Source organism: Oncorhynchus clarkii, chromosome 22, assembly GCF_045791955.1.
Source record: "Oncorhynchus clarkii lewisi isolate Uvic-CL-2024 chromosome 22, UVic_Ocla_1.0, whole genome shotgun sequence".
Taxonomy (NCBI): Eukaryota; Metazoa; Chordata; class Actinopteri; order Salmoniformes; family Salmonidae; genus Oncorhynchus; species Oncorhynchus clarkii.
In genome coordinates, this window is record NC_092168.1 from 44,984,394 (window position 1) to 45,056,482 (window position 72,089).

Consider the following 72,089-nt stretch of genomic DNA (forward strand, 5'->3'; position numbering starts at 1 on the left):
AAGGATTATCACCACAGCAAACAAGGTACTTGGAGTCACAGACAGGCCTGGATGAGCTTGGGCTAATGTTGCTATCCATCCGGTAAGGCCAGCAGGCTAGTCTCTTTTTATAGTTATGTAACTGTTATAAATGTTGTATTGTCAATTTGTTGTCTACTGTATTTAAACACCACTTTAAACATGTACATAATACTACAACAAAATGTCCCCATGGGGACAATAAAGTCAAAATAGTATTAGATTAAAAAATAGTCATACAGTACATATATTTAGGTATTTATATATATGTGTGAATTTCAATCATTAAATGTTGAAAAACCAGCAGGTTAAACAGCTGAAGAAGACCTTGAATACATTTATATGACACCGTTAATGTATTAATTAACATTTGGGTGATAATTGTGCGGAATGTCAAGCAGTAAATGGTATGAATGGCGCAGATTTGTGATAAATAATGGTTCATTAATAAACGTGACTGCATGCTGCAAATTAATTCATACTCCATTGAGCATAGCTATAAACCTTCGCCATTGCAATATTGGCAGGTCCAATTCTCATTCCATTGTAATTTCCACATTATTAATTTTCTATTTAGCACATAAATTAATGATTTGATATACTATATAGGAGCTAAACTAAGTTTTGCTTGAAAAAAAAAAGAGAATACAAGTTCTCGGTATCACAATTAATTCACAACTTGTAAATTGCACACATGCAACCAGAGTTCAATCTAAATTCCATTAGAAACGTCAATCTGATGATCTATTCCTTATTCAACAAAGACATTTGTTATCAACGTCGGAGCATCAATTTGAACATGGTAATTGAAATTCCTCATAATCACAATTTGAAAATAATGTTTGGGCTCCAGAGACATCAAGCGTCTTCAAACACAGTCGGTAACAAATGGAAAACAATAAAGTCATAATGGTAAAATCTTCTGCACATTACTCATTGCTGTTATCTAGCCTATCCAACCAGTACAAGCCTCCGATCTCATTACACAAACAGCTGGGATTGCCTCAGCGTAATGTGTGAATGGCACGTTCTGCATATCAACCATCTTCCTCCTGACAAATGGTATATTTAATCAAACCAGTGAGGTAGGGAAGCAAGGGCTGTATCAGAGCAAAGTCCAGAGAACAGGACTGGAGCCGAGACGACACAGACGACTCCTCAGGAAATGAAAAAGTAGACTGGTGTGGGATGGGAAACATCATCATCATCATCATCATCATCATAATCATTCGTCAAACAATGATCTCTATCTTTACCACACAGGAGATTGTATGGAGCCCTGCTCTAACTGGGACCCAAAACAGACGAGGTTGACGTTCACAATTTTTAGATGTTTAACCACGATTGTTTTTGGTGTGTTTAACTAGAGAAATGGTCCAGGGAGAGACGTTACTGGGTCTTATAGTCATTCATTGATCCACTGGTTAACTGCATGCCGTCACACTAATCACTATGTGTCCTATGTCTGTCATATCACCCAGCTCCCAGGGTAAACCCACCACTGCGACCTGTATGCTCTCATTGGCTGGCCCTTGCTACATATGCGTCGCCAAACCCACTGGCTACAGGTCATCTATAAGTCTTTACCTAGGTAAAGCCCCACCTTATCTCAGCTCACTGGTCACCATAGCAGCACCCACCCGTAGCACGCGCTCCAGCAGGTATATTTCACTGGTCACCCCAAAGACAATTCCTCCTTCGGCCGACTTTCCTTCCAGTTCTCTGCTGCCAATGACTGGAAAGAACTGCAAAAATCACTGAAGCTGGAAACTCATATCTCCCTCACTAGCTTTAAGCACCAGCTGTCAGAGCAGCTCACAGATCACTGTACCTGTATATAGCCCATCTGTAAATATCCCATCCAACTACCTCATCCCCATACTTTTATTTATTTGATTTATTTTGCTCCGTTGCACCCCAGTATCTCTACTTGCACACACATCTTCTGCACATCTATCACTCCCGTGTTTAATTGGTAAATTGTAATTATTTCTCCACTATGGCCTATTTATTGCCTTACCTTCTTATCCTACCTCATTTGCACACACTGTATATAGACTTTTTCTATCGTGTTATTGACTGTATGTTTCTTTATTCCATGTGTAATTTTGTGTTGTTGTTTGTGTCGCACTGCTTTGCTTTATCATGGCCAGGTCGCAGTTGTAAATGAGAACTTCTTTTCAACTAACCTACCTGGTTATATAAAGGTAAAATAAATACACATAAAAAGGTTGAGTCCTCAGTCATATCACCCAGCTCCCAGGGTAAAGCCGACAGAGTCCTGAGTCATATCACTCGGCTCCCAGGGTAAAGCCGACAGAGTCCTGAGTCATATCACCCAGCTCCCAGGGTAAAGCCGACAGAGTCCTGAGTCATATCACTCGGCTCCCAGGGTAAAGCTGACAGAGTCCTGAGTCATATCACCCAGCTCCCAGGGTAAAGCCGACAGAGTCCTGAGTCATATCACTCGGCTCCCAGGGTAAAGCTGACAGAGTCCTGAGTCATATCACCCAACCTCCAGGGTAAAGCTGACAGAGTCCTGAGTCATATCACCCAACTCCCAGGGTAAAGCTGACAGAGTCCTGAGTCATATCACTCGGCTCCCAGAGTAAAGCTGACAGTCCTTGTCTTGTCTTGTGTCTGTCTTAGAGCCCAGTGGCCAGGAGAGGCAGGAGTCTGTCACAAAGAAATTTAAGACATCTACAGCTGCTTTGAATAGGAAGTATGAAGCACAAGAGAACCTAGGCACACAAAGCTAGTAAAATAGCATCTACTGTAGAGGTACTAAATTGTCTTTTAAATAGTAAAGGAAACATATTTTCTCTGCAGTGAGAGTGACTGCGTAACTACACAGTACTGTACATACTCTGACTGCGACTGACCGAAACTTCAAAAACAAGGCACGTGGAACAAAGTCAACTCCACCATTTGTTTAATGAGGAGAATGATGAAAATGTGTTGTATGATGATGAGGGTAATGAATCGAGTAAAAAATAAAACATTTCAATATGTAGGTCGTTTCCACCTGGACCGAGTTAAGCCTGTGATAACAGGAACACAGCACGGTCACAACACGGGACAGGATGTGTGGCTGCTTCTCCTCTCCCAGTGAGGATATGACATCCTGGTAAAGATATGTTAACCAAACAGCCTTGAGGCTTCAGACAAGCAGGTTGCTTTCCATGTCTGGCCAACAGGGCCCTCTGTTAATTGCCATAATGGAGAAAGGTGGAGCTGGATGTCTGATCTGTGATAAGCCTGTTTGTGCAGGGCTGTAGCAGCAGATAGCAGGCAGGCAATGCTGAGGGTAGGACGGCTCATAATAAAGTCTGGAACGGTGCAAATGGAATGACATCAAACACATAGAAACCATGTATTTGATACCCTTCCACCAATCACTCTCCAGTCATTACCACGAGCCCGTTCTCCCCAACTAAGGGGCCACCAACCTTCTGTGCAGGCAGGTGACTAGATGATGAGAGGCATGCCTGTCTGTCTAAAGCACACAACACAACCAGGACAGGCTCTACAGCACACAACACAACCAGGACAGGCTCTACAGCACAGAACACAACCAGGACAGGCTCTACACACAAAACACAACCAGGACAGGCTCTACACACAAAACAACCAGGACAGGCTCTACACACACAACACAACCAGGACAGGCTCTACAGCACACAACACAACCAGGACAGGCTCTACACACAACACAACCAGGACAGGCTCTACACACAACACAACCAGGACAGGCTCTACAGCACACAACACAACCAGGACAGGCTCTACACACAAAACAACCAGGACAGCTCTACACAAACAACACAACCAGGACAGGCTCTACACACACAAAACAACCAGGACAGGCTCTACAGCACACAACACAACCAGGACAGGCTCTACACACAAAACCAATCAAATCAAAATCAAATCAAATTTATATAGCCCTTCGTACATCAGCTGATATCTCAAAGTGCTGTACAGAAACCCAGCCTAAATCCCCAAACAGCAAGCAATGCAGGTGTGGAAGCACTGTGGCTAGGAAAAACTCCCTAGAAAGGCCAAAACCTAGGAAGAAACCTAGAGAGGAACCAGGCTATGTGGGGTGGCCAGTCCTCTTCTGGCTGTGGCGGGTAGAGATTATAACAGAACATGGCCAAGATGTTCAAATGTTCATAAATGACCAGCATGGTCGAATAATAATAAGGCAGAACAGTTGAAACTGAAGCAGCAGCACGGCCAGGACAGGCTCTACAGCACACAACACAACCAGGACAGGCTCTACACACACACAACAACCAGGGAGGCTCTACAGCAGCACACAACACAACCAGGACAGGCTCTACACACAACACAACCAGTACAGGCTCTACAAACAACATAACCAGGACAGGCTCTAAAGCACACAACACAACCAGGACAGGCTCTACACACAACACAACCAGGACAGGCTCTACAGCACACAACACAACCAGGACAGGCTCTACACACAACACAACCAGGACAGGCTCTACACACACACAACACAACCAGGAAGGCTCTACAGCACACAACACAACCAGGACAGGCTCTACACACACACACACACACACACACAACACAACCAGGACAGGCTCTACAGCACATAACACAACTAGGACAGGCTCTACACACACACAACACAACCAGGACAGGCTCTACAGCACACAACACAACCAGGACAAGCTCTACACACAACACAACCAGGACAGGCTCTACAGCACATAACACAACCAGGACCGGCTCTACACACAACACAACCAGGACAGGCTCTACACACAAAACACAACCAGGACAGGCTCTACACACACCACAACCAGGACAGGCTCTATAGCACACAACACAACCAGGACAGGTCAGACCAGCATTGGATAGATCTGAGCACGGGCGTTTCCTGTTTAAGTTTCTGTCTATAGGCTGGGAGCAACTAAATGGAGTCATGGTCAGGTTTGCTGTAGGGAGGGCGGGGGAGGGCTTTGCATGCATCGTGGAAGTTGGCGTAGCTATGGTCCAGAATGCTACATGTTGCGCATTCGACATGCTGATAGAATTTAGGAAGCCTTGTTCTTAGATTAGCTTTGTTAAAATCCCCAGCTACAATAAATGCAAGCTCAGGAAATATGGTTTCCAGTTTACACAGAGTCCAGGGAAGTTCTTTCAGGGCCGTCAAGGTATCTGCTTGGGGGGGATATACACGGCTGTGAATATAATCAAAGAGAATTCTCTTGGTAGATAATGCGGTGGGCATTTGATTATAAGCAATTCTATGGCAGGTAAACAAAGGGACTTGAGTTCCTGTATGTTGTTACGATCACACCATGAGGTGTTAATCATAAAGCATACACCCACACCCTTCTTCTAAACAGAGTTGTTTGTATCTGTCGGCTCGATATGTGCAGATACCGGGTGGCTGTACCTACTCCGACAACATATCCCCAGTGAGCCATGTTCCCATGAAACAGAGAATGTTAGAATCTCTGATGTCTCTCTGGAAGGCAACTCGTGCCCTAATTTCGTCCACCATGTTGTCTAGAGATTGGACTTTGGCGAGTAATATGCTCGGAAGCGGTGGGTGGTGTGCTCGCCTTCTAAGTCTGACCAGTAGGCTGCTCCGTCTGTCTCTCCTGCGGTGACCTCATTGTTTTGGGTCGACCTCTGGGATAAGATCCCACGTCCAGGGTGGAGGTCCAAACAAAGGGTCCACTTCGGGACATATTCCTGGTCGTAATGATGGTAAGGTGACATCGTTTTTTTTATCCAGTAGTTCTTTCCGGCTGTATGTAATAACACTTGAGATTTTCTGGGGTAACAATGTAAGAAATAATACATAAAAAAAACAAAATACTGCATAGTTTCCTAAGGACCTGAAGCGAGGTTGACCATCTCTGTTGGCACCATAAGAGTTCCTCACCATCATGAGTTCCTCACCATCATAAGAGTTCCTCATCACCTGATAACTACCCAACAAAGCCATTATAGTCTTGTTTTGAGAAATGTGACCAAAGAATTGCCAAGTGTTTGAACCACAGGATGCAGGAAGACATGTCATTGGTCCTGTGCTGTGCTGTGGTGTGGCTGACAGAGGCCATTTTAAAAGGCAACGTGAACCAGCCTGCTCTTTTTCTCCGTCTAATAACCCCCCCCCCCCCCCCCCCCCCCACTCACTAGCGCTTTGACTACCCCCCAGAGCAGGGGGTAGTCAAAGGGAAATGTTATTTTCTTTCCCACCAAGGGGTCTCCCCCTGGCAACCTGTCTGGAAGTTAAGCTGAGAGTTTGTACTATTAGAACATCATTAAGACAGGAATCCAATTTCGCCCACTTCCCATTCACTGTAATGTGATTATTTTGGTGCTGATTAACGTCATATGGTGTTATGTTTGTTATGTGGGATATTTATACCAGAGGATTGTGGGGGAATGATATTATGCTGTTCTAGAACAATATGAGGTATGGAGGTTGAGCTAAAACAGTGGAGAAAATGAGAGAAATAGTCTAAGAGCTTATGTAGCAAATTTAAGCCTCCATGTCTTCTACTTATATTAAACAGTCATATCTTCAGTGAAATAAACTAGTTCTTAGCCATTGACCTTCTAATACCTTGCTACACCTCACAGTCCAAATTAAAACTAGGATTCACATTTTGATGGAGAAATCCCCCTGCACCGACTGTAGAGCCTGTCCCGGTTGAGTTGTGTGTGTAGAGCCTGTCCTGGTTGTGTTGTGTGCTGTAGAGCCTGTCCTGGTTGTGTTGTGTGTAGAACCTGTCCTGGTTTTGTTGTGTGCTGTAGAGCCTGTCCTGGTTGTGTTGTGTGCTGTAGAGCCTGTCCTGGTTGTGTTGTGTGCTGTAGAGCCTGTCCTGGTTGTGTTGTGTGTGTAGAGGCTGTCCTGGTTGTTTTGTGTGTGTAGAGCCTGTCCTGGTTGTGTTGTGTGTGTAGAGCCTGTCCTTGTTGTATTGTGTGTAGAGCTTGTCCTCGACCCCGCCCGGTGCAACTGGGTCCTGGACTTTCTGACGGGCAGCCCCCAGGTGGTGGAGGTAGGAAACAACATCTCCACCCCGCTGATCCTCAACACTGGGGCCCCACAAGGGTGCGGTCTGAGCCCTCTCCTGTACTGTACTCCCTGTTCACCCATGACTGCGTGGCCATGCAGCGCTGTATTCCAACGGGACAGCACAGTCCCCCGTACTTTACCACAGATCCACAGATCCACAGATCCACATGCACACCTCCAACTCAATCATCAAGTTTGCAAACAACACTACAGTGGTAGGCTTGATTACCAACAACGACGAGATGGCCTACAGGGAGAAGGTGAGGGCACTCAGAGTGTGGTGTCAGAAAAACAACCTCTCACTAAATGTCAACAAAACAAAGGAGATGATCGTGGACTTCAGGAAACAGCAGATGGGAGCATCCCCCATCCACATCGATGGGACAGCAGTGGAGAAGGTGGAAAGTTTGAAGTTCCTCGGCGTACACATCACGGACAAAATGAGACATTGTGGTGAAGAAGGCGCCACATATCAAGGCCATGATACCTCTATATCAAGGCCATGAGACTTCTATATCAAGGCCATGAGACTTCTATATCAAGGTCATGGGACTTCTATATCAAGGCCATCAGACTTCTATATCAAGGCCATGAGACTTCTATATCAAGGCCATCAGACTTCTATATCAAGGCCATCAGACTTCTATATCAAGGCCATGGGACTTCTATATCAAGGCCATGAGACTTCTATATCAAGGCCATCAGACTTCTATATAAAGGCCATGAGACTTCTATATCAAGGCCATCAGACTTCTATATCAAGGCCATGAGACTGTTAAACAGCCATCATTAACATAGAGTGGCTGCTGCCAACATACAGACTCAAATCTCTTGTCACTTTAATAAATGTAATAAATGGATTTAATAAAGTTATCACTAGTCACTTTAAATAAGTCCACTTTAATAATAATGTCTACATATCCTACATTACTCATCTCATATGTATACACTGTGTTCTATGCCATCTACTGCATCTTGCCTATGCCGCACAGCCATCGCTCATCCTTCTATTTATATGTACATATTCTTATATATTCTCCTTTACATTTGTGTGTATCAGGAAGTCATTGTCAATTTGTTAGATTACTTGTTAGATATTACTGCACTGATGGAACTTGAAGCACAAGCATTTCGCTACACTCGCATTAACATCTGCTAACCATGTGCATGTGACCAACTTTACTATAAAGAAATCTCTGAACATTCAAGAGCTGTTACTTGTTCCATTCCAGTCACATATTTCCCTTGTCTCTAGTGGCTAGTTATATTGTTTTTGGTGGAAGTTAGGCGGTTAAACATTCTAAACTGGATCTATTGTTCCTGTTCATTCTCCAATATGTCTCACTCACACTAGAGGATTGTTAGAGCTCGGCTTTAATTGTTCGATCTGTAGCCCTCTGTATTCCAACGGGACAGCACAGTCCCCCGTACTTTACCACAGATCCAAGGGTAATATAAAGATAACAGAATTGCAACTGCTGAGGCACAACACACTGCAATAACATAGAGTATATTCCTGGTTAGGGTTTCAGGCTAGTTAATACGTAGCTTTGTCTCATTGTGTGAGGCCATACTACAGTACTGTACACACAGGCCTGGCTGGGTGGGGTGCTCCAGAAACACACAGGCCTGGCTAGGTTGGGTGCTTCAGAAACACACAGCTCTGGCTAGGTGGGGTGCTCCAGAAACACACAGGCCTGGCTGGGTGGGGTGCTCCAGAAACACACAGGCCTGGCTATGAGGGGTGATCCAGAAACACACAGGCCTGGCTTGGTCAGGTGCTCCAGAAACACACAGGCCTGGCTAGGAGGGGTGCTCCAGAAACACACAGGCCTGGCTCCAGAAGCATGTTTATTTTAGGGACTTCCCCAGCACTGACACATCATCTGGAATCCCTTCGCCTTTACCACGGCTCCATTCAAAACCAATTTTCACTCGATGGTCTGTGTGAAGATGACGTTCACCCTGATGAAAGTTAAGAAAGCTAATATAAGCATCCAATGTAACCAGTGTTACACCAGAACATTGAATATACAGGACACGGGCCGGGGGACAGGAAGATGATGTCATATTCAGATTGTCATGATGATGGCAGAATATTTTTTTACATTTTTTTTTAGCAAAGTGGTTTAGCTAGCTAGATATCAACAGAAACGCATAGACCCACTTCAAACTAGCCAGTCTCATAAACAAATCCTGGGGGGGTAAGTGTTTCTCTCCTTAAAATTCCACACTCTGGTAAACAAACTCGGAACTATGCATCCCTTAAGGCATCTGTAAACTCTAGCTCTGGAGCGTCTGCTGTGAATGACAAATGTATTTGATGTAGCTCCGACATTGATGACTATTGTCTATATGGCTGGCTGCTGTGGAGATGCCTTGATTATCACAGAATGAATCCATTATCAACTGTGATTAGTGTCAGTGGTGTTTGCCCAGAGAGATGGATGGTGCTTTGAGGATCATGACGAGATACAATATATTGACCAGGGGCCTCATTTATAAATGTTGCGTATACACAGAATATGCCCCAAAACATTCTGGCACCACTTTATAAAAACTGAACTTGACGTGAGAATGTGCTTATCTTCCCGCAAACTTTAGACAATGAGTTTCTAGTGGTTGAAGTATTGCATTGGCAGAAGGCAACAGTAGCCTAGTAGCATTGTGCAAGAATATATGATGAAACTCTTATTCAGAACTACAACAAAAAACAGGCAGCTAAATATATTAAAATGATGCAATCATTTGTCGTTAGTGAGAAGAGCAAATCAAATGTATTTAGAAAGCCCTTTTTACATCAGCCGATGTCACAAAGTGCTGTACAGAAACCCAGCCTAAAACCCCAAACAGCAAGCAATGCAGATGTAGATGCACGGTGGCTAGGAAAAACTCCCTAGGAAGGCCAGAACCTAGGAAGAAACCTAGAGTGGAAGCAGGCTATGAGGGGTGGCCAGTCCTCTTCTGGCTGTGTTGGGTGGAGATTATAACAACATGGCCAAGATGTTAAGACGTTCATAGATGACCAGAAGGGTCAGATAATATTAATCACAGTGGTAGAGGGTGCAACAGGTCAGCACCTCAGGAGTAAATGTCAGTTGGCTTTTCATAGCTGACCATTCAGAGTTAGAGAAAACAGCTGCGGTAGAGAGACAGTACAAAACAGCAGGTCCGGGACAAGGTAGCACGTCCATGGAAAAGGTCAGGGTTCCATAGCCGCAGGCAGAACAGTTGAAACTGGAGCAGCAGCATAACCAGGTGGACTGGGGACAGCAAGGAGCCATCGGGCCAAGTAGTGGTTGTGGCATGATAGTGGCATGGTCCTAGGGCTGAGTTCCTCTGAGAGAAGAGAGAGAGAGAAAGATAGAGAGAAAGAGAGAGAGAAAAAGAAAAAGAGAGAGAATTAGAGGGAGCATACTTAAATTCAGACAGGACACCGGATGAGACAGGAGAAATGCTCCAGACATAACAGACAGACCCTAGCCTCCCGACACATAAACTATTGAAGCATAAATACTGGAGGCTGAAACAGGAGGGGTCGGGAGACACGGTGGCCCTGTCTGACGATACCCCCAGACCGGGCCAAAAAGGCAGGATATAACCCCACCCACTTTGCCAAAGCACAGTCCCCACACCACTAGAGGGATATCTTCAACAACCAACCTACTACCCTGAGACAAGGCCGAGTATAGCCCACAAAGATCCCCACGGCACCAACCCCAGGGGGATGCCAACCCGGACTGGAAGATCACGTCAGTGACTCAACACACTCAAATGACGTACCCATCCTAGGGATGGCATGGAAGAGCACCAGTAAGCCAGTGACTCAGCCCCCCGTAACAGGGTCAGAGGCAGAGAATCCCAGTGGAGCAGGGAACAGGACAGGCAGAGACAGCAAGGGCGGTTGGTCGTTCCAGTGCCTTTTCGTTCACCTTCACACCCCTGGGCCAGACTACACTCAATCATAGGATCTACTGAAGAGATCAGTCTTCAATAAAGACTTGAATGTCGAGACCGAGTCTGCGTCTCTCACATGGATAGGCCGGCCATTTCATAAAAATCTAGCTCTATAGGAGAAAGCCCTACCTCCAGCTTTTTGCTTAGAAATTCTAGGGACAGTTAGGAGATCTGTGTCTTGTGACCGTAGCATATGTGTAGGTACAGTGGGGCAAAAAAGTATTTAGTCAGCCAACAATTGTGCAAGTTCTCCCACTTAAAAAGATGAGAGAGGCCTGTAATTTTCATCATAGGTACACTTCAACTATGACAGACAAAATGAGATTTTTTTTCTCCAGAAAATCACATTGTTGGATTTTTTATGAATTTATTTGCAAATTATGGTGGAAAATATGTATTTGGTCAATAACCAAAGTTAATCTCACAGCAAGAACTGGCAAATCTGGTGCAGTGCATGAGGAGGAGATGCACTGCAGTACCTAATGCAGCTGGTGACCACACCAGATATGGACTACTTTTGATTTTGACCCCCCCTTTGTTCAGGGACACATTATTCAATTTCTGTTAGTCAAATGTCTGTGGAACTTGTTCAGTTTATGTCTCAGTTGTTGAATCTTGTTATGTTCATACAAATATTTACACATGTTAAGTTTTCTGAAAATAAACACAGTTGAAAGAAAATATATTTTTTTGATGAGTTTTAGCTTTCACCTCGATAGTCTGTCATGGAAAGAGCAGGTGTTCTTAATGTTTTGTATTATACGTAACTACTAAACTTGACTTACTGTTCAGTACTATAGGAATGTGCATTTACAGATTACATGTCTCTTGTTTTATACAGTGCCTTGCGAAAGTATTCGGCCCCCTTGAACTTTGCGACCTTTTGCCACATTTCAGGCTTCAAACATAAAGATATAAAACTGTATTTTTTTGTGAAGAATCAACAACAAGTGGGACACAATCATGAAGTGGAACAACATTTATTGGATATTTCAAACTTTTTTAACAAATCAAAAATTAAAAAATTGGGAGTGCAAAATTATTCAGCCCCCTTAAGTTAATACTTTGTAGCGCCACCTTTTGCTGCGATTACAGCTGTAAGTCGCTTGGGGTATGTCTCTTTCAGTTTTGCACATAGAGAGACTGAAATGTTTTCCCATTCCTCCTTGCAAAACAGCTCGAGCTCAGTGAGGTTGGATGGAGAGCATTTGTGAACAGCAGTTTTCAGTTCTTTCCACAGATTCTCGATTGGATTCAGGTCTGGACTTTGACTTGGCCATTCTAACACCTGGATATGTTTATTTTTGAACCATTCCATTGTAGATTTTGCTTTATGTTTTGGATCATTGTCTTGTTGGAAGACAAATCTCCGTCCCAGTCTCAGGTCTTTTGCAGACTCCATCAGGTTTTCTTCCAGAATGGTCCTGTATTTGGCTCCATCCATCTTCCCATCAATTTTAACCATCTTCCCTGTCCCTGCTGAAGAAAAGCAGGCCCAAACCATGATGCTGCCACCACCATGTTTGACAGTGGGTATGGTGTGTTCAGGGTGATGAGCTGTGTTGCTTTTACGCCAAACATAACGTTTTGCATTGTTGCCAAAAAGTTCAATTTTGGTTTCATCTGACCAGAGCACCTTCTTCCACATGTTTGGTGTGTCTCCCAGGTGGCTTGTGGCAAACTTTAAACAACACTTTTTATGGATATCTTTAAGAAATGGCTTTCTTCTTGCCACTCTTCCATAAAGGCCAGATTTGTGCAATATACGACTGATTGTTGTCCTATGGACAGAGTCTCCCACCTCAGCTGTAGATCTCTGCAGTTCATCCAGAGTGATCATGGGCCTCTTGGCTGCATCTCTGATCAGTCTTCTCCTTGTATGAGCTGAAAGTTTAGAGGGACGGCCAGGTCTTGGTAGATTTGCAGTGGTCTGATACTCCTTCCATTTCAATATTATCGCTTGCACAGTGCTCCTTGGGATGTTTAAAGCTTGGGAAATCTTTTTGTATCCAAATCCGGCTTTAAACTTCTTCACAACAGTATCTCGGACCTGCCTGGTGTGTTCCTTGTTCTTCATGATGCTCTCTGCGCTTTTTACGAACCTCTGAGACTATCACAGTGCAGGTGCATTTATACGGAGACTTGATTACACACAGGTGGATTGTATTTATCATCATTAGTCATTTAGGTCAACATTGGATCATTCAGAGATCCTCACTGAACTTCTGGAGAGAGTTTGCTGCACTGAAAGTAAAGGGGCTGAATAATTTTGCACGCCCAATTTTTCAGTTTTTGATTTGTTAAAAAAGTTTGAAATATCCAATAAATGTCGTTCCACTTCATGATTGTGTCCCACTTGTTGTTGATTCTTCACAAAAAAATACAGTTTTATATCTTTATGTTTGAAGCCTGAAATGTGGCAAAAGGTCGCAAAGTTCAAGGGGGCCTAATACTTTCGCAAGGCACTGTATGTACCCTTATTTAACTAGGCAAAACAGTTACGGTTATTTTTTATAATGACGGATCTAGGGATTCGATCTAGTGACCTTTCGGTTGCTGGCCCACTGCTCTAACCACTAGGCTACCTGCCCCCCCCCCCCCCCCTGATTTGAGAGGTGCAGTAACCCTTCTACAGCAGTCTTTGTGTTCGGAATACGGCTAACATATAATAAAGTAATCATCCCAAGAGAGCTCATGAAATCTACACAAAACATGGATGTATGCTGGTGTCGAAAAGGCATAGCTGTCTTAGTAAATGGAATGTGCAGACTAATGGCATTAGTAATTGAGAAAATGGGTCACCTGGGATATGAGCTGTTTGCAGGTGGAGTTAATGGGGGGGATTAGTTGGGTTAAGGGCTAATATGAATCACCAATAACATGTTCCACATACTGTCTGCCAGCATACCTTAACATCGCTTCATCCAGGCTGGATTGATAGGTTTACACAACTGACATATTGAGGTCATGCTTCCCAACCACTAAGGACCAGTGAACGGAGGGACATTGAAATGGAGAACATAGTCTCACATTAAAAAGGTCATAGGATATTAGAGGAATCCAGGTACCTGGGTGAGCTAAAGGCTTACCGAACACATGTTGTGGTTGGTTATTATTTCCACAAGCAAAAATCCCCTTCATGATCCTCCTTAGAGAGCATTCGTTCGTGCACACACACACACACACACACACGCACAGACACACACACACACACACACACACACACACACACACACACACACACACACACACACACACACACACACACACAATACTGAATGGAGTTGCATCTCCCAGAGAGAAAGAGCAATTTCTCCAGCTCTGAAATAAGGTTCTCCTGACTTCTGTCATCAGGATGATGAAAAACATTTGACCATGCGGCTAATGAAAAGAACACTCAGGATGTTTCATATTATTCCATCATCCTCAGCTACTGAGTCCTGGTCCACCACAGGTCCATCACCACAGGTCCACACCACAGGTCCACACCACAGGTCCACACCACAGGTCAACACCACAGGTCAACACCACAGGTCTACACCACAGGTCAACACCACAGGTCAACACCACAGGTCCACACCACAGGTCCACACCACAGATCAACATCACAGGTCAACACCACCGGTCAACACTACAGGTCCACACCACAGGTCCACACCACAGGTCAACACCACAGGTCCACACCACAGGTCAACACCACAGGGTCCACACCACAGGTCCACACCACAGGTCCACCACAGGTCCACACCACAGGTCCACCACAGGTCTACACCACAGGTCCACCACAGGTCTACACCACAGGTCCACCACAGGTCCACCACAGGTCTACACCACAGGTCAACACCACAGGTCCACACCACAGGTCCACCACAGGTCTACACCACAGGTCCACCACAGGTCCACACCACAGGTCCACCACAGGTCCACACCACAGGTCCACACCACAGGTCCACACCACAGGTCCACCACAGGTCCACACCACAGGTCAACACCACAGGTCAACACCACAGGTCTACACCACAGGTCAACACCACAGGTCAACACCACAGGTCCACACCACAGGTCCACACCACAGATCAACACCACAGGTCAACACCACAGGTCAACACTACAGGTCCACACCACAGGTCCACACCACAGGTCCACACCACAGGTCCACACCACAGGTCAACACCACAGGGTCCACACCACAGGTCCACACCACAGGTCCACCACAGGTCCACACCACAGGTCCACCACAGGTCTACACCACAGGTCCACCACAGGTCTACACCACAGGTCCACCACAGGTCCACCACAGGTCTACACCACAGGTCAACACCACAGGTCCACACCACAGGTCCACCACAGGTCTACACCACAGGTCCACCACAGGTCCACACCACAGGTCCACCACAGGTCCACACCACAGGTCCACACCACAGGTCAACACCAGAGGAGAGGGCTATGGCTTTTCAGACCCTCTCATTTCAGAGGATCCTGCGGCAGGCCATTTCCCCTTCATTTATTCCACAGGAATTCGGCTCCCATTTCCTGACTGCATACTGGGCCTGATTCAAGTGAAAGAAGCACTTCCTGTAAACAGTCTCATTACTGAACTCCAACACTTCATTATGCAGCAGGCTAACGTCCCAATACAGGGAGGAGATGATGGTGTGAAGCATGGTTTTTACAGACAGGTCACCCGTGATAAAAGTCAGTATTCAACGTCCATCCATGTCTGAGGACGTCGGGAGATGACGTTTGCAACAACTTCGAAATTTGACATTTGAGAAATATCGATGATCATCTAATTCTGAAGTGAGACTGTGAGAGCTAAATGGGTTTGTAACCACTATGACTGAAATAGATATATAGCAATGTAGAGTCATTTAGATAAGTGTATCTCCATGAGGTCATATTTATATATACAGTGGGGAGAACAAGTGTTTGATACACTGCGGATTTTGCAGGTTTTCCTACTTACAAAGCATGTAGAGGTCTGTAATTTTTATCATAGGTACACTTCAACTGTGAGAGACCAAAACCAAAATCCAGAAAATGACATTGTATGATTTTTAAGTAATTAATTAGCATTTTATTGCTTGACATAAGTATTTGATACATCAGAAAAGCATAACTTAATATTTGGTACAGAAACCTTTGTTTGCAATTACAGAGATCATACGTTTCCTGTAGTTCTTGACCAGGTTTGCACACACTGCAGCAGGGATTTTGGCCCACTCCTCCATACAGACTTTCTCCAGATCCTTCAGGTTTTGGGGCTGTCGCTGGGCAATACGGACTTTCAGCTCCCTCCAAAGATTTTCTATTGGGTTCAGGTCTGGAGACTGGCTAGGCCACTCCAGGACCTTGAGATGCTTCTTACGGAGCCACTCCCGAGTTGCCCTGGCTGTGTGTTTTGGGTCGTTGTCATGCTGGAAGACCCAGCCATGACCCATCTTCAATGCTCTTACTGAGGGAAGGAGGTTGTTGGCCAAGATCTCGCGATACATGGCCCCATCCATCCTCCCCTCAATACGGTGCAGTCGTCCTGTCCCCTTTGCAGAAAAGCTTCCCCAAAGAATGATGTTTCCACCCCCATGCTTCACGGTTGGGATGGTGTTATTGGAGTTGTACTCATCCTTCTTCTTCCTCCAAACACGGCAAGTGGAGTTTAGACCAAAAAGCTCTATTTTTGTCTCATCAGACCACATGACCTTCTCCCATTCCTCCTCTGGATCATCCAGATGGTCATTGGCAAACTTCAGATGGGCCTGGACATGCGCTGGCTTGAACAGGGGGACCTTACGTGCGCTGCAGGATTTTAATCCATGACGGCGTAATGTGTTACTAATGGTTTTCTTTGAGACTGTGGTCCCATCTCTCTTCAGGTCATTGACCATGGACCAGAGCAAGGTGTACCACTGACCATGGACCAGAGCAAGTTGGACCACTGACCATGGACCAGAGCTAGGTGGACCACTAACCATGGACCAGAGCAAGGTGGACCACTGACCATGGACCAGAGCAAGGTGGACCACTGACCATGGACCAGAGCTAGGTGGACCACTAACCATGGACCAGAGCAAGGTGGACCACTGACCATGGACCAGAGCTAGGTGGACCATGGACCAGAGCTAGGTGGACCACTAACCATGGACCAGAGCTAGGTGGACCATGGACCAGAGCTAGGTGGAGGAAGCACAGTCAAACCCCAAGCTCTTCATTCCATAATAAGTTCAAAATACACATTGTAGCATTCTCAAGCAAACCACTCCCACAACAATGTCTGCTTCAAACACTCTGCCCTTTCAAAACACTGCAATCATGATAATTTGTAATACTACAATTAAACTCATGTAATTTCATGTTTAAATTGTAGTTGTGACAGGAATAGACTCTGTACCGGTACCCCCTGTATATAGCTTCGCTACTGTTATTTTACTGCTGCTCTTTAATTATTTGTTATTTTATTTTTTACTTAACACTTATTTTTCTTAAAACTGCATTGTTGATTAAGGGCTTGTAAGTAAGCAATTCACTGTAAGGTCTGTTGTATTCGGCGCGTGCAACCTGTATTCGGCGCGTGTGACAAATAACAATTGGTTTGATTTGAACTAACCACATTATGCTTATCATCACGTTGAGTATCATACATTACTTAATATTCGTTGTCATTTAATCTCTGGCATTTTCACAACAGGCATCTTGGAGGGAATCATTGCTACTTTAAATGTATTTGTCACATCTCTCTGACTCGGTGCTCTCTCCGCTGTGTCTCAACTGTAATTTGCAATGTTAAATAAAGGACAATTCATTTCCTGCAGGCCTGACTAATCGCCAAGGTGCTTCAGATTCTAATTCATTACCTTCCTATTCTCCAGCTCTAAACACACATAACACAGACTGTTTAGAATATACAGAACACAGACTGTTTAGAACACACAGAACACAGACTGTTTAGAACACACAGAACACTGACTGTTTAGAACACACAGAACACAGACTGTTTAGAACACACAGAACACAGACTGTTTAGAACACACAGAACACTGACTGTTTAGAACACACAGAACCCAGACTGTTTAGAACACACAGAACACAGACTGTTTAGAGCACAGATCACAGGCTGTTTAGAACACACAGAACACAGACTGTTCACACCTGTGGTGCCAGAGAATGTGCATAACAGCAACCCCAGATAATAATAAATAATGGTTACTTCTCAGAAAGTATTGAGCGTTTAAGAGGAGTTAAACAAGGCTGTCCGTTGTCTCCATATCTATTTATTATGGCCATTGAAACGCTAGCTATTAAAATTAGATCCAAGAAGAACATCAAGAGGTTAGAAATCCAGGGGGTAAAAACTAGTGTCAGTGTATGCCGAGTGTCAATGTATGCCGAGTGTCAATGTATGCCGATGACTCTAGTTATTTTCCTAAGTCTGCAATGTGGATCCCTGCACAGTCTCGAAGATCTTGATCACTTTTCTAGCCTCTCTGGATTAAAACCTAATTAAGTGTACCATATTGCGTATTGGATCGTTAAAAGACAGTGTTTACACAACCTTGTAGTTTACCAATAAAATGGGCGTATGGTGAAGTAGACATTAAATGTGCCTATTTAAATAATTGATATGAATTTGGGGGGCTAAAATGATTAGATATTAAATCTTTAAACCTCACTAAAAGCTTCACTCGTACATAAGTCATATTTAAACCCAAAATGTCTCTCCAGTAGATTATTACGAAAGGCTCGTCCTTGGTTCAAAAATTGCCTTTTTGCCTTTATACAGATTACAACTTCTAATTTCCGACTAATTGAAAATAAAATGTTGTTTAAAGTGTTGCCCTTTTTTAAACAAGCCATACAAAGATGGTTACAATTTCAGTTTTATCCTCCAGACACATACAGGTTGCAAAATCAATGGGAAGAGACAACCCACCCAACTCACGCCCTGACCATACTAAAACAAAGACATAACAATAGAACTAAGGTCAGAACGTGACAGATTCCATGGCACATGGTTTATGAACTGGTATAAAAACAACATTTGATTCAACATTTTGAGTTTTTAAATTTCAATTATTATACAAAATTCTTGCCACCAACAGAATGCTATTTATATGGGGCATACAACAATCTCATCTCTGTAGATTTTACTGCAAAGGGACAGAATCAATAGATCATTTATTCTGGTATTGTCCCTATGTAGCTTGTTTCTGGTCACAGGTTCAGGAATGGTTAAAAAATCACAACATGCACTTAAAATTAACCTTACATATAGCAGTGTTGGGCAATCTGGAAAGCCATAGTCAGTGAATAAATAATATAATAATACTCATAGGAAAGGTTTTCATCTTTAGCTCACAATCTGTGGATACTATATGATTAGAAAGGTACAAAACCTATGTAAAACATCACAGCACAATGGAAAAATATATGGCACACGGAAACCAAACGAGGGTGGACTATGGTGATAGTTGGGATGGGCTGAGAGTGGCTGAGGGGGTGAGATTAAAGAGCTGAGGTCTATGGTGATAGGTGGGATGGGCTGAGAGTGGCTGAGGGGGTACTATTAAAGAGCTGAGGTCTATGGTGATAGGTGGGATGGGCTGAGAGTGGCTGAGGGGTGGGATTAAAGAGGTGAGGTCTATGGTGATAGATGAGATGGGCTGAGAGTGGCTGAGGGGTGGGAATAAAGAGCTGAGGTCTATTGGTGATAGGTGGGATGGGCTGAGAGTGGTTGAGGGGGTACTATTAAAGAGCTGAGGTCTATGGTGATAGGTGGGATGGGCTGAGAGTGGCTGAGGGGGCGGGATTAAAGAGCTGAGGTCTATGGTGATAGGTGGGATGGGCTGAGAGTGGCTGAGGGGGTGGAATTAAAGAGCTGAAGTCTATTGGTGATAGGTGGGATGGGCTGAGAGTGGCTGAGGGGGCGGGATTAAAGAGCTGAGGTCTATGGTGATAGGTGGGATGGGCTGAGAGTGGCTGAGGGGGCGGGATTAAAGAGCTGAGGTCTATGGTGGTAGGTGGGATGGGCTGAGAGTGGCTGAGGGGCGGGATTAAAGAGCTGAGGTCTATGGTGATAGGTGGGATGGGCTGAGAGTGGCTGAGGGGCGGGATTAAAGAGTTGAGGTCTATTGGTGATAGGTGGGATGGGTTGAGAGTGGCTGAGGGGGTGAGATTAAAGAGCTGAGGTCTATGGTGATAGGTGGGATGGGCTGAGAGTGGCTGAGGGGCGGGATTAAAGAGTTGAGGTCTATTGGTGATAGGTGGGATGGGCTGAGAGTGGCTGAGGGGCGGGATTAAAGAGTTGAGGTCTATTGGTGATAGGTGGGATGGGCTGAGAGTGGCTGAGGGGGTGAGATTAAAGAGCTGAGGTCTATGGTGATAGGTGGGATGGGCTGAGAGTGGCTGAGGGGCGGGATTAAAGAGTTGAGGTCTATTGGTGATAGGTGGGATGGGCTGAGAGTGGCTGAGGGGGTGGAATTAAAGAGCTGAGGTCTATGGTGATAGGTGGGATGGGCTGAGAGTGGCTGAGGGGCGGGATTAAAGAGTTGAGGTCTATTGGTGATAGGTGGGATGGGCTGAGAGTGGCTGAGGGGGTGAGATTAAAGAGCTGAGGTCTATGGTGATAGGTGGGATGGGCTGAGAGTGGCTGAGGGGCGGGATTAAAGAGTTGAGGTCTATTGGTGATAGGTGGGATGGGCTGAGAGTGGCTGAGGGGCGGGATTAAAGAGTTTGTTTGGTAAAGTATTATTATTATGAGACTGCTATATATAAAAGTACGATGTATGTAAAAATGTACGTATATGTAGCAGAAAAGCTGTAAGAAACAAACAAGATATGTGTCGTCTGAAGAGGGGGTGGATGGGTTAATAAAAAATGAAATACAAAAAATGTCTGCTTCGTACCCTCTGCCCTTTCAAAACGCTGTAATCATCATGATCATTTGTAACACTACAATTAAACTCATGTCATTTCATATTTAAATTGTAATTGTGACAGGAATAGACATATTCATTACCAACTAAGCGCATTATGCTTATCATCACGTTGAGTATCATACATTACCTAATATCCTCTGTCATTTAATCTCTGGCATTTTCACAACAGGCATCTTGGAGGGAATCATTGCTACTTTAAATGTTTATGTCACATCTCTCTAACTCGGTGCTCTCTCCGCTGTGTCTCAACTGTAATTTGTAATGTTAAATAAAGGACAATTCATTTCCTGCAGGCCTGACTAATCGCCAAGGTGCTTCAGATTCTAATTCATTACCTTGCTCTAAAAACACAGAACATAGACTGTTTACAAAACACAGAACACAGACTGTTTGGAACACACAGAACACAGACTGTTTAGAACACACAGAACACAAACTGTTTGGAACACACAGAACACAGACTGTTTAGATCAAACATAACACGGACTACTGTACTTCAGGGGAAGTAGTCACCATACCCTACCTTTCCCATGAATGGGCCTACAGCCTAGTGTACTTCAAATGCACTCTACTGTACCTCAGATGCACCCTACTGTATCTCAGATACACCCTACTGTACCTCAGATGCAACCTACTGTATCTCAGATGCACCCTACTGTATCTCAGATGCACCCTACTGTACATCAGATGTACCCTACTGTACCTCAGATGCACCCTACTGTATCTCAGATGCACCCTACTGTACCTCAGATGCACCCTACTGTACCTCAGATGCACCCTACTGTACCTCAGATGCACCCTACTGTACTTCCGATGCACCCTACTGTACCTCAGATGCACCCTACTGTACTTCAGATGCACCCTACTGTACTTCAGATGCACCCTACTGTACCTCAGATGCACCCTACTGTACCTCAGATGCACCCTACTGTACTTCAGATGCACCCTACTGTACCTCAGATGCACCCTACTGTACTTCAGATGCACCCTACTGTATCTCAGATGCACCCTACTGTACTTCAGATGCACCCTACTGTACTTCAGATGCACCCTACTGTACCTCAGATGCACCCTACTGTATCTCAGATGCACCCTACTGTACCTCAGATGCACCCTACTGTACCTCAGATGCACTCTACTGTACCTCAGATGCACCCTACTGTACCTCAGATGCACCCTACTGTACTTCCGATGCACCCTACTGTACCTCAGATGCACCCTACTGTATCTCAGATACACCCTACTGTACCTCAGATGCACCCTACTGTATCTCAGATGCACCCTACTGTATCTCAGATGCACCCTACTGTACATCAGATGCACCCTACTGTACCTCAGATGCACCCTACTGTATCTCAGATGCACCCTACTGTACCTCAAATGCACCCTACTGTACCTCAGATGCACCCTACTGTACCTCAGATGCACCCTACTGTACCTCAGATGCACCCTACTGTACTTCAGATGCACCCTACTGTACTTCCGATGCACCCTACTGTACCTCAGATGCACCCTACTGTATCTCAGATACACCCTACTGTACCTCAGATGCACCCTACTGTATCTCAGATGCACCCTACTGTATCTCAGATGCACCCTACTGTACATCAGATGCACCCTACTGTACCTCAGATGCACCCTACTGTATCTCAGATGCACCCTACTGTACCTCAAATGCACCCTACTGTACCTCAGATGCACCCTACTGTACCTCAGATGCACCCTACTGTACCTCAGATGCACCCTACTGTACTTCAGATGCACCCTACTGTACTTCAGATGCACCCTACTGTACTTCAGATGCACCCTACTGTACCTCAGATGCACCCTACTGTACTTCAGATGCACCCTACTGTACTTCAGATGCACCCCACTGTACCTCAGATGCACCCTACTGTACCTCAGATGCACCCTACTGTACATCAGATGCACCCTACTGTACCTCAGATGCACCCTACTGTATCTCAGATGCACCCTACTGTACCTCAAATGCACCCTACTGTACCTCAGATGCACCCTACTGTACCTCAGATGCACCCTACTGTACCTCAGATGCACCCTACTGTACTTCAGATGCACCCTACTGTACTTCAGATGCACCCTACTGTACTTCAGATGCACCCTACTGTACCTCAGATGCACCCTACTGTACTTCAGATGCACCCTACTGTACTTCAGATGCACCCCACTGTACCTCAGATGCACCCTACTGTACCTCAGATGCACCCTACTGTATGTCAGATGCACCCTACTGTACCTCAGATGCACCCTACTGTATGTCAGATGCACCCTACTGTACTTCAGATGCACCCTACTGTACATAAGATGCACCCTACTGTACCTCAGAGGAAGTTAGTCGACTGGGCCTGTTTACTCCTCTACTGTACCTCAGAGGAAGTGAGTCGACTGGGCCTGTTTATTCCTCTACTGTAACTCAGAGGAAGTGAGTCGACTGGGCTGTTTACTCCTCTACTGTAACTCAGAGGAAGTGAGTCGACTGGGCCTGTTTACTCCTCTACTGTAACTCAGAGGAAGTGAGTCGACTGGGCCTGTTTATTCCTCTACTGTAACTCAGAGGAAGTGAGTCGACTGGGCCTGTTTATTCCTCTACTGTAACTCAGAGGAAGTGAGTCGACTGGGCCTGTTTATTCCTCTACTGTAACTCAGAGGAAGTGAGTCGACTGGGCCTGTTTACTCCTCTACTGTAACTCAGAGGAAGTGAGTCGACTGGGCCTGTTTATTCCTCTACTGTAACTCAGAGGAAGTGAGTCGACTGGGGCTGTTTATTCCTCTACTGTAACTCAGAGGAAGTGAGTCGACTGGGCCTGTTTACTCCTCTACTGTAACTCAGAGGAAGTGAGTCGACTGGGCCTGTTTATTCCTCTACTGTAACTCAGAGGAAGTGAGTCGACTGGGCCTGTTTACTCCTCTACTGTAACTATAAATCATGACCACTATCAGGCTCCATATAAATAATGACCACTATAAGGCTCCATATAAATCATGACCACTATCAGGCTCCATATAAATCATGACCACTATCAGGCTCCATATAAATCATGACCACTATCAGGCTCCATATAAATCATGACCACTATCAGGCTGCATATAAATCATTACCACTATCAGGCTCCATATAAATCATGACCACTATCAGGCTCCATATAAATCATGACCACTATCAGGCTCCATATAAATCATGACCACTATCAGGCTCCATATAAATCATGACCACTATCAGACTACATATAAATCCTGACCACTATCAGACTCCATATAAATGATGATCACTATCAGGCTCCATATAAATCATGACCACTATCAGGCTCCATATAAATCCTGACCACTATCAGGCTCCATATAAATCATGACCACTATCAGACTCCATATAAATCCTGACCACTATCAGACTCCATATAAATCCTGACTACTATCAGGCTCCATATAAATGCAGCAACATTTTGGGACAATTGCCTCCCCCGTAAAGTACATACTACAGTAAATACTGTCTTTCTTCAAGATTAGAGGGAGTGATGGAGACTGCCATCATCATGGCCACTCTAAATTAAGAGAAGCAACACTGTGTCTTGGCCCAGCCTGGTTTGGTTACACCATCCCCCAGCCTAGACCCAGCCTGGTTTAGTTACACCATCCATCAGCCTAGACCCAACCTGGTTTAGTTACACCATCCATCAGCCTAGACCCAATCCTGGTTTAGTTACACCATCCCCCAGCCTAGACCCAGCCTGGTTTAGTTACACCATCCCCCAGCCTAGACCCAGCCTGGTTTAGTTACACCATCCATCAGCCTAGACCCAGCCTGGTTTAGTTACACCATCCCCCAGCCTAGACCCAGCCTGGTTTAGTTACACCATCCCCCAGCCTAGACCCAGCCTGGTTTAGTTACACCATCCATCAGCCTAGACCCAATCCTGGTTTAGTTACACCATCCCCCAGCCTAGACCCAGCCTGGTTTGGTTACACCATCCCCCAGCCTAGACCCAGCCTGGTTTAGTTACACCATCCCCCAGCCTAGACCCAGCCTGGTTTAGTTACACCATCCCCCAGCCTAGACCCAGCCTGGTTTAGTTACACCATCCCCCAGCCTAGACCCAATCCTGGTTTAGTTACACCATCCATCAGCCTAGACCCAGCCTGGTTTAGTTACACCATCCCCCAGCCTAGACCCAGCCTGGTTTAGTTACACCATCCCCCAGCCTAGACCCAGCCTGGTTTAGTTACACCATCCATCAGCCTAGACCCAATCCTGGTTTAGTTACACCATCCCCCAGCCTAGACCCAGCCTGGTTTGGTTACACCATCCCCCAGCCTAGACCCAGCCTGGTTTAGTTACACCATCCCCCAGCCTAGACCCAGCCTGGTTTAGTTACACCATCCCCCAGCCTAGACCCAGCCTGGTTTAGTTACACCATCCCCCAGCCTAGACCCAATCCTGGTTTAGTTACACCATCCATCAGCCTAGACCCAGCCTGGTTTAGTTACACCATCCATCAGCCTAGACCCAGCCTGGTTTAGTTACACCATCCCCCAGCCTAGACCCAGCCTGGTTTAGTTACACCATCCATCAGCCTAGACCCAATCCTGGTTTAGTTACACCATCCCCCAGCCTAGACCCAGCCTGGTTTAGTTACACCATCCCCAGACCCAGCCTAGTTTAGTTACACCATCCCCAGGCCCAGCCTAGTTTAATTACACCATCCCCAGGCCCAGCCTGGTTTAATTACACCATCCCCAGGCCCAGCCTAGTTTAATTACACCATCCCCAGGCCCAGCCTGGTTTAGTTACACCATCCCCAGGCCCAGCCTGGTTTAGTTACACCATCCCCAGACCCAGCCTAGTTTAGTTACACCATCCCCAGGCCCAGCCTAGTTTAATTACACCATCCCCAGACCCAGCCTGGTTTAGTTACACCATCCCCAGGCCCAGCCTAGTTTAATTACACCATCCCCAGGCCCAGCCTAGTTTAGTTACACCATCCCCCAGCCTAGACCCAGCCTGGTTTAGTTACACCATCCCCAGACCCAGCCTAGCTTAGTTACACCATCCCCAGACCCAGCCTAGTTTAGTTACACCATCCCCAGACCCAGCCTAGTTTAGTTACACCATCCCCCAGCCTAGACCCAGCCTGGTTTAGCTACACCATCCCCAGACCCAGCCTAGCTTAGTTACACCATCCCCAGACCCAGCCTAGTTTAGTTACACCATCCCCAGGCCCAGCCTGGTTTAGTTACACCATCCCCAGGCCCAGCCTGGTTTAGTTACACCATCCCCAGACCCAGCCTAGTTTAGTTACACCATCCCCAGACCCAGCCTAGTTTAATTACACCATCCCCAGACCCAGCCTAGTTTTGTTACACCATCCCCAGGCCCAGCCTGGTTTAGTTACACCATCCCCAGACCCAGCCTAGTTTAGTTACACCATCCCCAGACCCAGCCTAGTTTAGTTACACCATCCCCAGACCCAGCCTAGTTTAATTACACCATCCCCAGACCCAGCCTGGTTTAGTTACACCATCCCCAGACCCAGCCTAGTTTAGTTACACCATCCCCAGGCCCAGCCTAGTTTAATTACACCATCCCCAGGCCCAGCCTGGTTTAATTACACCATCCCCAGGCCCAGCCTAGTTTAATTACACCATCCAAAGGCCCAGCCTGGTTTAGTTACACCATCCCCAGGCCCAGCCTGGTTTAGTTACACCATCCCCAGGCCCAGCCTAGTTTAGTTACACCATCCCCAGGCCCAGCCTGGTTTAGTTACACCATCCCCAGGCCCAGCCTGGTTTAGTTACACCATCCCCAGGCCCAGCCTGGTTTAGTTACACCATCCCCAGGCCCAGCCTGGTTTAGTTACACCATCCCCAGGCCCAGCCTGGTTTAGTTACACCATCCCCAGGCCCAGCCTAGTTTAATTACACCATCCCCAGGCCCAGCCTGGTTTAATTACACCATCCCCAGGCCCAGCCTAGTTTAATTACACCATCCCCAGGCCCAGCCTGGTTTAGTTACACCATCCCCAGGCCCAGCCTGGTTTAGTTACACCATCCCCAGGCCCAGCCTAGACCCAGCCTGGTTTAGTTACACCATCCCCAGGCCCAGCCTGGTTTAGTTACACCATCCCCAGGCCCAGCCTGGTTTAATTACACCATCCCCAGGCCCAGCCTAGTTTAATTACACCATCCCCAGGCCCAGCCTAGTTTAATTACACCATCCCCAGGCCCAGCCTAGTTTAATTACACCATCCCCAGGCCCAGCCTAGTTTAATTACACCATCCCCAGGCCCAGCCTAGTTTAATTACACCATCCCCAGGCCCAGCCTAGTTTAATTACACCATCCCCAGGCCCAGCCTGGTTTAGTTACACCATCCCCAGGCCCAGCCTAGACCCAGCCTGGTTTAGTTACACCATCCCCAGGCCCAGCCTGGTTTAGTTACACCATCCCCAGGCCCAGCCTAGTTTAATTACACCATCCCCAGGCCCAGCCTAGTTTAGTTACACCATCCCCAGGCCCAGCCTGGTTTAATTACACCATCCCCAGGCCCAGCCTGGTTTAGTTACACCATCCCCAGGCCCAGCCTGGTTTAGTTACACCATCCCCAGGCCCAGCCTAGTTTAGTTACACCATCCCCAGGCCCAGCCTGGTTTAGTTACACCATCCCCAGACCCAGCCTAGTTTAATTACACCATCCCCAGACCCAGCCTAGTTTAGTTACACCATCCCCAGGCCCAGCCTAGTTTAGTTACACCATCCCCAGGCCCAGCCTAGTTTAATTACACCATCCCCAGACCCAGCCTAGTTTAGTTACACCATCCCCAGGCCCAGCCTAGTTTAGTTACACCATCCCCAGGCCCAGCCTGGTTTAGTTACACCATCCCCAGGCCCAGCCTGGTTTAATTACACCATCCCCAGGCCCAGCCTAGTTTAGTTACACCATCCCCAGGCCCAGCCTGGTTTAGTTACACCATCCCCAGACCCAGCCTGGTTTAATTACACCATCCCCAGGCCCAGCCTAGACCCAGCCTGGTTTAATTACACCATCCCCAGACCCAGCCTGGTTTAGTTAAACCATCCCCAGGCCCAGCCTGGTTTAGTTACACCATCCCCAGGCCCAGCCTGGTTTAGTTACACCATCCCCAGGCCCAGCCTGGTTTAGTTACACCATCCCCAGGCCCAGCCTGGTTTAATTACACCATCCCCAGGCCCAGCCTAGTTTAGTTACACCATCCCCAGGCCCAGCCTAGTTTAGTTACACCATCCCCAGGCCCAGCCTGGTTTAGTTACACCATCCCCAGGCCCAGCCTAGTTTAGTTACACCATCCCCAGGCCCAGCCTAGTTTAATTACACCATCCCCAGGCCCAGCCTGGTTTAATTACACCATCCCCAGGCCCAGCCTAGTTTAATTACACCATCCCCAGGCCCAGCCTGGTTTAGTTACACCATCCCCAGGCCCAGCCTGGTTTAGGTACACCATCCCCAGACCCAGCCTAGTTTAGTTACACCATCCCCAGGCCCAGCCTAGTTTAATTACACCATCCCCAGACCCAGCCTGGTTTAGTTACACCATCCCCAGGCCCAGCCTAGTTTAATTACACCATCCCCAGGCCCAGCCTAGTTTAGTTACACCATCCCCCAGCCTAGACCCAGCCTGGTTTAGTTACACCATCCCCAGACCCAGCCTAGCTTAGTTACACCATCCCCAGACCCAGCCTAGTTTAGTTACACCATCCCCAGACCCAGCCTAGTTTAGTTACACCATCCCCCAGCCTAGACCCAGCCTGGTTTAGCTACACCATCCCCAGACCCAGCCTAGCTTAGTTACACCATCCCCAGACCCAGCCTAGTTTAGTTACACCATCCCCAGGCCCAGCCTGGTTTAGTTACACCATCCCCAGGCCCAGCCTGGTTTAGTTACACCATCCCCAGACCCAGCCTAGTTTAGTTACACCATCCCCAGGCCCAGCCTAGTTTAATTACACCATCCCCAGACCCAGCCTAATTTTGTTACACCATCCCCAGGCCCAGCCTGGTTTAGTTACACCATCCCCAGACCCAGCCTAGTTTAGTTACACCATCCCCAGACCCAGCCTAGTTTAGTTACACCATCCCCAGACCCAGCCTAGTTTAATTACACCATCCCCAGACCCAGCCTGGTTTAGTTACACCATCCCCAGACCCAGCCTAGTTTAGTTACACCATCCCCAGGCCCAGCCTAGTTTAATTACACCATCCCCAGGCCCAGCCTGGTTTAATTACACCATCCCCAGGCCCAGCCTAGTTTAATTACACCATCCCCAGGCCCAGCCTGGTTTAGTTACACCATCCCCAGGCCCAGCCTGGTTTAGTTACACCATCCCCAGGCCCAGCCTAGTTTAGTTACACCATCCCCAGGCCCAGCCTGGTTTAGTTACACCATCCCCAGGCCCAGCCTGGTTTAGTTACACCATCCCCAGGCCCAGCCTGGTTTAGTTACACCATCCCCAGGCCCAGCCTGGTTTAGTTACACCATCCCCAGGCCCAGCCTGGTTTAGTTACACCATCCCCAGGCCCAGCCTAGTTTAATTACACCATCCCCAGGCCCAGCCTGGTTTAATTACACCATCCCCAGGCCCAGCCTAGTTTAATTACACCATCCCCAGGCCCAGCCTGGTTTAGTTACACCATCCCCAGGCCCAGCCTGGTTTAGTTACACCATCCCCAGGCCCAGCCTAGACCCAGCCTGGTTTAGTTACACCATCCCCAGGCCCAGCCTGGTTTAGTTACACCATCCCCAGGCCCAGCCTAGTTTAATTACACCATCCCCAGGCCCAGCCTAGTTTAATTACACCATCCCCAGGCCCAGCCTAGTTTAATTACACCATCCCCAGGCCCAGCCTAGTTTAATTACACCATCCCCAGGCCCAGCCTAGTTTAATTACACCATCCCCAGGCCCAGCCTAGTTTAATTACACCATCCCCAGGCCCAGCCTGGTTTAGTTACACCATCCCCAGGCCCAGCCTAGACCCAGCCTGGTTTAGTTACACCATCCCCAGGCCCAGCCTGGTTTAGTTACACCATCCCCAGGCCCAGCCTAGTTTAATTACACCATCCCCAGGCCCAGCCTAGTTTAGTTACACCATCCCCAGGCCCAGCCTGGTTTAATTACACCATCCCCAGGCCCAGCCTGGTTTAGTTACACCATCCCCAGGCCCAGCCTGGTTTAGTTACACCATCCCCAGGCCCAGCCTAGTTTAGTTACACCATCCCCAGGCCCAGCCTGGTTTAGTTACACCATCCCCAGACCCAGCCTAGTTTAATTACACCATCCCCAGACCCAGCCTAGTTTAGTTACACCATCCCCAGGCCCAGCCTAGTTTAGTTACACCATCCCCAGGCCCAGCCTAGTTTAATTACACCATCCCCAGACCCAGCCTAGTTTAGTTACACCATCCCCAGGCCCAGCCTAGTTTAGTTACACCATCCCCAGGCCCAGCCTGGTTTAGTTACACCATCCCCAGGCCCAGCCTGGTTTAATTACACCATCCCCAGGCCCAGCCTAGTTTAGTTACACCATCCCCAGGCCCAGCCTGGTTTAGTTACACCATCCCCAGACCCAGCCTGGTTTAATTACACCATCCCCAGGCCCAGCCTAGACCCAGCCTGGTTTAATTACACCATCCCCAGACCCAGCCTGGTTTAGTTAAACCATCCCCAGGCCCAGCCTGGTTTAGTTACACCATCCCCAGGCCCAGCCTGGTTTAGTTACACCATCCCCAGGCCCAGCCTGGTTTAGTTACACCATCCCCAGGCCCAGCCTGGTTTAATTACACCATCCCCAGGCCCAGCCTAGTTTAGTTACACCATCCCCAGGCCCAGCCTAGTTTAGTTACACCATCCCCAGGCCCAGCCTGGTTTAGTTACACCATCCCCAGGCCCAGCCTAGTTTAGTTACACCATCCCCAGGCCCGGCCTGGTTTAGTTACACCATCCCCAGGCCCAGCCTGGTTTAGTTACACCATCCCCAGACCCAGCCTGGTTTAGTTACACCATCCCCAGGCCCAGCCTGGTTTAGTTACACCATCCCCAGGCCCAGCCTGGTTTAGTTACACCATCCCCAGGCCCAGCCTGGTTTAGTTACACCATCCCCAGACCCAGCCTGGTTTAATTACACCATCCCCAGGCCCAGCCTGGTTTAGTTACACCATCCCCAGACCCAGCCTGGTTTAGTTACACCATCCCCAGACCCAGCCTGGTTTAGTTACACCATCCCCAGGCCCAGCCTGGTTTAGTTACACCATCCCCAGACCAGCCTGGTTTAGTTACACCATCCCCAGGCCCAGCCTGGTTTAGTTACACCATCCCCAGACCAGCCTGGTTTAGTTACACCATCCCCAGGCCCAGCCTGGTTTAGTTACACCATCCCAAGACCCAGCCTGGTTTAATTACACCATCCCCAGGCCCAACCTGGTTTAGTTACACCATCCCCAGGCCCAGCCTGGTTTAGTTACACCATCCCCAGGCCCAGCCTGGTTTAGTTACACCATCCCCAGGCCCAGCCTGGTTTAGTTACACCATCCCAAGACCCAGCCTGGTTTAATTACACCATCCCCAGGCCCAACCTGGTTTAGTTACACCATCCCCAGGCCCAGCCTGGTTTAGTTACACCATCCCCAGGCCCAGCCTGGTTTAGTTACACCATCCCCAGGCCCAGCCTGGTTTAGTTACACCATCCCCAGGCCCAGCCTGGTTTAGTTACACCATCCCCAGACCCAGCCTGGTTTAATTACACCATCCCCAGGCCCAACCTGGTTTAGTTACACCATCCCCAGGCCCAGCCTGGTTTAGTTACACCATCCCCAGGCCCAGCCTGGTTTAGTTACACCATCCCCAGGCCCAGCCTGGTTTAGTTACACCATCCCCAGACCCAGCCTGGTTTAATTACACCATCCCCAGGCCCAGCCTGGTTTAGTTACACCATCCCCAGGCCCAGCCTGGTTTAGTTACACCATCCCCAGGCCCAGCCTGGTTTAGTTACACCATCCCCAGGCCCAGCCTGGTTTAGTTACACCATCCCCAGACCCAGCCTGGTTTAATTACACCATCCCCAGGCCCAACCTGGTTTAGTTACACCATCCCCAGGCCCAGCCTGGTTTAGTTACACCATCCCCAGGCCCAGCCTGGTTTAGTTACACCATCCCCAGGCCCAGCCTGGTTTAGTTACACCATCCCCAGACCCAGCCTGGTTTAGTTACACCATCCCCAGGCCCAGCCTGGTTTAGTTACACCATCCCCAGGCCCAGCCTGGTTTAGTTACACCATCCCAGGCCCAGCCTGGTTTAGTTACACCATCCCCAGACCCAGCCTGGTTTAGTTACACCATCCCCAGACCCAGCCTGGTTTAGTTACACCATCCCCAGGCCCAGCCTAGTTTAGTTACACCATCCCCAGGCCCAGCCTGGTTTAGTTACACCATCCCCAGGCCCAGCCTGGTTTAGTTACACCATCCCCAGACCCAGCCTGGTTTAGTTACACCATCCCCAGGCCCAGCCTGGTTTAGTTACACCATCCCCAGGCCCAGCCTGGTTTAGTTACACCATCCCCAGGCCCAGCCTGGTTTAGTTACACCATCCCCAGGCCCAGCCTGGTTTAGTTACACCATCCCCAGGCCCAGCCTGGTTTAGTTACACCATCCCCAGGCCCAGCCTGGTTTAGTTACACCATCCCCAGGCCCAGCCTAGTTTAGTTACACCATCCCCAGGCCCAGCCTAGTTTAGTTACACCATCCCCAGGCCCAGCCTAGCTTAGTTAAAAGTAACTTTACTGTGTAGCCTAAGCTTTTTTTAAAAGGTACAAAAAGGGCATTAATGTTTTCCATCGTGAATGTGGGTTAACCTCGTCTTTAACCATGATGATCTTGATGAAAAGGAGGCGTTTTGTGTGGTTTCGACCAGCTATCCTAACGCGGTAAGATGTGTCTTTTCCTCTGCCTTGCAACGTTTATCAAACACCTCGACCACAGCCTGTCAGCACTCGTCCCTCTTCCTCACCAAGACAGATGTAAAAAATTATGAATTTATGAAGTATTGTTGCCTACTGGATAACACCTCATAAATGCATTTATTGATGTCTTCATACGATCCCACCATGACAAAGTGCTACTGAAAAACAACATGGCAGAAACACTAAAGGAATGTGATTTATATTTGTGGGAGTCATATTGCAGAGGAGAAACTGGTGATAGAACAGTAACCAATAGTGGGGACAGTTTCTCCTCTTTCACTCTCACAGCACCATGTAGCCCCTGATGGTTGGGTTGGGCAAGAGCAACTAAACCACTCTCCAGAACATTCTGGACCCCACCACCAGAGGGTCCAGGGATCACCAGAGGGTTCAATCCCTGGACCCCACCACCAGAGGGTTCAATCCCTGGACCCCACCACCAGAGGGTTCAATCCCTGGACCCCACCACCAGAGGGTTCAATCCCTGGACCCCACTACCAGAGTGTTCAATCCCTGGACCCCACCACCAGAGGGTTCAATCCCTGGACCCCACCACCAGAGGGTTCAATCCCTGGACCCCACCACCAGAGGGTTCAATCCCTGGACCCCACCACCAGAGGGTTCAATCCCTGGACCCCACCACCAGAGGTTTCAATCCCTGGACCCCACCACCAGAGGGTCCAATCCCTGGACCCCACCACCAGAGGGTCCAATCCCTGGACCCCACCACCAGAGGGTCCAATCCCTGGACCCCACCACCAGAGGGTCCAATCCCTGGACCCCTCCACCAGAGGGCGCATATTCATTCTCATGTTCAGGCCCTCACAGACACACAGAGGCTGCTTGACTTTCCAGACAACTGTACACAGTAACTGTACATGTGGAGGACATCACTAGAATATCACTAGAATGTTTCAACGTGGTCAGCCTATGAAATCCTTTATCTCACTATTTATAAAAACAAAAGACACAATGAACATTGACCACAAATAGGTTCCTGTTGACAACATATGGCTGTGGGACCTGTATGATTCTCAAATACCTTAGTGGGAAAAAAACTCTCCTCACAAAAGAAACAACATAATTTGATGTGTTTGTATAGTTTTTTTTTACATAAAAGCCATGCGTTGCACCAGTAAATGTTTTAATGTAATGAAGGAGAGCTGTCCTTCCTGAGAGGACCACCGTGCTGGGTCGGAGAGCTGTCCTTCCTGAGAGGACCACAGTGCTGGGTCGGAGAGTTGTCCTTCCTGAGAGGACCACAGTGCTGGGCAGGAGAGCTGTCCATCCTGAGAGGACCACAGTGCTGGGCAGGAGAGTTGTCCTTCCTGAGAGGACCACAGTGCTGGGTCGGAGAGCTGTCCTTCCTGAGAGGACCACAGTGCTGGGTATGAGAGCTGTCCTTCCTGAGAGGACCACAGTGCTGGGCAGGAGAGCTGTCCTTCCTGAGAGGACCACAGTACTGGGCAGGAGAGCTGTCCTTCCTGAGAGGACCACAGTGCTGGGCAGGAGAGCTGTCCTTCCTGAGAGGACCACAGTGCTGGGCAGGAGAGCTGTCCTTCCTGAGAGGACCACAGTGCTGGGTATGAGAGCTGTCCTTCCTGAGAGGACCACAGTGCTGGGCAGGAGAGCTGTCCTTCCTGAGAGGACCACAGTGCTGGGTATGAGAGCTGTCCTTCCTGAGAGGAACACACAGTGCTGGGCCACAAGGTGGTGCCAGAAGAAGAAATGTGGTTGACATACTGTAGGCTTAGGCTGTGGCTAAAGGGTAGGACATGTATTAGTCTACGTAGTATGCTCAGTCTACAGAACCCTGCAGCATATGACCACCATATTATTGGGATGTAGTCATAGTCTAGTTGTTTGTTTTATAACATGGCATTGAGCCACCCTTTACATTCTATTTCTATAGTCATTCCGTCTTCATGCTGGGCAAGAAGCTTCATGGCTAAACAAAAGCGACCAGCCCAGTATGGTCAGGATACACGTTGTGTCTGGCTGTCAGCAAAGACCTTCAGTACCTATAACAGGACAGGATGTGCAGAGAGGCTGGAGGAATCCAATGAGACCGTGTTGGAATGACGCCGGTGAATGGTGAACAATGTAGCAGGGTGGTTGCCAGGCTTTATGGTCTAGGGTCACGCTCCCTACTCAACCCCCCCCCCCCCCCCCCCCCCCCGCCCCCACCCACCCCACCCAGCCCCTCTTCCTTCCTGTTAGGTACTTCAGCCAATAGGAACTGCGAAACAATGACTGGAACCTACATAGAAGCCCTGGGGAGGGTGTTAGTGTGTTGTTAGCTATGCCACAGCCACCTCAATAAGAATCCCTTTGAGGAAAATAAAGCACTCCATTGGTTTTGCTGAAATGAATTGACTATAGAAAGTGTTTTCATCACCAACATACAATGCTATCAGCCACAACAATATAGAATTATCATTTTATTGCTTAACTGTGGAGCAATGACCTCTGTATGGTTTCCTGTATGGCTCCTCTGTGTATGTCTGCCTGTATGGCTCCTCTGTGTATGTCTGCCTGTAGGGCTCCTCTGTGTATGTCTGCCTGTAGGGCTCCTCTGTGTATGTCTGCCTGTAGGGCTCCTCTGTGTATGTCTGCCTGTAGGGCTCCTCTGTGTATGTCTGCCTGTATGGCTCCTCTGTGTATGGTTTCCTGTAGGGCTCCTCTGTGTATGGTTTCCTGTAGGGCTCCTCTGTGTATGGTTTCCTGTAGGGCTCCTCTGTGTATGTCTGACTGTAGGGCTCCTCTGTGTATGTCTGCCTGTAGGGCTCCTCTGTGTATGGTTTCCTGTAGGGCTCCTCTGTGTATGTCTGCCTGTAGGGCTCCTCTGTGTATGGTTTCCTCTAGGGCTCCTCTGTGTATGTCTGACTGTAGGGCTCCTCTGTGTATGTCTGCCTGTAGGGCTCCTCTGTGTATGTCTGCCTGTAGGGATCCTCTGTGTATGGTTTCCTGTAGGGCTCCTCTGTGTATGTCTGCCTGTAGGGCTCCTCTGTGAATGGTTTCCTGTAGGGCTCCTCTGTGTATGTCTGCCTGTAGGGCTCCTCTGTGTATGGTTTCCTGTATGGCTCCTATGTGTATGTCTGCCTGTAGGGCTCCTCTGTGTATGTCTGCCTGTAGGGCTCTTCTGTGTATGGTTTCCTGTATGGCTCCATATCCGTGCTCTTGGCCATAGTGGGAGCGGGATGCCATTGATGCACACATCAGAGACACATGCAGTACAGCATCATGTGCCAGGTAACAACAGGACGTGTCAGCGACACCCCACCAACAGTGGGCCAACAGTCATCCATCAGAACTGGCTTTGATATTGAAGGGGAGCTCCCTAGTGGACCACTGACACTGAATGACAAACCTGTCTGAAGGAGTTATAGAGCTGCTGATCCCTGTCCCCCACAGTATTCATGCAGCTGACAACCAGCCAATGAGAGACTGGGTTGTAGAACCCTATTCCATCTCATTAAATATTCAGCTACTGCAGCAATGTTCTAGAATGCTATGACCAATGCCTGTTCTATTATAGAGATGTACTAAGCATTCCATATATGTTCTTCAAACTGCATGTATTTTCTTGAATTTAGGCTGAGCTCTGGGGTGAATGTTGACAATGTGCACCTCCTGGGAGATCTCTGAGCGTTTTGTACGTCCTGAACAACCTAGCACAATGCCGAGTCAGACAGGCGTTTCCTGTTCCAACTATATGACTGCAATAAAAAGCATGGCAACTGAGCCATTCTGCGAGCCCCTAGCCAGCTGTCATGAAGGGATGGAGTCTGGGGCGTCACATATCCATTACACTAGAGGTGGGCAACAAGTATGTAAGGATGAAGGTGGGGGGGTGGTCTGGAGGAGGGGTAGTTTGGAGGGGGTTGGTCTGGGGGGGTAGTCTGGAGGGGTGGTCTGGGGGGGGGTTAGTCTGGAGGGGTGGTCTGGAGCGGGGTGGTTTGGAGGGATGGTTTGGAGGGGGGGTCTGGAGGGTAGGTCTGGGGGGGGTCTGTAGGGGTGGTCTGGAGGAGGGGGTCTGGGGGGGGCTTGCACATTGACTCTTTAAGAACATCTATGCCTTCAGAGTTTATTACAACTGCTACAGTGGTATAGACCAAGGTCTCTGTTACAGCTGGGCCCTGACTGAGACCAAGGTCTCTGTTACAGCTGGGCCCTGACTGAGACCGAGATCTCTGTTCCAGCTGGGCCCTGACTGAGACCGAGGCCTCTGTTACATATGGGCCCTGACTGAGACCGAGGTCTCTGTTACAGCTGGGCCCTGACTGAGACCGAGGTCTCTGTTACAGCTGGGCCCTGACTGAGACCGAGGTCTCTGTTACAGCTGGGCCCTGACTGAGACCGAGGTCTCTGTTCCAGCTGGGCCCTGACTGAGACCGAGGTCTCTGTTCCAGCTGGGCCCTGTGTATACATGTTTACACATACAGTTTGATTAAGAAACTACACAAGACAAACAATCTTCGTTCTTCACCAAGTAAATACCCCCCCTCCCCCCATTAGATGTGACGGTGGATCCGACCTGGTGGAAGATGTTGAAAGGAGGTGTTTCTGAATACTGTGATGAACAGATAATGATGTACACCAATGACAACTTTAATTGTCATGCAGATGTGTAGTAAGACTCTACTGTGTTTCTCTGTGTGTTCTATGGTAGGTTAGTGTGACTGTGTTTCTCTGTGTGTTCTATGGTAGGTTATTGTGACTGTGCTTCTCTGTTCTGTAGTAGGTTAGTGTGACTGTGTTTCTCTGTTCTGTAGCAAGTTAGTGTGACTGTGTTTCTCTGTTCTGTAGCATGTTAGTGTGACTGTGTTTCTCTGTTCTGTAGCAGGTTAGTGTGACTGTGTTTCTCTGTTCTGTAGTAGGTTAGTGTGACTGTGTTTCTCTGTGTGTTCTATGGTAGGTTAGTGTGACTGTGTTTCTTTGTTCTGTAGTAGGTTAGTGTGACTGTGTTTCTCTGTTCTGTAGCAGGTTAGTGTGACTGTGTTTCTCTGTTCTGTAGCAGGTTAGTGTGACTGTGTTTCTCTGTTCTGTAGCAGGTTAGTGTGACTGTGTTTCTCTGTGTGTTCTATGGTAGGTTAGTGTGACTGTGTTTCTCTGTGTGTTCTATGGTAGGTTAGTGTGACTGTGTTTCTCTGTGTGTTCTATGGTAGGTTAGTGTGACTGTGTTTCTCTGTGTGTTCTATGGTAGGTTAGTGTGACTGTGTTTCTCTGTGTGTTCTGTAGCAGGTTAGTGTGACTGTGTTTCTCTGTGTGTTCTATGGTAGGTTAGTGTGACTGTGTTTCTCTGTGTGTTCTATGGTAGGTTAGTGTGACTGTGTTTCTTTGTTCTGTAGCAGGTTAGTGCAACTGTGTTTCTCTGTGTGTTCTATGGTAGGTTAGTGTGACTGTGTTTCTCTGTGTGTTCTATGGTAGGTTAGTGTGACTGTGTTTCTCTGTGTGTTCTATGGTAGGTTAGTGTGACTGTGTTTCTCTGTTCTGTAGTAGGTTAGTGTGACTGTGTTTCTCTGTTCTGTAGCAAGTTAGTGTGACTGTGTTTCTCTGTTCTGTAGCATGTTAGTGTGACTGTGTTTCTCTGTTCTGTAGCAGGTTAGTGTGACTGTGTTTCTCTGTTCTGTAGCATGTTAGTGTGACTGTGTTTCTCTGTTCTGTAGCAGGTTAGTGTGACTGTGTTTCTCTGTTCTGTAGCAGGTTAGTGTGACTGTGTTTCTCTGTTCTGTAGCAAGTTAGTGTGACTGTGTTTCTCTGTTCTGTAGCATGTTAGTGTGACTGTGTTTCTCTGTTCTGTAGCAGGTTAGTGTGACTGTGTTTCTCTGTTCTGTAGCAGGTTAGTGTGACTGTGTTTCTCTGTTCTGTAGTAGGTTAGTGTGACTGTGTTTCTCTGTGTGTTCTATGGTAGGTTAGTGTGACTGTGTTTCTCTGTTCTGTAGCAGGTTAGTGTGACTGTGCTTCTCTGTTCTGTAGCAGGTTAGTGTGACTGTGTTTCTCTGTTCTGTAGCAGGTTAGTGTGACTGTGTTTCTCTGTGTGTTCTATGGTAGGTTAGTGTGACTGTGTTTCTCTGTGTGTTCTATGGTAGGTTAGTGTGACTGTGTTTCTCTGTGTGTTCTATGGTAGGTTAGTGTGACTGTGTTTCTCTGTGTGTTCTATGGTAGGTTAGTGTGACTGTGTTTCTCTGTGTGTTCTGTAGCAGGTTAGTGTGACTGTGTTTCTCTGTGTGTTCTATGGTAGGTTAGTGTGACTGTGTTTCTCTGTGTGTTCTATGGTAGGTTAGTGTGACTGTGTTTCTTTGTTCTGTAGCAGGTTAGTGCAACTGTGTTTCTCTGTGTGTTCTATGGTAGGTTAGTGTGACTGTGTTTCTCTGTGTGTTCTATGGTAGGTTAGTGTGACTGTGTTTCTCTGTGTGTTCTATGGTAGGTTAGTGTGACTGTGTTTCTCTGTTCTGTAGTAGGTTAGTGTGACTGTGTTTCTCTGTTCTGTAGCAAGTTAGTGTGACTGTGTTTCTCTGTTCTGTAGCATGTTAGTGTGACTGTGTTTCTCTGTTCTGTAGCAGGTTAGTGTGACTGTGTTTCTCTGTTCTGTAGCATGTTAGTGTGACTGTGTTTCTCTGTTCTGTAGCAGGTTAGTGTGACTGTGTTTCTCTGTTCTGTAGCAGGTTAGTGTGACTGTGTTTCTCTGTTCTGTAGCAGGTTAGTGTGACTGTGTTTCTCTGTTCTGTAGCATGTTAATGTGACTGTGTTTCTCTGTTCTGTAGCAGGTTAGTGTGACTGTGTTTCTCTGTGTGTTCTATGGTAGGTTAGTGTGACTGTGTTTCTCTGTGTGTTCTATGGTAGGTTAGTGTGACTGTGTTTCTCTGTGTGTTCTATGGTAGGTTAGTGTGACTGTGTTTCTCTGTGTGTTCTATGGTAGGTTAGTGTGACTGTGTTTCTCTGTGTGTTCTATGGTAGGTTAGTGCGACTGTGTTTCTCTGTGTCTTCTATGGTAGGTTAGTGTGACTGTGTTTCTCTGTTCTGTAGCAGGTTAGGGAGCCACACAAAGTTCTGTCTGCCCTCAAGGCAAGATTCTCCCCAAAGAAAAGATACTTCCTGGATTGGGAGCCTCTCTGGTTTACAACTTCCTTCTTGTGGTGACAATCCCACCAAAATATGTGTCAGGTTGTTGAACAGGAGTGATGACGTTCTACGCACATACAACTGGAGAAGCTTTTGGTCCTGGGGGGAGGTGTACTTATTCTCCTAACGCTGACAAGAAACCAGAGCACGTGCTGCGATTTGTGCTCTCAACGTTAGTCGGATGAAAAAAGCACACCGCCTTCTCTGACCCACAAGTTAGAAGAGCTATGTGCTCTAACACTGAGCTCCTCGTGCAGTATGGCTTCATAGTACGTCGGCCATTACTGTACAGTCATGTGGCAGTTGAACCTCCCTCATAAACAAACTGGGTGGTCAAAACACTCCAACAGGAGATATAGTGACCCGTACACTCTTCTCTATCGACCCGACGCTCCAATAGGATTCATATAAAATGGGGGGGGGGGGGGGGGGGGGGGCTGCCGTAAATCATACGTGTAGTGAAAGTTACCATAAGTTCTGTTTTATTAGACTCCCATTTTAACCTGCAACTGATGGCACACTGACAACAGGAAGCAGCCCATAAGGCCAGATGTTTGATTAATTTTCCCATGCAGTATTTCTGGCGCTGTTCAAAGAGGACGTGTGTGGACCCATGGAGGACACAGCTGCACGGCCTCTCTCCCTAGCAGTCAGTCAAATTAAAGCTACTGTAGAACAATGCAACAAACACTACATAGTTGACTTGCGTTTCACTCTTCCTCCCTGGCAGCAAACCCTCATTTAGGCTACAACCTGCCACAATCGAACCGTTTGTATGCCAAGCGCTTGACACTTTAATTGTAAGAGGAAGCGTTGTTCTTAATCCAAACCATTCATAACACGACAGGATGACAAGGTTAAGAGACCATAATAACAGCACAGAGGTCCATTTCATAAAAGTGACAATCTACAAGATGACCTTCCTATTAAGTAGGAACTCTATTAAGGAGAAACTGTATTAAAGATCAACTTTATTAAGGAGAAACTGTATTAAAGATTAACTTTATTAAAGAGGAACTTTATTTATTTAGAGCTAGAGAGAGAGAGAGAGAGAGCTAGAGAGAGAAAGAGCTAAAGAGAGAGAGTGAGAGAGAGAGAGAGAGAGAGAGAGCTAAAGAGAGAGTGAGAGATAGAGAGAGAGAGAGAGAGAGCGCTAAAGAGAGAGAGAGTGAGAGAGAGAGAGAGAGAGAGCTAAAGAGAGAGAGAGCTAAAGAGAGAGTGAGAGATAGAGAGAGAGAGAGAGAGAGCGCTAAAGAGAGAGAGAGTGAGAGAGAGAGAGAGAGCTAAAGAGAGAGAGAGAGAGCTAAAGAGAGAGAGAGTGAGAGAGAGAGAGAGAGAGAGCTAAAGAGAGAGAGAGTGAGAGAGAGAGCGAGAGAGAGAGAGCTAAAGAGAGAGAGAGCTAAAGAGAGAGAGAGCTAAAGAGAGAGAGAGCTAGAGAGAGAGAGCTAGAGAGAGAGAGAGAGAGTGAGAGGGAGATGAAGAATTAGGGTGAAATTCCACAGTGTGCAATCACAGCAGCTAGATGTGTGACCTGTTACCACAAGAAAAGGGCAACCAGTGAAGAACAAACACCATTGTAAATACAACCCATATTTGTTTATTTATTTTCCATTTTGTACTTTAACCATGTGCACATCGTTACAACACTGTATACAGTTCAAGTCTAAGTGTACATACATTTAGGTTGAAGTCATTAAAACTCTTTTTTCAACCACTCCACAAATTTCTTGTTAACAAACTATAGTTTTGGCAAGTCGGTTAGGACATCTACTTTGTGCATGACACAAGTAATTTCTCAAACAATTGTTTCCAGACAGATTATTTCACTTATAATTCACTGTATCACAATTCCAGTGGGTCAGACGTTGACATACACTAAGTTGACTGTGCCTTTAAACAGCTTGGAAAATTCCAGAAAATTATGTCATGGCTTTAGAAGCTTCTGATAGGCTAATTGACATAATTTGAGTCAATTGGAGGTGTACCTGTGGATGTATTTCAAGCCCTACCTTCAAACTCAGTGCCTCTTTGCTTGACATCATGGGAAAATCAAAATAAATCAGCCAAGACCTACAAAAAAAATAGTAGACCTCCACAATAATCTTTCTGTAAACAATTCATCCTTGGGAGCAATTTTCAAATGCCTGAAGGTACCACGTTCATCTGTCCAAACAATAGTACGCAACTATAAACACCATGGGACCACGTAGTCGTCATACCGCTCAGCAAGAAGAACCGTTCTGTCTCCTAAAGATGAATGTACTTTGGTGCGAAAAGTGTGAATCAATCCCAGAACAGCAGCAAAGGACATTGTGAAGATGCTGGAGGAAACAGGTACAGAAGTATCTATATCCACAGTAAACTGAGTCCTATATTGACATAATTTGAAAGGCCACTCAGCAAGGAAGAAGCCACTGCTCCAAAACCGCCATAAAAAGCCAGACTATGGTTTGGAACTGCACATGGGGACAAAGATCGTACTTTTTGGAGAAATGTCCTCTGGTCTGATGAAACAAAGATAGAACTGTTTGGCCGTAATGACCATCGTTATGTTTGGAGGAAAAAGGAGAGGCTTGCAAACCGAAGAACACCATCCCAACCATGAAGCACGGGGGTGGCAGTATCATGTTGTGGGGGTGCTTTGCTGCAGGAGGGACTGTTGCACTTCACACAATAGATGGCATCATGAGGCAGGAAAAATTATGTGGATATATTGAAACAACATCTCAAGACATTAGTCAGGAAGTTAAAGCTTGGTCGCAAATGGGTCTTCCAAATGGACAATGACTAAAAGCATACTTCCTAAGTTGTGGCAAAATGGCTTAAGGACAACAAAGTCAAGGTACTGGAGCGGCCCTCACAAAGCCCTGGCCTCAATCCTATAGAACATTTGTGGGCAGAACTGAAAAAGCGTGTGCGAGAAAGGAGGTACAAACCTGACTCAGTTACACCAGCTCTGTCAAGAGGAATGGCCCAAAATTCACCCAACTTATTATGGGAAGCTTGTGGAAGGCTGCCCAAAACGTTTGCCCAAGTTAAACAATTTAAAGGCAATGCAACCAAATACTAATTGAGTGTATGTAAACTCTTGAAAAAAAATTGCTGAAATAAATCATTCTCTCTACTATTATTCTGACATTTCACATTCTTAAAATGAATTGGTGATGCTAACTGACCTAAGACAGGGAATATTTACTAGGATGAAATGTCAGGAATTGTGAAAAAACTGAGTTTAAATGTATTTGGCTAAGGTGTATTTAAACTTCCGACTTCAACTCCATATACATAATCTAACATTTGTAATGTCTTTATTCTTTTGTAACTTCTGTGATCTGGTTTACATGCTATCATGTTTCTCATCTCCACAATGCCATTTGACTCACACTTCAAAGCTGACATCTTTTTACGAAACACTTTAGAGACAGCGCATACAGTTGTAAACAGAAAAACATGGAGATTATTTTCTGAAATGTCAGACAAACATGCTGTCAACTTACAAATCACAGACAATTGCTTTTTGAATATTTTCCCTGAAATATTGAAACAATATTAGCCATGCTTTCCTTAACAGTATGACAGAATCCTAAACAATATGACAGAATCCTGAACAATATGACAGAATCCTGAACAATATAACAGAATCCTAAACAACATGACAGAATCCTGAACAATATGACAGAATCCCAAACAACATGACAGAATCCTAAACAACATGACAGAATTCTGAGCATTATGACAGAATCCTAAACAACATGACAGAATCCTGAACAATATGACAGAATCCTAAACAACATGACAGAATCCTAAACAACATGACAGAATCCTGAACAATATGACAAAATCCTGAACAATATGACAGAATCCTAAACAACATGACAGAATCCTGAACAATATGACAGGATCCCAAACAACATGACAGAATCCTAAACAACAAGACAGAATTCTGAGCATTATGACAGAATCCTAAACAACATGACAGAATCCTGAACAATATGACAGAATCCTAAATAACATGACAGAATCCTAAACAACATGACAGAATTCTGAGCATTATGACAGAATCCTAAACAACATGACAGAATCCTGAGCAATATGACTGAATGACAACCATACTTAATATAATGTCCTGTGAATGATTAGCTGCTGGTCCTGGTCAAGTGGCCGGGGTGTGAAGTGAACCGACCAATGCAGTGTCAGAGAGGAAGGCCAGAGCTGAAGGTTATGCCTGGTGTGACCGTCTGGTGTCTGACTCAGCCATCGGCCTGGGGTCTGTCTCATGTTACCACTGAACAGGGGGAGGGAGAGAGAGGCTCTACCCAACAGTAACACGAAAAGCTACCCTGATAACAACAAGTGTTTATATAGGAAGGGAGCCAATGATACAGGATATACATACCCCCCATGACAGAGGCTTGTAGACAGGATATACCCCCCATGACAGACAGGATTTATACCCCATGATTAAGGCTGGCAGATAGGATACACCCCATGATAAACAGGATATACCACCCAAGACAGAGGCGTATAGACAGGATATACATAATGATAGACAGGATATACCCCATGACAGAGGCTGGTAGACAGGATATACATAATGGTAGACAGGATATACCCCATGACAGAGGCTGGTAGACAGGATATACCTCATCATAGACAGGATATACCCCATGATAAAGGCTGGTAGTTAGGATATACATAATGGTAGACAGGATATACCCCATGACAGAGACTGGTAGACAGGATATACATCATGATAGACAGGATATACCCCATGACAGAGGCTGGTAGACAGGATATACCCCATGAGAAAGGCTGGTAGATATGATATACATAATGATAGACAGGATATACCCCATGACAGAGGCTGGTAGACAGGATATACAGTGGGGCAAAAAAGTATTTAGTCAGCCACCAATTGTGCAAGTTCTCCCACTTAAAAAGATGAGAGAGGCCTGTAATTTTCATCATAGGTACACTTCAACTATGACAGACAAAATTAGAAAAATAAATCCAGAAAATTACATTGTAGGATTTTTAATTTATTTATTTGCAAATTATGGTGGAAAATAAGTATTTGGTCAATAACAAATGTTTATCTCAATACTTTGTTATATACCTTTTGTTGGCAATGACAGAGGTCAAACGTTTTCTGTAAGTCTTCACAAGGTTTTCACACACTGTTGCTGGTATTTTGGCCCATTCCTCCATGCAGATCTCCTCTAGAGCAGTGATGTTTTGGGGCTGTTGCTGGGCAACACAGACTTTCAACTCCTTCTAAAGATTTTCTATGGGGTTGAGATCTGGAGACTGGCTAGGCCACTCCAGTACCTTGAAATGCTTCTTACGAAGCCACTCCTTCGTTGCCCGGGCGGTGTGCTTGGGATTATTGTCATGCTGAAAGACCCAGCCATGTTTCATCTTCAATGCCCTTGCTGAGGTTTTCACTCAAAATCTCACGATACATGGCCCCATTCATTCTTTCCTTTACAAGGATCAGTCGTCCTGGTCCCTTTGCAGAAAAACAGCCCCAAAGCATGATGTTTCCACCCCCATGCTTCACAGTAGGTATGGTGTTATTTGGATGCAACTCAGCATTCTTTGTCCTCCAAACACAACAAGTTGAGTTTTTACCAAAAAGTTCTATTTTGGTTTCATCTGACCATATGACATTCTCCCAATCTTCTTCTGGATCATCCAAATGCTCTCTAGCAAACTTCAGACGGGCCTGGACATGTACTGGCTTAAGCAGGGGGACACGTCTGGCACTGCAGGATTTGAGTCCCTGGCGGCGTAGTGTGTTACAGATGGTAGGCTTTGTTACTTTGGTCCCAGCCCTCTGCAGGTCATTCACTAGGTCCCCCCGTGTGGTTCTGGGATTTTTGCTCACCTTTCTTGTGTTCATTTTGACCGCATGGGGTGAGATCTCGCGTGGAGCCCCAGATCGAGGGAGATTATCAGTGGTCTTGTATGTCTTCCATTTCCTAATAATTGCTCCCACAGTTGATTTCTTCAAACCAAGCTGCTTACCTATTGCAGATTCAGTCTTCCCAGCCTGGTGCAGGTCTACAATTTTGTTTCTGGTGTCCTTTGACAGCTCTTTGGTCTTGGCCATAGTGGAGTTTGGAGTGTGACGGTTTGAGGTTGTGGACAGGTATCTTTTCTACTGATAACAAGTTCAAACAGGTGCCATTAATACAGGTAACGAGTGGAGGACAGAGGAGCCTCTTAAAGAAGAAGTTACAGGTCTGTGAGTGCCAGAAATCTTGCTTGTTTGTAGGTGACCAAATACTTATTTTCCACCATAATTTGCAAATAAATTCATTAAAAATCCTACAATGTGATATTCTGTATTTTTTTTCTCATTTTGTCTATTATAGTTGACGTGTACCTATGATGAAAATTACAGGCCTCTCTCATCTTTCTAAGTGGGATAACTTGCACAATTGGTGGCTGACTAAATACTTTTTTTGCCCCACTGTACCTCATCATAGACAGGATATACCCCATGATAAAGGCTGGTAGATAGGATATACATAATGGTAGACAGGATATACCCACAGAATGCCAGTCACAAACAATGGCTATACCACATTGAGTAAATACAGTAATACTGTATACATCATCATATTTGTGTTGAATTTAACAGTGATTCAAGCATTCCAGAGGTTGTGACAGACAGTGAACATTGAAAAGTTACTATCTCAGAGTGAAACCCTGATGAACCATGCTAATCCCCATGTCCTAACAAGGTCGGCAACAAGATATTCCCAGGTGTTCCTAAAAAAAGAGATTATTGGACACAATGTAAGCGTCAGCTCACTCTCAGTTATGTACGGATCACTGCTTAAAGGGGCCTGGGGATAGACTGACAGGGCTTTTGTAGCCATGGAAACAGCAAAAGTCAGTATGTAAAATGTAATTAAGCGCTAAAAGATCCAACAAATCCATGTGTTTACTGTCATAAAGACAGAGCAGCCATGTTGTATCTTAACAAATAATCTGGTCAAACAGTTTCATATAGATTTGACTGCTAATAATATAGTGGCTTCTATTGCTGCTTAGTGTAGAAAAGAAGAGGCAGAGCTACTGTAAAGAGGTACAGTGTAGAGATACAGTATAGAGATACAGTGTAGAGATACAGTATATAGATGCAGTGTAGAGATACAGTAGAGAGGTACAGTATAGAGATACAGTGTAGAGATACAGTATAGAGATACAGGGTAGAGATAAAGTATAGAGATACAGTGTAGATATATAGTATAGAGATACAGTGTAGAGATACAGTATAGAGATACAGTGTAGCGATACAGTAGAGAGATACAGTGTAGAGATACAGTAGAGAGGTACAGTATAGAGATACAGTGTAGAGATACAGTAGAGAGATACAGTATAGAGATACAGTGTAGAGATACAGTATAGAGATACAGTATAGAGATACAGTGTCGAGATACAGTAAAGAGGTACTGTAAAGCCTGCTTCTCCTTAGGATTCTTGTGGAAAGGCTCAGCTTCAGCTGGTTCTTGGTGAAACACGGCACCATGTACCATGTACTACCACTAGGGGGCAAAAGAGGTTCAAAAATATCTTATGACATCATCAATGGCTGATTCATTGAACATTAAATCATTAAAGGGGGAGGGACACCCCAAAAAAACACAAGAAGTCTGAAATTTGACTAGAGACTTAAACTTAAAGGTTGTAAATTATGGATTTGGTACAGGCCTACAGGACAGACCCACAACAAATACTTGTTTATTATGTGAACAAGATGTTGCATATCCTTTCATTTTCCCATTGAGTTATGATGGCTTTATCATGATTGATTCTCAATGAGAGATAATATATTTTAATTTTCAGATGATCTATGCTAGTCTTTAATGTAGTGAATAGTGTTTATGTATTGCATCTGACAGGGTTGACTCTCCCCTTAAGTTTTAAAGTGTACCTCGATCTCTGTCAAGATCAGCAGATAGTTGAAGTGGGATGGAAACAGGATTCGGGGGCCTATAAATGAGACAGCACATATCCTTCATAAACACAAAGGGTGCTGAGATGGTCTGTATTAAGTGTTTCCTGTCAGTGTGGGATGTTGGCGTAGCTGTGGTGCGATGCCGGATGCCCCTGGCTTGCAGCTGCTCTGCTGCGCCCAGCTATCTGCTCTGCCCTGCTGTGTTCTAGCTCTACTGTGTTCTGCTCTGCCTTGCTGTGTTCTACTCTGCTCTGCCCTGCTGTGTTCTAACTCTACTGTGTTCTACTCTGCTCTGCCCTGCTGTGTTCTAACTCTACTGTGTTCTACTCCTCTCTGCCCTGCTGTGTTCTAACTATACTGTGTTATAACTCCACTGTGTTCTACTCTGCTCTGATCTGCTGTGTTCTAACTCTACTGTGTTCTAACTCTACTTTGTTATAACTCTACTATGTTGAAACTCTACTATGTTCTAACTCTACTGTGTTCTACTCCACTCTGCTCTGTTGTGTTCTAACTCTACTGTGTTCTACTCCACTCTGATCTGCTGTGTTCTAACTCTACTGTGTTCTAACTCTACTTTGTTATAACTCTACTGTGTTCTACTCCACTCTGCTCTGTTGTGTTCTAACTACTGTGTTCTACTCCACTCTGCTCTGTTGTGTTCTAACTCTACTGTGTTCTACTCCACTCTGCTCTGTTGTGTTCTAACTCTACTGTGTTCTAACTCTACTGTGTTCTAACTCTACTGCGTTATAACTCTACTGTGTTCTAACTCTACTGTGTTCTAACAATACTGTGTTCTAACTCTACTGTGTTCTAACTCTACTGTGTTCTAACTCTACTGTGTTGAAACTCTACTGTGTTCTAACTCTACTGTGTTGAAACTCTACTGTGTTCTAACTATTGTGTTCTAACTCCACTGTGTTCTACTCCTCTTTGCTCTGTTGTGTTATAACTCTACTGTGTTATAACTCTACTGTGTTATAACTCTGTTCTGATCTGCTGTGTTCTACTCCTCTCTGCTCTGCTGTGTTCTACTCCTCTCTGCTCTATTGTGTTCTAACTATATTGTGTTCTAACTCTTGCTGTGTTCTAACTCTACTGTGTTCTAACTCTACTGTGTTCAAACTCTACTGTGTTCAAACTCTGTGTTATAACTCTGTGTTATAACTCTGCTCTGATCTGCTGTGTTCTAACTATACTGTGTTCTAACTCTCCTCTGGGTCTGGACCTCAGGCCCCCCAGCCACCTGGGCCTCCAGGGGAAGGAATGTGCCGATTTAATGATGAGCAGTAAATCAGAGGAGCCACACAGCACTCCAAGCTCCACCATAGGTCAGAACCGCATGAAAACCGCCCAGCCCCATGGAGTTAAAGCCACGTGGAAGCAGAGGGCATGCCTGTGGCCTCTGAAACAGTCCTTTTGAAGACACGAACACAGTGTTTAAATACATTGCTTTCTGTTGTGCTTAAGAAGCAGAGAGCCGAGAAAGAGTGGCCTTATCCCTGCTCTAGAGAGGTTGGACATGAAGCAGCATTATCCCTGCTCTAGAGAGGTTGGACATGAAGCAGCATTATCCCTGCTCTAGAGAGGTTGGACATGGAGAGGCATTATCCCTGCTCTAGAGAGGTTGGACATGGAGTGGCCTATCCCTGCTCTAGAGAGGTTGGACATGAAGCAGCATTATCCCTGCTCTAGAGAGGTTGGACATGGAGAGGCATTATCCCTGCTCTAGAGAGGTTGGACATGGAGTGGCCTATCCCTGCTCTAGAGAGGTTGGACATGGAGTGGCCTATCCCTGCTCTAGAGAGGTTGGACATGGAGTGGCCTATCCCTGCTCTAGAGAGGTTGGACATGGAGCGGCCTATCCCTGCTCTAGAGAGGTTGGACATAGAGCGGCATTATCCCTGCTCTAGAGAGGTTGGACATGGAGTGGCCTATCCCTGCTCTAGAGAGGTTGGACATGGAGCGGCATTATCCCTGCTCCAGAGAGGTTGGACATGGAGTGGCCTTATCCCTGCTCTAGAGAGGTTGGACATGGAGCGGCCTTATCCCTGCTCTAGAGGTTGGACATGGAGCGGCCTTATCCCTGCTCTAGAGAGGTTGGACATGGAGTGGCCTATCCCTGCTCTAGAGAGGTTGGACGTGGAGTGGCCTATCCCTGCTCTAGAGAGGTTGGACATGGAGCGGCATTATCCCTGCTCTAGAGGTTGGACATGGAGCGGCCTTATCCCTGCTCTAGAGAGGTTGGACAGGACTGGCCTATCCCTGCTCTAGAGAGGTTGGACATGGAGCGGCATTATCCCTGCTCCAGAGAGGTTGGACATGGAGCGGCATTATCCCTGCTCTAGAGAGGTTGGACATGGAGCAGCATTATCCCTGCTCTAGAGAGGTTGGACATGGAGCGGCATTATCCCTGCTCTAGAGAGGTTGGACATGGAGCAGCATTATCCCTGCTCTAGAGAGGTTGGACATGGAGCAGCATTATCCCTGCTCTAGAGAGGTTGGACATGGAGCAGCATTATCCCTGCTCTAAAGCCTGATGGGAAACTTTACTGGGGGGCACAGAGGGGCCGAGCTGCAGACCAGAGAGCTGTAAGTGATTGCAGCTGCTGCAGAGGCCTTGAAATTGGCTACAATAACATCAACTCAGGTCAGGCAGATGACAAGGTGTGAGAAACCTTGTTTTAATCCCTCAATATGTGCAATTAATAGGAGAGAAAAAAACGATGTCTCTGTCACGGTGGCTTCTTCTGTCACTCTCGTCTCATGTCTAGTCTGATGGCTCTGTTGACATCATCAGGACCCTTTTTTTTCCAGAGGATTTTCTCTCTACAACTGTAGCTGGATCATCTGAAACCTGATGTCACATGGTCTCTCTCAGTCCATGGATCATATCTTCATGAAGTTGTCCTTTACCACAAGATGGTTTCGTCTTCTGGTTAAAGTCTGCCACTATGTGGTGGATGTTGTGGTGGAGTACCCATGGCCATCCTATACTGCTTGGTTAGATGGATGAGCCATTGAAAATAATAACTACATTCTGGTGTAACGTTACCACATTCAAATCATAATATGCTGCTAGCTGTCCAGACACTAAATCACTGGTGAGAATGAAAACACAGGTCTCCTACCCACTGTCATGACATTGGCCTGGGGGGTAGGTTTATGACAGTCATAAATACCTCTTCCCCCATTTTTCCTCTCTCTACCCTACTTTAGTTTACATTTGCAAACCCCTTGGTTAACATAGAGATTCTGGGAACGTCAGAAGGTGGGGGGAAATTAACTATATTCTGGTAATCCGAACAATTGAACATATGCGGTGGTACTTAATTAATGAATATGATGTCAGTTCGGTTGTCATCTGAGACATTCTCATCCATGATAAGATGACAAACTCTACAGTGGAAAGTCTACACATCAGAGTTTTCGGATTCACGTGGAATTGTTGTTCAATTTAAATGTTTGAATATGAAATGATGAATGAAATGTGATTTTAGCTTCTAAAATGTGAGATGTGGGTTTTCATAAGATAGGGCTGCTCAATCAGTGGCCCGCCCTGTGAAGGGACATGGGCTATAAAACTTTTCAAACACGCCCTCCTCTCCCTTCCTATATAAGCCTTTGACGACAAGAGAACTTGCTGTTCCGGGGATGTAGGACGACGGTCCTATGTCAGAATGGTTTAGATAATAATTACAGAACAAAGCCAACATCAGCGTGAGCTTTGGTTGCGAATGGTATGAACTTTGAACTCTTATTCACGACAGAAGTGATACCTCCTAGCCGTTGAGTTAGCAACAGCAGATGCAAAGAGAGTTAGGAAGGAACAAACAGAGTATTACCCATCTATCACCCAACGATGTTACTACAACGTATCCAATTGACAAACAGAGACATTCTTCAAAGGACTCGGCTGGGCAACACGGTCTTTCTATCTACCACCAACCTACCGAAGCGCAGCTCAGAGTAAATATTTATTGCATTTTCCTTTTCCAAATGGGCGGTAATTTAGAATGCATAAAATACTGTATTTACGATAGCACAGCTTCTTCCCTTTGTTCCTCAGTCTTCCCGCTCTTTCACTCAAACCCAGCCCCTTTTCTTTTGTGTAACAAGCTGTCATATCTGTTCCGCCCGCTAGGGACGTTTTCCTTTATGACGTAATTTGTAATCAAGTTATGATTTAATTATGTGTATGTGTAATTCTGTGTGATTACTTAGGTATTTAGTAAATAAATAATTAAACCCAATTTTGCATTGCTGATTCAAATTGTTAGCCAGGGTTCTTGCAGATAACCAAGAATTTACAACTTTCAGATGAGACTGAAGTAAGATGACGATTGATATTGACTGCTATTGATGTAAAATATTACTAGGTCTTTAAGAGTTTATTCGGAAGATAACAGCTCTATAAATATTATTTTGTGGTGCCCGACTCTCTAGTTAATTACATTTACACGATTAGCTCAATCAGGTGATATTAATTACGGAGAAATTATTTTATAGAATAGCATGTCATATCGCTTAATCCGGCATAGCCAAAGACACGACAGCACCCAATTAGTCAAGAACAGTTCTACTGTATATCCTTACTTAGCGCAGTGGTTTTGAGAAATAGCCAACAGTTTTACATATTAAGAAAATACAGCTAAACTCAGCAATGCAGTGGGGGGGGGGGGGGGGGGGGGGGGGGGGGGGGTTTACAAGCATTAAAACATGTCAGTCCAATGTGTGGTTCCTCCCGTTGAGTGAAGTCTGACCAGATCATCTGTTACTTCCGCCACTCCGGGCAGTTCAGTTACTGTCAGGCACGCCTCAATGGTGTTGGTGGCATATACTATATGCTATCAGCCAGACAGTGTGACGGTGCTGAGAGGAGATTCATTCATCTCTCCAGGACTAAGTTCTACATGAGGTTTAGGACAGCGCTAATGACAGTCATGTTAATGACGTTGGCACTCCCACCAGCACTACAGTAATGAGGGGTAGCTGACAACACTGCCTCTTCCGCTGCCACACAACTAATGATCCGTTTCACATTCACTGGAGATGCTTTGTAAAGATTACAGCGCATGGTGAGGAGCATGAGGTGGCTAAATTGTGCCTTTCTTGCACCTTCAGTCTATCTGCCAGTTAAGTTGGATGTCCAGTATAGTACAGAACAGTATAGTACAGAACAGTCCAGTATAGTACAGAACAGTACAGTACAGAACAGTACAGTACAGTACAGTACAGTACAGTACAGTACAGTACAGTATCGTATAGTATAGTAGAGAACAGTATAGTACAGTACAGTGGAGTATAGTAGAGAACAGTACAGTACAGTACAGTACAGTACAGTACAGTACAGTACAGTACAGTACAGTATCGTATAGTATAGTAGAGAACAGTATAGTACAGTACAGTAGAGTATAGTAGAGAACAGTACAGTACAGTACAGTACAGTACAGTACAGTACAGTACAGTATCGTATAGTATAGTAGAGAACAGTATAGTACAGTGCAGTAGAGTATTGTAGAGAACAGTACAGTACAGCACAGCACAGTACAGTACAGTATAGTATAGTAGAGAACAGTATAGTACAGTACAGTATAGTATAGTACAGTGCAGTACAGTACAGTATAATACAGTACAGCATAGTATAGCAGAGTATAGTACAGTATAGTACAAGCACAGTAAAGATTCGTATAGTACAGTAGAGAACAGTATAGTACAGTACAGTAGAGTATTGTAGAGAACAGTACAGTACAGTACAGTACATTACAGTACAGTACAGTACAGCACAGCACAGTACAGTACAGGTATAGCATAGTACAGTATAGTGCAGTATAGTATAGTACAACCTAGTACAGCACAGTATAGAACAATACAGCATAGTGTAGTACAATATAGCACAGTATAGTATAGTGTAGTATAGTACAGTATAGTACAGTATAGTATAATAGTACAGTGTAGTACAGTGAGGGGACATCTTACAGTGAGGGGACAGATCTTAGACTGTATCTGCATTTTCCCCAGACTGCTATGAGAAGTGGCATGTGTGAAGTTCAAATATAATGGACCCTAAGTAGAGTTGTAATATCAGTTAGAGCACAGAAGCAAAACCAGATTCATGTTCATCTACATCAACAATGTATTGCTATGATTAGCATGGCCCCACAGCTACTATATTAGTATAGTTAGCATGGCCACACAGCTACTATATTAGTACAGTTAGCATGGCATCACAGCTACTATATTAGTACAGTTAGCATGGCCACACAGCTACTATATTAGTACAGTTAGCATGGCATCACAGCTACTATATTAGTACAGTTAGCATGGCCACACAGCTACTATATTAGTACAGTTAGCATGGCCACACAGCTACTATATTAGTATAGTTAGCATGGCCACACAGCTACTATATTAGTATAGTTAGCATGGCCACACATCTACTATATTAGTACAGTAAGCATGGCCACACAGCTACTATATTAGTATAGTTAGCATGGCCACACAGCTACTATATTAGTATAGTTAGCATGGCCACACAGCTACTATATAGTACAGTTAGCATGGCCACACAGCTACTATATTAGTACAGTTAGCATGGCCACACAGCTACTATATTAGCCGTTGTGCTGATTTTTATTTGTGGGGTTTCTTTGAATCTATCTCTATCATTTTGTAAAGCAAGATGTTTGATAGTGTCATACATCTGAATCTAATGTTTATCTTAAACCTTTCATGATAGATCAGCCCTTTAAGTGAAATAATTTGACATTGTCATTTGATACCGCAAATAAAGAAAAAATGGAACGCAAGAAAAATGAGTTGTGCAAGTCCTTTTGTTTACCTGCTGTGCTCCTCTGATATCTGGGGATACACGTCTATGACCTGGCTCTGAACTCAGAAATGAACAATTCATTTATCTCAGGAGTGTCTGTACTGCGTCTGAAGATTGATGTGTTGAGCCTCAACACACGTGTAATGATGTCATAGTAATCATCATGATCCTCTCCATCACCAAGCAACACCCTCGCCCAATCAGATCCTAAACAAACAATTTGGGCCCAGCAAAGCAGGCTGTCATGCTACAACACAACACAGAGATGATTCAAATCACACAAGAAGAGAGATTAAATTCAATCATATAGTGCATTAATTAATGCATGAGAATGATTTCTCCCATTACACTCTTAGAAAAAATGTGCTATCTAGAACATAAAAGGGTTCTTCGGCTTGGGTTTCATGTAGAACTCTTTCCACAGTGGATTCTACATGGAATTCAATAGGGTTCTACCTGGAACCAAAAATGTTTCTTCTACCTGGAACCAAAAAGGGTTCTCCTGTAGGGAAATCCCCAAAAACATTTTGGAGCCCTTTTTTTCTAAGAGTGTATGGTAGATAGCCCAGCCCAGCAGATATTATGGTAAATGTCCCAGCCAAGCACATTGTTCTTCGCGATAAACGTCTACACTTATCTCCAATGATACAGAAATTAAACATTGAAAAATGAATCTCTGTCAGTTTTGTATTTACCGTAAAAGCCTGTGACATTGAGGGCCGGTTTCCTAGACAGAGATTCTCCACTGAGCATGTGTTTTAGTCCAGGACTATGATTAATCTGTGTCCGGGAATCAGACCCTAGATGTTGACTAAAAGTGAGGAGGCAAAAAATGAACAATACATTGAAGGCGAGTTCTGACTTCTATTCTCAGTATCATGTAAATGTGATAGCTGATCTCATGGTAAGATGTATAGTAGACAGCAGGATATGTATGTAGGCTATGTACTATACTGTATGTGTGGATGTATAGTAGACAGCAGGATATGTATGTAGGCTATGGATGTGTGGAAGTATGAGCCTCTGGCCTGAGGGGGTGGAGCCTCCATCCATACAGCGTCTGTAGAGAGAGGCACACGGGACTCACTGACCCTCCTGTGAACTTTCAGTGGGGTCGGAGGGGCCATTTGACAGGTCAGAGGTCAGCATTCATGCTCACCAAAAAACACTGCTCTGCATTGCCCACGGCACAGAGGGGAGAAACACAACACAAACTGCTCATTTCAGAATAAGTGTAATTACTCTTCATCTGGTTTCACACACATGTTCAGTCACAACATAAAACCTACTGTAAATGTATCTTGTAAACTGTCTTTCCGTTTTTATTACCTAATAAACATACTGTACATTTGTTATAAGCATTATTCATTATCTCAGAGAGGTTCAGAAAACATGTGCCGTCTTCTCCGTAAATCAGAAACAGCAGTTAGTCTGCTGTTGGCAACGTTGAATGACTGCAGGGTTACCATGACTGCAGGGTTACCATGACTGCAGCGTTACCATGACTGCAGGGTTACCATGACTGCAGCGTTACCATGACTGCAGCGTTACCATGACTGCAGGGTTACCATGACTGCAGCGTTACCATGACTGCAGGGTTACCATGCACTGTGAGTGTGTAAAGATACAGCATCCTGTTTGATCTCAGTTCCAAACAAATGCTATGGCTAAGACACATTGACTGTGACGACAAAACAACCAATGCTAATGCTACTGATGTTGTACCATGTTCTTCCTTGACAACAAGACTGAGTACACAGAATGGAAGTGGAAACTCAAATAGATTGCACTCTTTCAAGACTTTGTCTCTTAATTAATATTTTGATCCTGCTTCAAATTCCATCAAATGGAAACCAGAGCTACATTTGGCTTTAACTGTGCAAGATTCTTGACAGTGAGTCCTTTTATGGAGAGGTTTTACAGCATAGACGTTTGCTTTAATAATCTATTTTGCATTGTAACTAAGAATTTGTTCTTAACTGACTTGCCTAGTTAAATAAAGATGTAAAAAAACATAGGAAATACACCTTCCATCATTACATTGCAGACAGCCTTATTCATCACCGCGCGCAGTAAATGCTAAGCGAGTGTTTCAGACATAGTATGTACTAGTGGGTGGTGACATGTTATGTCATCGCGGAAGGTTTGCTGAGGATGCAAGAGCAGAAATGTCAATTTTGTCCTTGTGGCAACATGTGCACACCTGTTTCACAGTCTCCACTTCTGAATATGAAGCCGGATGTACAGGAGAACGTTGGGCATTTCACCCTATGTGTGTTGCCAAGCTGAGGAGAGGAGAAGGGAGGAGAGGAGAGGAGAGGTGAAGGAGGGCAGTGGACATGAACATGCCAGAAGGAAGGACGTCAAGGGGATGTGTCTGTTGGGGAACGCTCTCTCTGAGTGACTACCTCAGTTCTGCACGGCCCAGTCATACGTCCCCCTGTGGCCCCTGGAGACCCAGCTGGGAAACTGCTGAGCAGCAGGAAATCAGCCCGCCAGAACAGACCCCACTGTGCAGAATAGTCCACAGTAACAGAAACAGTAACAGAAACAGAATGTCCCAACACCAGTGCTCAACACAACAAACTTACACAGGCTTGGCTCACTGTAATACCATAGTACAGCTGTCTGCAATGTTAATAACCTTTCCCAAAGTTCCCCCCAAAGTCCCTTAAAGTAACAAGCAATAAACATATGCATCAATATCATAAATATTAGCATATTCAGTATATGTAGAAGGGTATTTGTCTTACCTGTACAAATGACCAATTCCACTGTCAGTACCACCACTATCATCACTGTTGCTTCTACTACCACTACTATCATCACTGTTGCTTCTACTCCCATTGAAAATAAAACTGGTGTTGCTTCTACCACATTGGAAATTATACTAACACTAGCATTTAGCTCATTAGGAGCAACAAAATCCTTCATCATTTGTGTTGAGCATCTTTGCATACCACTACAGTTCTAATCCACTAGGGGGAAGAGCTCCCCACAGTAGATCACTGATGTGTGTATGGAATCTAAATGCTCCTAACCTGGCTCTACTCTACTCTGCTCTACTGTGTTCTACTCTACTCAGCTCTACTCTACTTTGCTGTACTGTGTTCTACTCTACTCAGCTATACTCTACTCTAATCAGCTCTACTCTAATCAGCTCTACTCCACTCTCCTCAGCTCTACTCCAATCAGCTCTACTCTACTTTTCTGTACAGTGTTCTGCTCTACTCAGCTATACTCTACTCTAATCAGCTCTACTCCACTCTACTCAGGTCTACTCTCCTCAGCTCTACTCCAATCAGCTCTACTCTACTTTTCTGTACAGTGTTCTGCTCTACTCAACTCTACTCTACTCAGCTCTACTCTAATCAGCTCTATTCTCTACTCTACTCTGTTCTGCTCTACTCTAATCAGCGCAACTCTACTCAGCTCTACTCTACTCTAATCAGCTCTACGCTACTCTAATCAGCTCTACTCTACTCAGCTCTACTCTAATCAACTCTATGCTACTCTAATCAGCTCTACTCTATTCTACTCTAGTCAGCTCTACTCTACACTAATCAGCTCTACTCTACTCTACTCAGCTCTACTCTAATCAGCTCTACTCTACTCTATGCTACTCTAATCAGCTCTACTCTACTCTAATCAGCTCTACTCTACTCAGCTATACTCTGCTCTACTCTAACCAGCTCTACTATACTCAGCTCTAATCTACTCTCCCAGACCTCTCTCCTTTCCTGCAGTCAATTAGCAAAAGCGCCCTCTTTAGCCTCATGGGTGGAAGGTTCTTAATATATTTCATAATATCATCATTAATAAAGATTATTAAAAAAAAGAGCTTCTGCTCTTGTTTCTATGTCAAGCAGTTACGTTGTATTTCAGTCTTCTGTGATGAGTAATTGTGGGATGCAAACCATTTTTTTTAAAGAAATCCCAACTCTGTATCTGACATGTATACTTTAGTTTCAAAGTAGATTTGTTTAAGACTAAAGTATGTGGACACCTGCTCGTCAAAAATCTCATTCCAAAATCATGGGCATTAATATGGAGTTGGTCCCCCCTTTGCTGCTATAACAGCCTCCACTCTTCTGGGAAAGCTTTCCACTAGATGTTGGAAAATTGCTGCGGGGACTTGCTTCCATTCAGCCACAAGAGCGTTAGTGAGGTCAGGTTCTGATGTTGGGCGAAAAGGTCTGGCTCGCAGTTGGTGATCCAATTCATCCCAAAGGTGTTCGATGGGGTTGAGGTCAGGACGCTGTGCATGCCAGTCAAGTTCTTCCACACCAGTACAGGTTAGTCAAGGTAATTTGTACATGTAGGTAGCATCATCAATAACATTTATGTATATGCTGATTCGGTGAGCGAGTTTATTAGCAAGTGCATCGGTGATGTGGTACCCACGGTGACTATTAAATCCTTCCCCACCAGAAACTGTGGATTGATGGCAGCATTCATGCAAAACTGAAAGTGCAATGCACTGCTTTTAATCATGGCAAGGTGACTGGAAACATGACTGAATACAAACAGTGTAGCTATTCCCTCCGTAAGGAAATCAAACAAGCTAAGTGTCAGTATAGAGACAAAGTAGAGTCTCAATTAAATGGCTCAGACACGAGACGTATGTGGTAGGGTCTACAGTCAATCACGGACTACAAAAAGAAAACCAGCCCCGTCACGGACACCGATGTCTTGCTCCCAGACAAATTAAACAACTTCTTTGCTCGCACTTTGCTCGCACTGACACGGCCCGCTACCAAAACCTGCGGGCTCTCCTTCACTGCAGCCAACTTGAGTAAAACATTTAAACGTGTTAATCCTCGCAAGGCTTCCGGTCCAGACGGCATCACCAGCCACCTCCTCAGAGCATGCGCAGACCAGCTGGCTGGTGTGTTTATGGACATATTCAATCAATCCCTATCCCAGTCTGCTGTTCCCACATGCTTCAATAGGGCCACCATTGTTCCTGTTCCCAAGAAAGCTAAGGTAACTGAGCTAAACGACTATCGCCCAGTAGCACTCACTTCCGTCATCATGAAGTGCTTTGAGAGACTAGTCAATGATCATATCAACTCCACCCTACCTGACACCCTAGACCCACTCCAATTTGCTTATCACCCCAATAGGTCCACAGACGACGCAATCGCAACCGCACTGCACACTGCCATAACCCATCTGGACAGGAGGAATACCTATGTAAGAATGCTGTTCATTGATTACAGCTCAGCATTTAACACCATAGTGCCCTCCAAACTCGTCATTAAGCTCCAGACCCTGGGTCTCGACCCCGCCCTGTGCAACTGGGTCCATGCTTTCTGACAGGCTGCCCCCAGGTGGTGAGAGTAGGAAACAACATCTCCACCCCGCTGATCCTCAACACTGGGGCCCCACAAGGGTGTGTTCTCAGCCCTCTCCTCCACTCCCTGTTCACCCATGACTGCGTGGCCATGCACGCATCCAACTCAATCATCAAGTTTGCAGACGATACTACAGTGGTAGGCTTCATTACCAACAACGACGAGACGGTCTACAGGGAGGAGGTGAGGTCCCTCGGAGTGTGGTGTCAGGAAAACAATCTCACACTCAACGTCATCATAACAAAGAAGATGATCGTGGACTTCAGGAAACAGCAGAGGGAGCAGAGGTAACTACCTCGAAGGGACAGCAGCGGAGAAGGTGGAAAGTTTTAAGTTCCTGGGTATACACATCACAGACAAATTGAAATGGTCAACCCACACAGACAGTGTGGTGAAGAAGGCACAACAGTGGTGCCTCTTCAACCTCAGGATGCTGAAGAAAGTTGGCTTGTCACCAAAAACACTCACAAACTTTGCCAGAAGAACAATCGAGAGCATCCTGTCAGGCTGTATCACCGCCTGGTATGGCAATTGCTCCACCCACAACCGTAAGGCTCTCCAGAAGGTAGTGAGGTCTGCACAACGCATCACCGGGGGCAAACTACCTGCCCTCCAGGACACCTACACCACCCGATGTCACAGGAAGGCCAAAAAGACCATCAAGGACAACAACCACCCGAGCCACTGCCTGTTCACCCCGCTATCATCCAGAAGGCAAGGTCAGTACAGGTGCATCAAAGCTGGGACCGAGAGATTTAGAAACAGCTTCTATCTCAAGGCCATTGGACTGTTAAACAGCCATCACTAACATTGAGTGGCTTCTGCCAACATACAGACTCAATCTCTAGCCACTTTTATAATTAACATTTGGATGTAATAAATGTATCTCTAGTCACTTAAACAATGCCACTTTATAAAATTGTACATACCCTACATTACCCATCTCATATGTACCTATAAACTCTACTCTATACCATCTACTGCATCTTGTCTATGCCGTTCGGCCATCGCTCATCCATCATCATGCGCATATTCTTATTCATTCCTTTACACTTGTGTGTATAAGGTAGTTGTGAAATTGTTAGGTTACTTGTTAGATATTACTGCACGGTCGGAACTAGAAGCACAAGCATTTCACTACACTCGCATTAACATCTGCTAACCATGTGTATGTGACCATTAACATGTGCTAACCATGTGTATGTGACCAATACAATGTGATTAGATGTTTTATTTACCTTTATTTAACTAGGCACTTCAGTTAAGAACAAATTCTTATTTTCAATGGCAGCCTAGGAACAGTGGGTTACCTGCCTTGTTCAGGGGCAGAAAGACAGATTTTTAAATTTAATTTTAACCTTATCACCTCAGGGAATTGATTTTACAACCTTTCGGTTACTAGTCCAACAATCTAACAAATCTAACAACTAGGCTACCTGCCTTCTCATTTGACTTACTGACTATGCATAGATGATAAACAGCGAGTAGCAGCAGTGTAAAAACAAAGGGTGCGTGTCAATGTAAATAGTCCGGTTGGCCATTTGATTTTTTGTTCAGCAGTCTCATGGCTTGAGGGTAGAAGATGTTAAGGAGCCTTTTGGATTTAGACATGGCGCGCCGGTACCGCTTTCCGTGCTGTATGCTGTATGCTGTAGCATTAAGATTTCCCTTCAGTGGAACTGCATTCGGGTAGGTAGCGTTCTCCTGGCATCCGCCAAACCTAGATGTGTCCGTCAGACTGCCAGATGGTGAAGGGTGATTCATCACTCCAGAGATTGTGTTTCCACTGCTCCTGAGCCCAGTGGCTGTGAGCTTCACAACACTCCAGTCGACACATTGACATTGAGCACGGTGATCTTAGGTTTTTGGCGGGTCTGCTCGGCCATGGAAACCCATTTCATGAAGCTCCCTAACGAACAGTTATTGTGCTGACGTTGCTTCCAGAGGCAGTTTTGAACTTGGTAGTGAGCGTTGAAACCGAGATGACAGATGATTTGTATGCGCTACATGATGTAAATGCCCTCATTATTCATACACCTGTGGAACTTTTTGGGGAGTATTGTTAATCCAAGCCTTATATAGGTCTGGACTGATGTGAAAATAAGTGGAGATTGCTCAAACAACATGGGTCCAAGGGCAACCTCACAATTTCATCATTTTAGGAAAGGAAAAAGACATAATGCTCGCTCACTATTGAAAATTCGTATGTTTTATTTTTACCAAAGTAAAAACAAACCAAAACCGAAATGTTCGTTATTTTTCAACTTTGGTAAAATAAAACATTTAGTTTTTAAAGGTGAATGAGCATTGTGCCTTTTCCTTTTCTAAGATGATGACATTGTGAGGTTGCCCTTGGACTCATTGCACCTTTTTTTTCTATGATGGGTCTGATGTCATTGCGTGCCTCATCCAAGGAGCGTGGTGGCATGCTTGTGGGGAAGGTGATCATACACCGTCCACCTGTATTGTAATCATGCATTGCATTGTACCAATGTATTGTATTGTACCAGTGTATTGCAGTGGTGCTGTGTGTCTCAGTTACAGTAGTAGGAACATGGCACTAGAGTTGTGGGTTTGTTTCCCACTGGGGTCACATACCAAAATGTGTGGACTCACTGTTGTCACTCGGATAAAAGTGCCTGCTATTTAAATGGCATATATTATGGTTTTACAGTACTGTATTGACATATATTACAGTAATGTATTGGCATATATTACAGTACTGTATTGGCATATATTACAGTACTGTATTGGCATATATTACAGTACTGTATTGGCAAATATTTCTGTATTACAGTACTGTATAGGCCAATACAGTTTTTGAAAAGCGGTGAACTCTAGTTTTTGGCCCACTTCAACCCAGCGGTGAACTCTAGTATTTGGTCCACCTTAAAACCTCCACAGGATCGGTGTTCCCCCCCCTGGGGATGTCCAATTTAAATAATCAATTACAATGAAAGAATACCATGCTATTGTTTGAGGAGAGTGCACAGTTATGAACTTGAAAAGTTATTAATAAACCCCAGTTGTTGGCCGACCTTAACCCAGCGATGAACTCCAGTTTTTGGTGCACCTTAACCCGGCAGGGAAATCTAGTTTTTGGCCCACATTAACCCAGCGATGAACTCTGGTTAATATGGTGCGCTTATGATTTGACCATTAATCAACGGCTGTCTCACAATCTAATTGTGCCGGAGCTTCATCAATTTCCAGAACAATCAATTGGTGCTCTCTCTGGACGCATGGTCTGGACCACTACACACCCTTTCATATCAGCAGCATCTTCCAGGCCCTCCTAACCAGAGAGTCACAGAGCCAGGAGGCAGGCGACTTTGTTGGCCTGCCGAGCCCTGCAAGCCTGCCTTCCGTCATCCTCTCTGTGTGGTATTTTCCCTGACAGGCCAGAGTCTGTGTGAAGCTTTGAAAAGCAAGATGTGGTGAGAATGTGATGAGACCCTTGAGGAAGTGGCTGAACTTTTGAACCGTCATGTGGGGACAGTGGGGGCTACACAGACAATATGAAGTAGCCCTGTGCCTTGGAACTGTCACTAATGGCGTAAAAATTAACATATGAGTATGATGTTCAGCAGCCATTCTGAATAACTTCCCTAACCCTGACAGGAGACTACAGAAACACTCTCCGGCCTCTGACATACGAAAGTGCAACTTAAAACTATACATAAATACACTTTTTAATTAAAAAAATAAAAAATAGACACATTTTCACAAGGGGAAAGATGTCTGTCATGTGTTTTTTGGCATATGAGACCAAATATTATATCTTGTCATCATAAAACTGTACCTTCAAGAACACACATATCATTAATCATTCATTCAAATCTGTCTTATATGGCAGTGTTTTCAAAACACACTCCAAGCCTGTTGTTTCTGGATGTGCTTGTCAAGAGAAGATAAGCCTCAAGGGTTTCCATTCATTCTACTTGACTGATTCAGCCTCTATCTAGACATAAGGAAGTTACCTTTATCACTGCCTCTCAACGCTATCTTCAGGTTCAGATTTTTTTCAGGTAGCAGTAAACTTATTTGTGTAACTTACAGCATGTCATGCCGCGGATGAAGACATATGGCATCTTTAATGCTGCTAACAATACCAATCAATAATCATGAATGTCTCAGTATTGTCATATTTCATAAATCAGGCCCATTGTGTTGGGGCTGACAGTGATCATTCTCCACAGGCTCAGCGTAAGTAGTCCTCATCTTTATCAGGGCTCGTCTACACACTGACCACAGGGATATCAATTACGGGCTGATTGTTGATGTTAAAAAGACAAAACGCCTTATCTAAGGAATAATACTTAAGCACATATTTACTTTTTATTTGTAGTCATTTAGTAGACACTTTTATCCAGAGACTTACAGGAGCAATTAGGGTTAAGTGCCTTGCTCAAGGGCACATCGGCAGAGTTTCACCAGATATGTTATGCTGCGAAGTAAACATTGCACATGTGTCATCAGACGTATTGGCGAGGTTTCCCAGGCACAGATTAAGCCTAGTCCTAGACGTACAGTAAAGGCCCTTTCAATTGAGACTCTCTCCTGAGTTTGCTCTTTAGTCCAGGACGAGGTTTATTAGTCTGTGTCTGGGGAAACCGACCCATTGAGTAACATGCAAAAATACTTCAGGCTGTCAGAGGACCAACATGTTTCCGCCTTTCTGACAAGGAGACATTCCACACGTCTTTCAGCAGGTACTCTCTACAGTTTCGTCCAAAGAAACGTGTTCTCCTGTACTTTCTTATTTCAGCCTTTTGCTTGTCCACTGGATGATGTTTAACTCTAGATTTATGTTTAAGAGCACAACAGGCTAATCTATCTGAACCCCAGTCAAGGTTGTCTGTAACAGTCACAGAGAATGAGGCGGTAAGGTTAAACAGGAAAACAGACAACAACAAAAAAACGGTGCTCTCTGTATTGTGAAAATTCGTGCTTTGAACCAACTGAAGGAAATGTTCATATGGACACTGAGAAATAAGGATGTTTGATGAAAGGTTGACTTCCTCTCCTTTACATAAGTGATGATGGACTGGGTGAAATGGAACACCTCATGGACACGGTCATACGCGGAAATAACTAAATGTCTCTTCCTCATCCAGTTACATAAGACACCATTGAGAGTGATAGTTGCAGCTGGCAGTCAGTCAGGCGAAGGTTGAAGTAAGTGGGGGGGAAACCAGTGGGAGAACAATCAGTCAGTCAGGCGAAGGTTGAAGTAAGTGGGGGGGGGGGGGGGGGGGACGGGGACCTGGGCACATGACTGCTGAGAGGCATTCAGCTCAGTGGGAGAACAATCAGTCAGTCAGCTTTGCAGGGCCGTGACGGTGCAGCTAAAAATGATGTCCTAATAGCTGAGATGACATTTTAACATGATAACAATAACATGATGACAGTCTGATCCCTCGTCTGTTTAACTGTGGCTGATGTCGGGGATAAGAGTCAGCCATTATCCCTCGTCTGTTTAACTGTGGCTGATGTCGGGGATAAGAGTCAGCCATTATCCCTCGTCTGTTTAACTGTGGCTGATGTCAGGGATAAGAGTCAGCCATTATCCCTCGTCTGTTTAACTGTGGCTGCTGTCAGGGATAAGAGTCAGCCATTATCCCTCGTCTGTTTAACTGTTGCTGCTGTCAGGGATAAGAGTCAGCCATTATCCCTCGTCTGTTTAACTGTGGCTACTGTCGGGGATAAGAATCAGCCATTATCCTCCCTTCAGCCTATCTCTATCTCAGTGGTCACTTGGAGTTCTGTGTTATAGTGTGTATGAGTTATAATAGGGTCTTCAGCAGCAGGCCATCATGCAAACATGTTAAGAAGCAGACAGTCAGTTTATAATCGTTAGAGGCCATTGGTTTACAAGATGCCTACTTCCTCCTGCCCCTGGAATGATATGTTTCTTTAGCAGTGGGACCACTTCCTCCCTGTCTCCCTAAAGGCATCATGGACACCAGTGATGTGCAATGGTAGTGTCCCCACTTCCTCCCTGTCTCCCCATAGGCATCATGGACACCAGTGATGTGCCATGGTAGTGTCCCCACTTCCTCCCTGTCTCCCTGTAGGCATCATGGACACCAGTGATGTGCCATGGTAGTGTCTCCACTTTCTCCCTGTCTCCCTATAGGCATCATGGGCACCAGTGCCCCCACTTCCTCCCTGTCTCCCTATAGGCATCACCAGTGATGTGCCAGGGTAGAGCCCCCACTTCCTCCCTGTCTCCCTGTAGGCATCACCAGTGATGTGCCAGGGTAGAGACTCATTGAAAAAGTGAAGATGACTGCCTTTGCTTGAGGTTCTCACTTCTGATAACGATCTCTGGCATGATTGTTGCAGATCAACATGTCATAACTAGTTCTAACACCTGGATACTGGCCAAAAATACATCAAAGTGAACTAAATAATACAGTAAATCAAATGTTATTTCTCACATGCGCCGAATACAACAGGTGTAGTAGACCTTACAGTGAAATGCTTACTAACAAGCCTTTAACCAACGATGCAGTTTTAAGAAAATAACTAAAAGTTTTAAAGTTTTAAAAAGTAAGAGATAAGAAAAACAAATAATTAAAGAGCAGCAGTAAATAGCAATCGTGGGCCTACATACAGGGGGTAATTGTACAGAGTAAATATGTCAATGTGTAGGGGCACCGGTGTCGAGGTATTTGAGATAATTATGTACATGCAGGTAGGGTTGTCAAAGTGGCTATGAATAGATAATAACAGAGACTAGCAGCAGAGTAGTGGAGGGGGGTGGGGTGCAAATAGTCTGGGTAGATATTTGATTAGCTGTTCAGTAGTCTTATGGCTTGGGGGTAGAAGCTGTTCAGAAGCCTCTTGGACCTAGACTTGGCGCTCCGGTGATGTACTGGGCCGTACTCACTACCATCTGTAGTATCTTGCGGTTGGAGGCCGAGCAGTTGCCTTACCAGAAAGTGATGCAACCCGTCAGGATGCTCTCGGTGGTGCAGCTGTAAAATCTTTTGAGGATCTGAGGACTCATGCCAAATATTGTCAGTCTCCTGAGGGGGAATAGGTTTTGTCATGCTCTTTTCATGACTGTCTTCGTGTGCTTGGACCATGTTAGTTTATTGTTGATGTGGATGCCAAGGAACTTGAAGCTCTCAACCTGCTCCACTACAGCCCTGTCGATGAGAATGGGGGCGTGCTCGGTCCTCCTTTTCCTGTAGTTCACAGTCATCTCCTTTGTCTTGACCACGTTGAGGGAGAGGTTGTTGTCTTTGCAACACATGGTCAGGTCTCTGACCTCCTCCCTATAGGCTGTCTCATCGTTGTTGGTGAGACAGCCTTACTTAATGATGGTTGGAGTTGTACCTGGCCATGCAGTCATGAGTGAACAGAGAGTACATGGGTGGACTGAGCACGCATCCCTGAGGTGCCCCCATGTTAAGGATCAGTGTGGCGGATGGGTTTTTACTTACCCTTACCACCTGGGGACGGCCCGTCAGGAAGTCTAGGATCCAGTTGCAGAGGGAGCTGTTTGGTCCCAGGGTCCTTAGCTTAGTGATGAGCTTTGAGGGCACTATGGTGTTGAACGCTGAGCTGTAGTCAATGAACTGCATTCTCACATAGGTGTTCTTGTTGTCCAGGTGGGAAAGGGCAGTGTGGAGTGCAATAGAGATTGCATCATCTGTGGATCTGTTGGTGCGTTATGCAAATTGGAGTGGGTCTAGGGTTTCTGCGATAATGGCGTTGATGTGAGCCATGATCAGCCTTTCAAAGCATTTCATGACTACAGACTTGAGTGCTATGGGTCGGTAGTCATTTAGGCAGGTTAACTTAGTGTTCTTGGGCACAGGGACTTTGGTGGTCTGCTGGTGCCCAGTAGATCGTCCTCTGTTGGTTAGCGTGCTTTGATACTTGGTGGTTTCAGTGAAAGGGAGTGATTTTAAAGTGCGCTATAATTCCTGATAAAAACACATCACCTCCCCCCTTGCATCAGCGCCTGTACAGGAGACCTCTAAGTGGCCAACTCCCTCCCATCCACCTCCATAGCCTGTGGGTTTCTCAAGCTCAGCATTCTTCCACTTATCTCCATTGCCATTAACACTGGCAGGTCTCATGTGTCATCTGCTTCACATCAACGCTACGTACAGCACAGCTCAAATTCCTTCACTGTCAGTTGAGGAGGGAAGGCGCTAACATATTGAGTTATTTGTGTTCTTAGAGAGGAAACAAAACAAAACGTGGGGAAAGCTGGGGTTATCCCACCTCCATAACCTACTACTCACTAATAAACACGACCGTCAGATGGATTTTCAAAGCACCCTGAGGCATCTCCACAATGTGTGCTGGGTGTTCAGGGAACGGTCAGGGGGTCTATCAGCTCATTGCCTCCAGAGTCAGAGAGATGGCAGCATTCTAATGCGATGATACATGGGATAACCGCTGACCTCTACATACCCCCTGCTTGGAATTGTTGCTGTGCAACTGCCTGCTAGATATTCATAGGAACAGGATTTAACTAAATATTTAGGTGATCATGTCTAAATCCATTAGACATGGTTGAATTAACTAAAATAAATCGAACACAGTGATATTTATCTAAACGTGCAAACACAGGCTCATAAAGTGCTTTATTGACGTTTTAATTTGTCTTGTTCCAATTTTTCCTCCCACGTAAAAACATACTACAGTTTACAATGGAATACTACAGCACGTACAACAGAAGTCTGTAGTAAACGGAAGTATACTGTAGAAATCTATACTACACACTGTAGTATATCTCGATCATGTGTAGCAATTAGTATAGAATTTTGTAGTATCCTAGAGTAAATACTACTGTATTAGCCACACAAAAAAAAAAACACTATTCAATTCTATAGAAATGTCCACAAAAACATATTTTCTTTAAACTACAGTAAGTTCTACAATATTAAATGTGCATATATCCTGCACATTCCCTTCCTCTATATACACATGTGCCATCCATAAGTGAGAAACCTACATACCAAGTACAGCCCGTATATTGTGTTTATAGGTAATAGAAAAGAGCGGAAGCTTGGAACTTTCTGTTCAGAACCCGGTCCTGTCTACCTACAGGTTATAGGAAAGAGTGGAAGCTTGGAACTTTCTGTTCAGAACCCGGTCCTGTCTACCTACAGGTTATAGGAAAGAGTGGAAGCTTGGAACTTTCTGTTCAGAACCCGGTCCTGTCTACCTACAGGTTATAGGAAAGAGTGGAAGCTTGGAACTTTCTGTTCAGAACCCGGTCCTGTCTACCTACAGGTTATAGGAAAGAGTGGAAGCTTGGAACTTTCTGTTCAGAACCCGGTCCTGTCTACCTATAGGTTATAGGAAAGAGTGGAAGCTTGGAACTTTCTGTTCAGAACCCGGTCCTGTCTACCTACAGGTTATAGGAAAGAGTGGAAGCTTGGAAATTTCTGTTCAGAACCCGGTCCTGTCTACCTACAGGTTATAGCAAAGAGTGGAAGCTTGGAACTTTCTGTTCAGAACCCGGTCCTGTCTACCTACAGGTTATAGCAAAGAGTGGAAGCTTGGAACTTTCTGTTCAGAACCCGGTCCTGTCAACCTACAGGTTATAGGAAAGAGTGGAAGCTTGGAACTTTCTGTTCAGAACCCGGTCCTGTCTACCTACAGGTTATAGGAAAGAGTGGAAGCTTGGAATTTTCTGTTCAGAACCCAGTCCTGTCTACCTACAGGTTATAGAAAAGAGCGGAAGCTTGGAATTTTCTGTTCAGAACCCGGTCCTGTCTACCTACAGGTTATAGGAAAGAGTGGAAGCTTGGAAATTTCTGTTCAGAACCCGGTCCTGTCTACCTACAGGTTATAGGAAAGAGTGGAAGCTTGGAATTTTCTGTTCAGAACCCAGTCCTGTCTACCTACAGGTTATAGAAAAGAGCGGAAGCTTGGAATTTTCTGTTCAGAACCCGGTCCTGCCTACCTACAGGTTATAGGAAAGAGTGGAAGCTTGGAACTTTCTGTTCAGAACCCGGTCCTGTCTACCTACAGGTTATAGAAAAGAGCGGAAGCTTGGAATTTTCTGTTCAGAACCCGGTCCTGTCTACCTACAGGTTATAGGAAAGAGTGGAAGCTTGGAACTTTCTGTTCAGAACCCGGTCCTGTCTACCTACAGGTTATAGAAAAGAGCGGAAGCTTGGAATTTTCTGTTCAGAACCCGGTCCTGCCACAGGTTATGGAAAGTGTGCTTCTTTAGTATTTCTCCAGTAGGTTACCTCAAAGAGAAAGCCTCCCACTTCTATGTCAAAGATACTAAAACAAAAACACTTCAGTAAATACTACAGGAATGTATCCAAAACACTACAGTAAATACTACAGTAATGTCTCCAAAACACTACAGTAAATACTACAGTAATGTCTCCAAAACACTTCAGTAAATACTACAGTAATGTCTCCAAAACACTACAGTAAATACTACAGTAATGTCTCCAAAACACTACAGTAAATACTACAGTAATGTCTCCAAAACACTACAGTAAATACTACAGTAATGTCTCCAAAACACTACAGTAAATACTACAGTAATGTCTCCAAAACACTACAGTAAATACTACAGTAATGTCTCCAAAACACTTCAGTAAATACTACAGTAATGTCTCCAAAACACTACAGTAAATACTACAGTAATGTCTCCAAAACACTACAGTAAATACTACAGTAATGTCTCCAAAACACTACAGTAAATACTACAGTAATGTCTCCAAAACACTACAGTAAATACTACAGTCTGCAAAAACACTACAGTAATTATTTATGCAATAAGGCCCGTTGCATCTTGCCTAAGAACAGTCCTTAGCCGTGGTATATTGGCCTTATATCACAACCCCCCCAAGGTGCCTTATTGCTATTATAAACTGGTTACCAACGTAATTAGAGCAGTAAAAATACATGTTTTGTCATACCTATGGTATACGGTCTGATATACCACGGCTTTCAGCCAATCAGCCTTCAGGGCTCGAACCACGAAGTTTATAATTTAGTATATAATACATTTTTTTTACTGTAAATACTACAGTACACTAAAGTAAATACCACAGTATTTACTCCACACACAAAATATCTGTCTGAAAAAACACTACAGTAAATACTATAGCATTCTTTCCATAGTATACCACAGGAGGTTGGTGTCACCTTAATTGGGAAGAATGGGCGTGTGATAATGACTGGAGTGGTATAGGTAGAATGGTATCAAACACACGGTTTCCATGGTTTTCATGTGTTTGATGCCATTCCATCTGCACCGTCCAAGCCATTATTATGAGCCGTCCTCCCCTCAGCAGCCTCCACTGTAGAATATATATGCACTATTGTATTTTTTTATGTGGGTTGATGGAACATATCTCCAGGATGTGATTTTTTTTCTCCTGGTGTGGAGTACCAGGGCTGTCCTTTAGGGGGAGCCCCGCTGCAGCTCTGAGTGTCAGGAGCAGGGAATGAGAAGGGGAGCCAGGAACAGCAGACCACACACTGACATGCTGTCATCAGCTGGTCATTATGGACTGGAACCATAACTCTCAACAAAGTACAACCTTCTTTGTGGAAAAATACATTCTTAACCTCTGATCCTAAAACATTGCCTCAAGGCTAATGTCGGTGCACTTTCCCCACAATATCATGCAAGGTGCATCCCAAGATAGACTGACCACTGTGTGATGATGTCCATATGGTTCATGGTGCAATATGATACGAGCAATATTACATGTTTGATATTTTCTATTGGATGATAAAATGGTGTCGTTTTGGGAAAACAAGAATAAAAGTCATTTAACTTTTACTTTTCCAGATGGGAGGAAGGTAACTCCCTGCACAGTGTGT

General features: G+C 45.4%; 1 protein-coding gene across 1 annotated transcript; it reads left to right on the forward strand.

Moving 5' to 3' along the window:
• The first annotated feature begins 10,881 nt into the window (after window positions 1-10,881).
• Window positions 10,882-33,871, forward strand: LOC139380138 (uncharacterized). The gene is made up of 3 exons (XM_071122581.1): window positions 10,882-10,931; window positions 14,499-15,468; window positions 33,263-33,871. The coding sequence occupies exons 1-3, from the start codon at window positions 10,882-10,884 to the stop codon at window positions 33,869-33,871; spliced, it is 1,629 nt and encodes a 542-aa protein (XP_070978682.1).
• Window positions 33,872-72,089: the final 38,218 nt, after the last annotated feature.

What these genes read in the sequence shown, in the direction of transcription:
- LOC139380138 (XM_071122581.1), top strand. Translation starts at nt 10,882, where the DNA reads ATGGCATGGAAGAGCACCAGTAAGCCAGTGACTCAGCCCCCCGTAACA. An exon ending in ACTCAGCCCCCCGTAACAGG is followed by an intron (nt 10,932 to 14,498) that starts GTCAGAGGCAGA and finishes GGTCCACCACAG; the next exon opens with GTCCATCACCACAGGTCCAC. An exon ending in ACCACAGGTCCACACCACAG is followed by an intron (nt 15,469 to 33,262) that starts GTCAACACCAGA and finishes TCACTCTCACAG; the next exon opens with CACCATGTAGCCCCTGATGG.